The following is a 72,089-nucleotide window of genomic DNA, read 5'->3' on the forward strand; positions in this document are numbered from 1 at the left end:
TCTTATATTAGTCAACTGGGTCAAATAAGGAGAAGTCATCCGATATTCATCTATTTAACTCAACTGAATGGGCTGAGTCGGATCAGGTCAAATCCATATTGCGAAGGCCATAACCAATGTCCCGTACGCCACAGCTGTCTTGCGCCATAACCTGCAAATTCATTCCATCTCAGGAAATCACCTCCTCCTGCAACAACTAGCATTCCCTCTATCCGCACTGGTCAACAACACCAATCAATCCTAATAAAATTTCCTCATACCACCACCAGTTTCAGCTCCGCTTGACTGCAATTTCAGCCCAAATGCAGCAAAAGTCTTCTTGTCTTCAATCAACTGAATCTCCACTACCAATGCCATCTCCTGAAACTATAATAATTTGAACTAACTTCAATCACCTATATGCTACTGCATATATCTGCAAGTACACATAACTTCAGCTGCACCACAATCACACCTCCAGGTTCTCCAGCTAACTCGCTTCACCCTACATCTCCACCATTCCAGTCATTCTCTTCTTAACTATAACTCAGCCCAAAACTATAACACCACATACCCATTACAACACAACCTTATCCCTCTAGATGCTACTACAACTCTGTAGCTTCACTAATAGACAACTTGCAAAAACTTCATTCATTTCTACCACGTGAATACCATATCAGGCCAACCTGCAATTATAACTAGCTGAACCCATGAAAAATGTCAGAGCATCATCTCAATCTCCTTGACTACACATAACCTGCATGCTACCCTGTATTTTAGCTCAATTGAATAACCCATTTTCTTTAGTCAAATCAACCAGCAAACCCTTGATACACTTTATTTGATCTTTCATTTGTTGTTATTGTGAAACATGAATGAAATATCGAGATTTCACCATACTGAGTTCACAGTCTCAATCCTTGATACTCATCCACTTTTTTCTTAACATTCTTGTCTTCCACACAAATTTCTTCATTCACCTGCAACACCTATTGTTTCTTGATTATCTGCATATTCCCCATCTCATACTCAACACTCACTGGTACAAATCATCAGAGAACCCATGCCTCCTTCACTAATGCATTTTAAATTCACACAACCATTTACCACATTTTCTTTCTCGATACTAAACAGCCACAACATCACCCTCAATATTCTTCCATCAAATCGGTGTTGTGACCAACCACTAGACACTACAAAAATCAAATTCCAACTCAAACCCCCATATGCAATTCTTCATCAATCTCCTCCTTGTTTATACGTCCCACAGACTCAAAACCCATGGCTGGAACAGATTCATTCATCATTTACAGCAGCAAGCTGATAGACACATTGATATGTATGATTTGTCTCAGTTTTATATATTGTTAGTGCTCAATTTGTACTTATTATGATGTTTTATGTGTGTAGGTATTTTTGGAAAAGAAACATTTTTGGAGAAATTGGTTCGAAAAGTTATTAAAGGCACCCGGAAATACGCTACCACGAGGAGTGTGAAATACGCTACCAACTAATACCAAAAAAAACTAAGTAATCAAATATGATGCTTTTGAGAGTTTTCAGAAATTCGGACAAAATGATAGCAAAATAATAAAAATGTAACCAAAGATGTGAAAGTGTTAAGGTTTCGGGAATCCGTTGTAGGTAAGTTATTTGTATTCAATCACAAAAATCTCTAATTTACTCATGTAAAGTAGCAAACCTAGCTACTAGTACAAGGAAGATATTTCATCAAGAATCGTTGACAAGAATTATCATTTTCAAAACGGTAGTTTGTTGTCACCTTAATGTAGAATTCTTAAGCACTAGATATACATGGCATAAATAGTCAAATGAAATTCATAATTCAATTATTCCAATGGTTCAATGAGTTCTTCTACTAATCTAACTATGGACTATACATGACATAGAACATGAAAAATATAGCTAGAAGGTGAAACATTGAAAGAGAATCACAAACATTATCATTAAGTTCAATCGGTAGAAACTTTATTCAAGAAAATAAAATAAATCACCTACAACTTCATCCCTTCACCCTAACATGGATTAGCTAGAGATGGTTTTCTCAAAAAACCATAAATCAATATAACTAAATCAAACTCTAGCTAATAAAAACGAAGAATATAAAACAAAACTTCAAAACCCATCTCTAGTTGACACCCTATGGCCTCCACCCTCCCCCCCCCCCACACACACACACACACTTTCATTTTGAAACAACACATAAATATATCCCCCAGATGAAATCACGTCGTCGCTACATCACCTCCCAATAGAAGTCTGCCACATGTCATGAAATACAATCCGCCCAATAATATTGTGCCGCGTGTCATAATATGACGAAACATTGTAAAGTATCATCGGATCTCCACTTTCCATAGTATATGAAACCACCAAGGAAACGAATTAATTTAATTTAAAAAGCATGATATTTTCTTGCATGTGCTGGGCCCACCTTAACTGTATTTGCACAAATGACGTCATTTGGTCTCAAACATTCCTTCAGATTATTTATATGTATAGAGCAATAGAAATTATGTAAGGACAAGATATCTTAATCTTTACTTTTTATTCATTTGCACGTGGTCATGGAGGTGATATTCTTCCATTCTTATGCTAACAATAATAAAGTTACTCTTGACCAATCTTAGGTGGCATTAGTGTGCTGACGTCGACTCGCTTCACCATGCATTAATTGAAGACCAAATTAAAAATTGTCTGCCTATTGTGACCTCGGCTGTGAAATAATTCTATGCTGCTGATATATATGGAGATACCAGGCCAACATAATAAGTGCTGCTGATATATAGAAATACCAGGCCAGCATAATAAGTGTTGTTGATATGTAGAAATACCAGGCCAACATATTTGATCATTGTGGTTGCTGATACATGGAAATACCAGGCCAACCCCATTTCATCATTGTGTTTGCTGATACATGGAAATACCAGGCCAACCACGTTTCATCATTGTGATTGTTGATATATGGAAATACTGGGCCAACCACATTTCATCATTGTGGTTGCTGATATATGGAAATACCAGGCCAACCACATTTTGCAATTTTCGTCGCAAACACCATTAAGTCTCACATTTTGATGTTTATTTGCTGGATGATCGAATTCACTTGTACTTTCTACAAAAGCACTAAAATAGTATTAGCAACTAAAATATTGTATCCTAGCTAATATAAATATGGGTATAAAATGTAGCATTTACATGCTTATCATGTTGGCGCGGCAAGTCATGGCGCGGACGGCTTGGCATGGTGGGGCCAAGGTAACGGCGCGGACGGCTTGGCATGGTGGTGCCAAGGAAATGGCGCGGAAGGCTTGGCATGGTGGGTCCAAGGAAAGGCGCGGTTTGGTGAGTCAAAGCATGTGGACGGCTTGGCGTGGTGGGGCCAAGGCATGGTGTGGACGGCTTGGCATGTTGTTTTTTATTCGCGGGCCCAGTTGCCTCTTTTCCTTACTTGACTCAAATAGGAAGTCCTTTCCTTATTCAAACTCCCAAGTATCATGCCTATAAAAGGGGGCCGGCCTCTCCTTTTATTTCACACCTTTATTTATTTTTTATTCTGGTCGTGTGGTAACAGTAAAACGGACGAGCGAATCCCAGGTATGTCTTCCAGCACGTCCTCTTTAATTTTTTTTTTGTTTTCTTGTGTTAGTGCAAACCCTAGTTGTAGGCGTACCTTTTTATGAACTTGTAAAAATATTTTTCTTTTGTGTTGGTATGAATCCTAGCCGTAAATATGCTTTGCGTGAACTTGTAGTAACATTTAGGCGTGAATATCGTAGTAATACTGGTCGCCTCAATTACTGTGCAAAGTAGGCATGCATGAGCTAGTAACTGTCATTCCCTTCCCGTGAAAACCTAGCTCCTAGGGTTTCCTCCCTTTTCCTGGTGTGTCCGAGTGTATTGTTCCCATGGTGGGGCGCGCCTCCTCGTCCGGGCATAAATTTTCTGTTGTAGGGTACGGCCTTGGCATGAGGTGGTGATGCAGGGTCTACCAGTCCCAATTTCTTTTCTCATGCGCATTATGACTTTGCAACAAATTGGTTTGCGTCCAGGATGGATCTCCTGTGTCTGATAAATTAATTTCCATGCACTTTCCATAATAATTTCTCTTCGTATTGTTCCATTGTAGTTATTTCGAATGTGAAAGTAGCGTGAGAAAATTTCGTTAGGATGTCATTTGAGAAAAGTTCTGACGTACCAAGAAAAACATAGACGATGAGTTCTTTAGAACGTCCGCCACAATTAGGAAAAATCATCCCAAGTATGTGTCGATTCTTCTGACTGGTCCGGAAAGTGAATGAGAGGCCCGGTCAGTTCGGCCTGGAGGTGTAATAAGGTTTTGTCTTCAGAGGAAAGAGTATTCTGCTTCTCCCATTGACTTTAAAATCTGTGTGAGTCCATTACATCCCTTTGAGAAATGGATGCGATTCATGATGAGCCAGGAATGTGTAAAAGCCAATTTGACCAAGGCGCAGATTATTGATGTTGTCGCGGCTTCCGCAGTGCTTCAAATTAGGAAAGATATTCCAAGCTTGTTTGCTTTCATTTCCAGATGGTGTCTGGAAACTCACACGGCCATATGCAGGTGGGGTGAAATGACTATTTCTTTAGAGAGCGTGGTCGTCTTGCTGAACCTTCCCGTAATAGGAAACCTCGATGTCAAGTTGTCTGCAGATGAAGAAGAAATGCGTGTCGCTCTGGTTGCGAAATCAAAAGGATTCCTTCGGAAAGAAAACGAGACGAGGTGCTTCTATGGCTGGTGGGTGTCTCAATGGTTTCCTGATGAGTTGGAGCCAAATCAGAAAAATAGTACACTTAATGTCGCAGCGTTCTTGGATCTTTGGTTATCCAGAGATATTTTCGATGACGGCTCTGGTAAGAAGGAGATAAGACAGGAACTTACCAAGTTTTCCATAAAATTGGCAAAAGGTGTCGTTCTCCCTATTGGCGGCTTGTTTCTTGGTTCTTGTACACACACTTGGATCATCTGGTCGTAGACATGTGCGCTTCAAATGGCTATATGAAAGTGGATTCGTATATTCATGCCACCTTTCTCCAAGCATGGTTCTGGGAGCACTTCGGAAGGTATGCTCCAAAACCGTTGGTCGTACTTCCCGAGTCTTGGGGTGGTTCTAGGATGATGCGCTGGTCGAATAGGCGTCCAAAGATTGGTTCGAACCTGGTTGGATTCCTTCACAACTCGCATACGGTCAATTTTTGTCCATGGGCTCCGGTACATGCGTCCATAAATCAGATCAATACCTTTGCTCCTGCTCCAATCATGTCTTTGTGTTTTGATAAAGAGGATATGAGTGTTGGAGAGATGGTGTTCATGTGAAGCTGCACGCACAGTCATGTGCCGTCTTTCTTTCGAGGATCTTGCAAATACGTTTCTTACAATATCGATAGGGCGTCTCGACATATGGGTTTTAACCAAGGGATCCCACTCTTTCGTCAGCCGGTTGTTCCATAAGACTCGTTGCCAACTGTTCTCGATGCTAGTGTTCTTGTGTCGGGTAAAAGTCTCCCTTTTCCGCTCGAGGAACGAAATCCATCAACAACCTCCAAATATAACATATTTTGGCAGGATGAGTTTCTCGCTATCCATGGATTCGTGAATGATGTGGTAGAAAACCGTGGCGGTAAACCTTCACCTGCGGTTTTAGCGGAGCACCCACTGCTGAGGGATCCTTCTTCGACCAAGCGAAAATCCGTTATCCCGAATGCAGATAGTCCCCAAGTGAAGGAGCGAAGGTCTAAAAGCCGTGCAGACGGTTCCCAGTCAGATTAGACAGCCCTACCGACTTTCAGTTCGTCTAATATGCGGGTACGTATGCTTTTCCTCTTGATTTTAGTTGGATCGCGTATATCCTTGTTTCTTTTCTGAGTATCCGTCTTTGTATCTTTCCCAGGGTCTCAGCAGCGTGAACACCTTTACCAAACTTACAAGTAGTAAAAAAACATCGTTTCTCGAGACGGAGGGTGGCGGTGCTGAGCCTATCCATGGTGATGGGGAACCCGAGAAGGATGAAAGTTCAGAGTCCAGTGATGGTGAGAGTAGTTCTTCCGACAGTAGTGCTGAATCTTCCTCTAGTCGGTATGAAAGCGAATCAGTGAGTCTCCCGCATGTTTTTTCTTCTTTCCTCTTTTCCTTTTTCTTTGGAAAATATCTAATCCGTGATATCATAGGTGGAAGCCGTTTCTGAATATGGCCCTGAGACGGAGACTGGCGGAGATACAACTTTGTCTCCAACTGTGACAGCTACACTGGGCGACCTTGAAATGGATGTTGATCGAGATGATAACGTCGTTGTGACTCAGACAATGGAGAGTACTCCAGTGGACGCAGGTGCAATTATCGTTAGGAATCCCTTGCCGGTTGCTGATCCAGTCGCGGGAGCCACTTTAAACCGTCCATATATGGTTCCTCATCCGGATCATGTGTTGATCGGGGGATTTAGCGTGCCAGCCTAACACGCGGCGTTATACACCAGGATATGGGAAAGCTACGGACATATCGCCACGACCAAGAAAATTACTAGTCGATTTGCGTTGGTTAAGCGTGTGGAGGAAGCTTTGTCTTCGATTGATGACATGTGCAATGTGACTGGTAATACTATTTTTGAGGATGTAGTCTCGATATGGAGGTTCCATCGTGACACGTGTGTAAACTTCGAGTTCAATGTTCCTTGGTTCGTTGAAGGTTTCTCTGAGGTTGAAAAGTTGTTGGCTGAAACATTCGAAGGTCCTTCTGCGGATATGGTGAAGATAGCGGAAGTCGAAAAGTTATCCAGGAAGCTGAAGTTGAAGAGGGCAGCTCTCCAAAGCACGAAAGAGGCTTTTGCCAAGAAGAGCAAGCCATTGTTGAAAAACTTTCCTTGAACGCATTTCTTTATTCTGAACTTCTTATTTTAGGTTGTTTTTTTTGAAAGGCAAATGAAACGCCTAGTTTACGATTTTGATTTCCTGGATTTTTGGTTTGACAGACAAATGTTACCTTGAGGGTTTTGGATTATTATTTGGAACAAACTATTTTTAGAATAACGATGCTTTTTGGTTACGATTATGAATGGTGCAAACATCCCAGGAAAGCCACTGAATCGTGAGCATTGCTTGTCGACAGGGAGCATGATATGAAACATAACATGGCTATTGGTTTCATCATTCCCATGAAAACCTGAAGTAGTAAACCACGTATTTTGTCTAGGAAAGAATTACTCGGTTTTTGGATCTTCTGGTGAAAAATGAATCTCCCGGATGTAAGACCGAGTTTTGTGGGAAACATCGCCGTGATTGTGGAAAGTCCCCAGTCATTCCTTGTCGTGTTTCCCATCCATGGGCGGATCGTTTGCTTCTAACCCCTCGGAAATCCCCAGTCGTCTCTTGTCGTTTCACGACTGGAAATCGAGCCACCTAGTAGCTGAGTCGTCGATCCCTGAACGGATCGTTTGATTTTACTATCCTGACGTCTGGGTCGAGGTATGAGATCGAGGATTGAAAATTGACATCGTGACCGAAATATAAACCTCCCACTGTGGTCGCCAATTGTTTGAGGGTGAAAACGATTTCTGCTGATTTTGGTAATTTCAGGTATGTGGGTGAGAAATGAGTTTAAACCCTAAACAATGTATTGCAAGGGAGTACTTTAGATTCGAGAGATCAATCTGTATAAATCCTGCCTAAACCAAGAAATGGCCGTTCCATACTTTCTTCGGTCACAAAGTGAAGGAGAAGGGTTGGTTTTGGGGAGGGAAGCGAAGAGAGTGTTCAGACCAGAATAGTTGATTCTGGAAGAGTAGTTGTTTCACGACTTGTATCAGAAAGTGGGAAGCTAACAGATGGAAATCTAGCAAATATTTTCTGAGTGTTGTATTCTCCTGACCTGAAATTGTTGTTTGGTGGAAATAGGTAAGACCTATTTATACAAGTCGAAGTGAAACATACTCTGGTCTCGTAAGAAATGGAAAACGGATGAGTAAATGGGAGGAGGTGGTAACCGCTAACACCTGGAATTGATGTTCCATAAAAGAAAGCGTTTCACCATTACTCCTTGTATTTACTAACCGCCTCATCCTTATGACATTGTCTTATAACGGGCGTAGTGTACCCCGCACGCTGTAAAATGCCAAATCAATACCCAATGAGCATCCCACAGTTTGTGACATGTGTTGATGTCTCGAGTGTTTTCGTGGAAAACATGTAGCATGTTGTTGTTCGGAAAGTTGAGCTTAGGAGGCTTGCCGGCTCGGTGGTGACCTTCGACGGTCGAGATTTTGCATCTTGAGAGGAAGAATAGCCGTTGATTATTGCAACCCTTCGTTTGGTAGCCAGTGGAATGAAAGCATGCCCGGTACGGATATGGCCTTGTTTAGGCACGGCCAAAAGTTAGGGTTTTGACTTTGTTTGGGCACGACCAAACTAGAGCTTGGCGTCGGGCCAAAGGTTGCCATGCGTTAGCTGGTAACCTTGGACGACTAAGATCTGCATCTTAGATGGAAAAGTGGTCATTGATCTTCGCAAGCCTTTGTTTTAGTAACCGCATAGGGAAGTCCGGCATGGTATGGCACGGGAAGGTGGCTGGCATGCCATTGGCACATGTGGCATGGATGGCATGCCTTGGCGCGGTTTGGGCATGGCCAAAACAAAGGTTTTGGCGTTGGGCCAAATGTTACCATGCGCTGATTGGCGATCTTGGACGCTAAGATTTGCATCTTAGATGGAAGGGTGGTCGTTGATTGTCGCACGCCTTCGTTTTGGCAGCCGTGAAGGGAAGGCCTGCATGGCTTAGGTGCGGCAAGGTGGATGGTGCGGCATGCCATTGGCACATGTGGCATGTTTGGCATTCCTTGGCGTGGTTTGGGCGCGGCCAAACTAGGGTTTTGGCGTTGGGACAAAGGTTACCATGCGTTGGTTGGTGACCTTGGACGGATGAGATTTGCATCTAAGATGGAAGGGTGGTCGTTGATTGTCGCACACCTTCGTTTTGGCAGCCGTGAAGGGAAGGCCGGCATGGCATGGCTTAGGAGCGGCATGCCATTGGCACATGTGGCATGGTCGGCATTCCTTGGCGTGGTTTAGGCGCGTCCAAACTAGAGTTTTGGCGTTGGGCCAAGGTTACCATGCGTTGTTTGGCGACCTTGGACGGCTAATATTGGCATCTAAGATGGAAGGGTGGCCGTTGATCATCGCACGCCTTCGTTTTGGTAGCCACATAGGGAAGGACTGCATGGTATGGCCCGACAAGGTGGTTGGCATGCCATTGGCACATGTGGCATGGCATGCCTTAGAGCGGTTAGGCGTGGCCAAAACTAGGATTTGGGCCAAAGGTTACCATGCGTTGTTTGGCGACCTTGGACGGCTAAGATTTGCATCTACGATGGAAGGGTGGCCGTTGATCATCGCACGCCTTCGTTTTGGTAGCCGCATAGGGAATGCCGGAATGGTATGGCGCAGCAAGGTGGTTGGCATGCCATTGGCACATGTGGTGCGGCTGGCATGGTTGGCATGCCTTGGCGTGGAGGTGCGGCTGGCATGGCATACCATTGGCGCAGTGGTGCGGCTGGCATGGTTGACATGCCTTGGCACGGAGGTGCGGCTGGCATGGTTTGCATGCCTTGGCGCGGAGGTGCGGCTGGTAGGGCATGCCATTGGCGCAGTGGTGCGGCTGGCATGGTTGGCATGCCTTGGCGCAGAGGTGCGGCTGGCATGGCATGCCATTGGTGTAGTGGTGCGGTTGGCATGGTTTGGATTCCTTGGCGCGGAGGTGCGGCTGGCATGGCATGCTATTGGCGCAGTATACTTTCAAGAGAATCAACTAGACAGTTAGACTCAATCTATAGAAAAGTATATCAAAGAGCTATATCTCTATTTCTCAACACAATCACAGTTAAACAGAAACAAGTCCGTAAACCTGATTATAGTGTGTGAGTTCTTGGACGGTATCAAACCAATATTTTTTTTATCACAACCTATTTAAGACCCACCGTGTATAAACCTCTTTAAGAAAAAATCACTAAAGGAATATTTCAACACGGTGTTCACTTAATACAGGGTTAGTCGAGACTGGTCTAACAATGTGAAAAAGACAAGTTCAAGTGTCCAAGATCAATCAAGTCTTATCCAACAAACAAGGTTGGATTTAACAACTATTAATTGATTAACGTACAACATGTATTATTTCAGTTATATAAAGAAAATATAATGCGGAAAAGAAATAACACAGACACTAGAATTTTGTTAAAGAGGAAACCGTAAATGCAGAAAAACCCCGGGACCTAGTCCAGAATAAACACACACTGATTATAAGCTGTTACACAAATTTCCTACTACTTATTCGGACTAGATGTAATACCTGCTTCAGCTGTATTCAAGCGCTTGTAGAACTCCTAGCAGAACACCAATTCTCTTTAGGAATACTTCTCGTATAACTTCTAGCATAACACAAATTCTCTTTAGAAGTTATTCTCGAAAAATCTTCTGGCAGAACAAAGTTCTCTTCAGAAGATACAAAAACACAATTGATAATTTTCAATCTTTTGTTTTCACAAAATACCTAATCGATTTCCCTTTAGATGTAAATCAATGTTTTGGAAATCTTGTGTTTGTTTTGAGAGAAACAATTACTAGGTAAAAGTAATATCAAAACAAACTTGTAAATTAGGTTTTATTATACTCTTCAAGAAAAGGAAGAGAAACCTAATTATTCTACAACAAGAATAAATCTAGAGATATCTTGTTTAAAACTTCTTAAGGATTTTTACGGGATACCATAATCGAAGTTTTCTTTTTAGCTTCCGATTTCGACTAACAAGTGTTGGTATACGATCGGAAACTAAAATCTATCAAAACCTAGGGTTTATGATCAACAATTCTTGAATGGTTTTATATCAAAACCTTAGAATAGAGAAGAGGTGAAAAACCTAGATTACAATTTTTATAATCAATCACGAAGATTAAATCCAACTCAACTTTGTGATCCCCAATACAAATACTTTTATCTCACTCTTGTTCACGAAGAACAGAAGACATGGAAAACAACCTTATGAAGTTTACACCAATTTTCCAAAAGGGATGAAAACGTGTAACACTCACGAACCCTTTATTTATAGTGAAAGGTAACTTGAAAGCTAAGCAAAGCTATTTTCCTTTTTCAAGACTCTCCTAATTTTGTGAGTCTTTCCTAAGTTACAACTCTTTCCAAACTAATTAAATAAATAAATAATTAGCAAATATTGTATTTATGTGAATAAATCACATTTTAACTTAGGCAGGAATTAAAAGACATCACAAACACTTAAATATGGTAATCAAATATGTTTGGATTAATAGCCATCTTGCCTAGATAAGGAAATATCAAAAACTTGACTAAAAGATAATTCTAGCCATTTTAATTGGGCTCAAGTCCGTGAACCGTTACAAACAGTTCATGGATTGTTTCCTACTAACGAATTGTAACAATTACAGCAACACTTATAATTGTTACTTAGATTAATAACTCCTAACTTCATCGTTATAACTCAGAATTGAGTGATTATTGGCTCGTTAAATTCGTAAGCTCATTCACTATAACATTAGAACCTTTCTAGGGATAAAGGTTATTGTCACAAAAGTCGTGGATCAAATAACCTCGAGTATATATACATGAATGTACATTTACCGTCTTAGGAATTGTTCCATAGAGTTAGCATTTGTTTCGATAAATTAGAAAGGTAGAATTGAACAAGAATCCAAATGAAATCAATTACCACATACCTTTGTTGATGAAGTCCTTGTTGATGTCTTCTTGTAGTCTTCAAACTTCATCCTTCAAGGATAGCTTCGATTCTACTCCTTAGACTTAATCTAATCTGAAAAAATTTATAGTATACTAAATCAAGAATGCATTTTGGAAACTAAAATCGATAACTCACTTGACATACCAACACTAGTGGGTTCAACCGATCAATGCTCTAAAAATATGCCATGCTCGTTCCTCACATAAATATTCATTATAATCTATCATAAAACATTCTGGACATATTTTCCTTGGTTGCTTTTCAAAATGGTATCTAATCCAAACTTACTATTTAGCTGCATTGAGAATCCAATTTCCTCTCTTTAACGGTTGTCTGATATCCACTTCTACTTTTGTAGTCACCACTCTTCCTATTTTAGTAAAACCTCTCCCCCTTCTTCAACAACCTTCCTCCCAATATCTTCACACAATTTATCTAGGATGCCATCATAAACATGTTCCAAAGCAAGGACTTTAAACATGACTGAGAAAATTTGGTGATTGAATGTATATTATCATAAGCTTTCAGCACCACCAGATGTTCCTGGATTATCCATGGTACTTTTGATAAAACATCACCTATTTCTTTAGCAGTTTTTTTTTTCTTAAAAAAGGTTTCTTCCCATAGTGTGAATCTCAACCCTTCTGTGTCTTCTCTACATGATGTTCACATCCCGTTGCGCCTTGTCGTAATCAATATCATCCTTAGAAATTATCTTCCCAATCACGCTATTATGACAGTTGGTAGCAGCAGCATCTATGTCCGCTTCCGCGATTAATCCACCTCTAGCACGATTAACTTGAGCATGACCTAAATCTTGAAAATGCTTTGTGAGAGCAGCCATTTGGAGCCTTGAAATTTGAGACATTTTTGATATCAAGAAGATACAGTATGTTCGATCCTGATAAGACTTCTTCTTTGTAGGAATAAACTTATTCTCTTGACAATCTTTATATAGGAGAATACAATTAGGGTTTAGTTGACTGTTTATTGAGATAAGAAAGATCTTTCCAAGATAAACATTATTTTTTAATATTCTCATGTACATCTGTGGAAAAAAATCTGCATGGATATTAAGCTTTATTTTAGGAATGTGATATTCAAAATTTTGAATTCCCCAGAATTGCGCCTTTGAGCTTGTGATTTTTATAAAAAATACCCTTATAACCATGGAGGTTGAACAACAAGAGATCTAGATTTTGATTATTGATTAATCCAGAAGATTGGTTTCCAAAATCGATGGTAGTGAAACATATTGTTTCATGGATCATCCAATATAAGATCAGAGTTGAGGATACCACTGCAAAGAGTGATTTTTGATCCCTTAATGGAGCTGAACATGATCATATCTTAGATATGAAGAACACTAATGTTCTTAATGAGTAATCCTGAATCAAAAATTGCACCACTGCTCCCTTGAAGACCACAACATGTACACTACTGAGATCAACAAAAGTACTACAAATCAAACAGATTAGTTTTTCATCATAGATAAATGATAAAGATGGAAAATAAAAGAGAACAAAGAAAATTGAGACAAAAAAGCGTAAAAACTAATAAGAAACATATAAAAACTTTTAAATTAGTGTTATGATCATTTAAGAAATCTTAAGAAACGACTATTGAATCATTAGATGCAAGTAGATCAAGGGAAGATCAAAGTTTTTTTACCAATTTTTAAAAAACGAGTCGACTCAATTTCGCCCGATCCTCAGAGCCGACCAAAAAAAATTTTCCCTAAGAATGTCTTTTTAGAATGCAAGAGTCGAGCACCATGCTAGGCCTCAAAAAGCAAACATCAACAACCTCTGAAGTAACAGGGTCGAATCTGGCCATGCCAAATTATTAATGGAAGATGTTGTTGGGATACCAACACCAGTTATGATTTAGTTTATATTAGGTGTATGCACATATACATTCACGTGTGTAGTCTCACTTTTTCCTTTTGCAGTGGTTCGGGGTTGAGATGAATCAGCTTGAAAGGCGTAAATAATATGCACGCACTTGTGTCATGTTTGAAGAAGATCTTTTCTCCTCCATTAATCTTGAGTGATATATTTGTCTTTATGCAGGGAGTCGTTGGAAGCTATTTTCTGGGATTGAAAGACATGACCATGATTCTACTAGGAAAAATGGGTAAAGCTTATAAATATGGATTCTGATGAGATAGAGTTATTCAATGATTGTTTACAAAGAATGGAACTGAATTACTATCTTCCTTGTTCTAAGTCAGAGCATGTCATATGTGTTAGAAATAATGTTGATAGTCAAGGTCAGTCGTGTTGACCTTGACTTAGTCTGTGTCCAATCTGTTAGTGATAGTCGTTCCAGCTGTACTGGCTCTTTCTCTCTATCTGTATTAAAGTTGTTTGACCAGTTTCTTTTCTGTTAATCAAGAACTTTACCTTATTCTCTCAATATTCATCCTTTGTATCATTATTTCTCTATATTCATCTTATGTATCATTATTTCATCGTAAAGGTAAACTAAGAACTTCTGAGAATCCTTCTGTTAATCAAGAACTTCAAAGAAACATCACCATCTTTAAGTGGAAATCCTTGACCAACAGTTCCTTTTAAGTATCTGAGAATTATTTTAACTAAAAGAAGGTGACAATCTATAGGAGCATGCATGGACTGATTCACATAATTAACTACAAAGCATATATCAGGTTAGTATAAGTTAAGTATTGTAGGCCACCTACAATAGTCATATACTCAAGTGGATCTGCCAATAAATTTCCATCATGTATAAAAGCTCTAGAAGTTTTTTCCACTGGAGTGTCACATGGTTTATAATCCTACATATTTGCTTTCTCTAAAAGTTCCAGAGTATATTTATGTTGAGATAAAATCAAAGATTACTTAATCTTGAACAGTGGTTACTCGATCAAGATCAAGATACTTTTATGGTTTTGAATTCACAACATTCATTGTCCCTTTATAGTAGAAATTTTCATATCTTTGATGGTGGTAAAGGTAAACCAAGAAATGTTTCTCATAATTTCATGAATAGTCAGTTTAACTCCGGTTCTTGTTCATATGGTGGTAATTCTAGTGGTCCTACTCTTCATGTTGGTAAAAGATCCACTCCTGACTATTCTCGAGTTGAGTGTCAAATATACATATGTTTAGGTCACTTTGTACACATATGTCATTATAGAAGTGATCCTGATGATAGGTACACTCAATCTCATTATGTTCATATTGATTTTGAGGAGGAGGAATTTCATACTATGGATCAATCTGCAAATATGGATATTGTTGAGCGAAATGCTAGTCCTGCTATGAGCAATGTTTCAGTTACTGATGTGCCTTAAACATCTACACCTCATTGGCTATCTGATTCGGGTGCAACTACACACATGATAGAGAATCAATCATTATTGCAGACTTCATCTTCTTATACTGGAACAGAGAAAGTAATGGTTGGTAATGGTAAGTCCTTACCTATCTCTGTTATTGGTACTTCATGTTTGACTACACCTACTTCCTGTTTCACCTTAAAGAATGTGTTACATGTGCCAGAAATGAAGCATAACTTGTTGTCAGTGGCTAGATTCCCTAGAGATAACAATTGTTATTTTAAGTTTGATCCTTGTAGCTGTGAGATTAGAGATCGGACACAGACTAAGTCAAGGTCAACAAGACTGACCTTGAGTATCTACATTCTTTTTAACAATAGTTTTATCACTAAACTCAGATTTTGGTGCTTTGTCTAATGTCCTTCAGCTCAATGAAACCGAAGGCCTTCAGATTCGTAAAGACGGAAAATAAGTAACTGTAAAACCCATTCCTAATGCGCTTATAGTCAATCTCAAAAACATGACTAAGGTAGTACAATATTGTTTCCGTTCTTTACACATTTTCCGCCTTTTTATTGCATTATCTGACATGAAATTAGGCACTGATTTAAATATTTGAAAGAGATAATAGTAGTACTAATTTCGCAGATTCTGAGCAATGGAGTTGCCACATTCCATTTGACAAATCTAGATGCAGAAATTGGCCCTGCACATAACTTGATTGACCCTCCTCGTAAACCAGCTTTATTCCGAAGAGAGACTTTGAAGAAATATTATTAAAACTTCTTTGCTCAAAAACTTAACGAAAAGACCACTAACCTAGATTTCATGAGGATTCAAAATGGCGATTAGTCCAGCTGATTGTTATCAGGGTATCTGTACTAGTGAGACCCCACATGTGTGATGCACATGCTTGAATTTGATTATTTTAACAACACCAAATTTGAGAACAATGAAACTTTCCGTAAAGTAAAAATTCAATACTCTTATTTGTACTCGTTACATAAATAGTTCAAAGAGCTTTTCAAATATATAAATCTCACAAAAATTCGATGTGCGTTTAGGAATGTATTAAGTTTTTTAATTTTTTGATTTATTTTTATAATAATGATGGTATTTCTGTAAATATGTAAATATTAGTTATATTTATGTTTTTCTCCTTAAGTACATATGTTAGAGCAGTTCCTATGGCAATGGCCAAACCCATTCTTTTGTTCAGCCAGGTGGATGGACAAACTAGGTTTTCCACTATGGAAAAGCACTGAGTGTTATACCAACAGGCGTGCGATCGAGATAAAAACGCTGGCGCTCATAGATCGAACTCTGGCATCCGAACGAATAACTCTGGCGTCAGAAGAGCAAACTCGGCGTCACAACCTAGATCGCCGGCGTTTTCGCTTCTGACGCCAACTGGTAGTTTTTAAAATTTCGAACTTCATTTTTTCCCTCTATAAATTACCACCATCTTCGAACAATTCACTCACACCAAAATTCTCTTCTAAAAATGGATGAAAAGGCGACCACACTTTTTTGCGATGCAAAACTTGAAGCTGTTGTTTCTAAGATATGTGGGAGTTTTAAAAAGATGAAAATTGTAAAAGGGAAGCGCATGTTTTAGAAGTTTCTCCAAAAAATGTTCCGCTAAAAGGAAAAGAAGAGCTCCAGTTTTGAAAGTTAATAACAAAAAATTCAAAAACAAAGGTGAAACTGTCAAAGAGCGCGTTGAATGGAAAATACGTCAAATAAAGATAAACAGGAAGCCAAAACTTGTACTTGATTTTTATTGAAGTTTTTATTATTGTCTAAGTTTATATCTTGTAAAAGTATTAGCAATAATATCAATGAATGAAAATGTTTATATTTTAAAATAGATTTTCACTTCAGATTAACTGAAACGCTGGTATTTTACCTTCGGACTCCCGCGTTGGTAGAAATGTCGCCCGTCCTTACCACAGACGCGCGCAGATTGTTCCGACTCAATGTTCAAATCAACAGATTTGATGATTTGAACATCCATTTTTCGTGTTTGTTCATGTCATAGTGGGAGCAAAATGAACAAACTCTGAGTTTGTTCATCCCATAGAAACTGCTCTTAGTGATAGTTGACATTGAATGTCATATTAGTAATATCAGTGTTGGACTATTTTTTTTTTCTATTTATGATTAATCAAAAAGGGGTTTTTTCTTTATATTGTATTGTAAGATTGGTTGGCTATTTTAATCCGTGAATAAAATTTTCTAGATACATCATACATACATGCAGACCTATTTATTCGACTCCGGCCAGTAATGCATGATTGGTCAGACTCGCACTCCCGTTTTCTCTGCTGCACACTCACCGTTTGCAAACATGAACATCTCTGACATCTTCAAAACCTGGCAGCTGTGATGCAAGGATAGAGTCATTCAGATTGATTTAGGGATCGTGGCTAATAACCTTACATGCTGAATAAGTTTTTATTTAGTAGTCTTAGCAACGCGAATGCGTCGCATTCTTATTCATACAGAAACATCAGGACATACACAATGCAAATACAACAAAATATAAGTAAGGCCAGATTGATGACATAGCATTTAACTGGCTAGATAACATTACTCCAACTACATAGTCATGATCTGACTAGCTGGCACATACTTGCAAGGTGGCTTGCCAGGACACAGTTGGAACTGGATCTCAGTTGGACAGACTTCAGTGCAGGGGGTAGGGGGTGGGGGTGGGGTGGTGGTGGAGATGGTGGCGGTGGTGAGGGAGGTGGTGGCGATGGCGACGGTGGGGGAGGTGACGGTGGGGGTGGTGGTGGTTTCGGAAATGCTTTACAACAACATTCACACCTAGGTAAGGCAAAAAGCCTTATCAAATCACAATTTGTATCGGTAGCTGAACTTCCCGCGGGGCAGTGGCTTAAGCACAGTTCATCACAACCAAGGCAGCAAGCGACGTCAAATGTTACATATTTCTCACCAGATTTGCACTTGAAATCCGCATTAGCAGTATCTGGCAAAAAAAAAAAAAAAAAAAAAAAAAAAAACAGCAATATCAAAATTACACATTGGCTATAACAATAATAAAGACTGATTGATTTCAAGCGATAGAAGCAATACACACTTACTTATCCTGCATGAATCAGCTGGAAACATAAACAAGAAACTGTAACGGTGACCAAATACGAAATCGATAACAGTAATTAATACTTACGCGATATCAAACATATGAGTATGACTACTGACTAGCATATAAAGCAGAAAACCAAGAACAGAATTAGGCTTGGCCATCTTGATTTGTTTTTCATAACTTGTGAGCCATCTTATTAGAGTTGCTCTATTTATACTATACTACCAAGATGGAAATGGGGAATTGCAGTTGGCAAAAATCAATGTACTCGGCTAACATATGTTGATTCTAAAGCATTGTACGACATATATGAGCACGTGAAGTGTACGAGAAAAGAACAACAACAAATAATATGATGTGATGCATTCTTATTCAAGAGGCCACGCATTTACACAAATACACGGGAATAATCTTGTTGAATTTCAGGTGAGCCTATTGAGACTCACATGCATGACACTGAACCTTGGTCCCGAGTTTAAAAGTAGCTCCCCAGTTTACAGTATCTACCATATCTTCTCGCAATGACCAAGAAATCCAACACTGGAGCAGCAAACCGAAAGTCATACAAGAAACTTGGAACTTTTACCCTGTAGAATGATCATTCAAAAGTCTTCTAAAAAAATGAAAATGTACAGAGATAAAAAAAACTATGTGAGGCCTCGCCTCAAAATAGCCTCTAAAGTCACAGGGTCGAATCTGGCCACGCCAAATTAGCAATGGAAGATTTTGTTGGGATACCAACACCAATTAGGATTTAGTTTATATTTTCAGTAATTGCTTAGGATTAGGAGGTTTCCTTTTCTACAAATACATAGCAGGGAATCAATATTATTAAATGTTTGCGTAATTCGGTGGCTAATCGGATAATAAACTGGCTGATCTCCAATAGTAAAGGAGTAGTAAACATGGCCGTTTTTCTTCCTTCTCGAGCAATTGTCTTTCAAACACAAAGAAACCCCAAGTTTTCGATTCAAACCCAAAGGAACCCCAACTTTTCAACTGTGCACATTCCAAACCCTACCACCAAACTCTCTGCATCGACTGGAAAGTCAATCTCCATTAGAAACGGATCTGTTTTGGTAAGGAATGCGTCTGCAGTAATTGGGGAACATGGGGTCTCAGTAAATGAGAAGAAGAAAAGGGATGTAAATCCAATCATTGTTTACGATAGTTTCACCTACAATCTTTGCCACTACATGGGAGAGATGGGCTGTGCTATTGAAGTCTACAGAAACGATGAACTCACTGTAGAGGAATTGAAAAAGAAAAATCCTAGAGGGATACTCATATCCCCTGGACCAGGTACGCCGCAGGATTCAGGAATAGCGTTGCAAACTGTTCTGGAACTTGGACCTGTAGTGCCTCTATTTGGTGTTTGTATGGGATTGCAATGCATTGGGGAAGCTTTTGGAGGAAAGATTATCCGCGCACCGTCTGGAGTTATGCACGGTAAGAGCTCTCCTGTGTTTTATGATGAAAAGGGGGAGGATGGTTTGCTTGCAGGGTTGGCGAACCCTTTTACTTTTGGTAGATATCATAGTCTTGTGATTGAGAATGAAAGTTTCCCGGTGATGAGCTCGAGGTTACAGCATGGACTGCAGATGGGTCGATTATGGCTGTCCGTTACAAAAAGTATAGGCATCTTCAGGCGGTTCAGTTTCATCCGGAAAGCATCATAACAACTGAAGGCAAGACAATAGTCCGCAACTTTCTTAAACTGGTTGAGAAATTTGAGAATGAGTAATTTTTTTTTTTTGCAATTCACTTGATTGGATGTCTCTGCGAGGTTTCAAGTACATTACTGCATCAGTTCGATATGTGTGTCTAAAATAATGAATGATGACATCAGTCAAATTCTTTATTCAATTCTGCACGAAGTCCTTGCGGCATTTGGACTTCTTGTAGTCATTAAGACCATCAAATGCAACATTATCAGACTAGTTCTGTTGTACATTTTCTTGCAGCATACCTCAATTTGAGAATAAGGTTCAGAAATCTCCTACAAATACACAACTTCGAAAATTATTCAATTTTACCATCTAAAATCATTCAATTCCAAAGACTTCCAAAGTTTCTCTATTATACAAAGATGAATCTAATAAAACAAACCACTAGTGTGTTAGCCACATTCCCTGCTCTAAAACATAAACTTACAACTCTGTGATATATTTCGAAATATTATGACCATAACTATAACAAAAAGTTGGTAACTGCTGCCTTTGCTAAACAACATACAGACCTCCCGCTAAAGATACAAAAAAGCGAGAGCAGTATGGGCAGAGAATAACATTATGGCCTTGAGGATATCCATACGAGATTGATGTATACAATCCTCATCAAATATGCCTCTTGCACCAACTTCAAGTTTCACTACATTTACATCCAATTTCAGCACCATGTTCTTCTGTGGGTTTGGAGTATATACCTATAACAATTTGATAGGAAATCATTCATACAAACATCAGGTCCTCTTCCGCTTGAGGGTCTTCACCTGTTTCAGTAGATGAGATACTACTTCCTTCAACGACGCCTTTCTCCTCTCCCTGAAGTTCCAAAGTTCTGAAACAACAAACCTCCCACTTGCATTGTACTCATTCATCTCCATGATGGCGGTTGTGACAGCCCTGTATACTTCCTCGCCAAACTCATTTCTAAGGCCTCTCAGCTTCTCATCGTCTTCATTTATTGTCTCCTGTATATCAAGGCACCATATGCAGACATATAATATATATCTTTTATATTATAAAAAACATTAAGCCACTGATTATCTTTCGAAGGATTGACAACATTTGGGCTAATTTTTTACATTGGTATTTGGTATTGGTATTTTGGACTAATTATCTACACTCACTCCCCACTCTCTTTGGGTTCCTTAAAGTCTCAGATCTGCAGATGTCTCAACCCTATGCTTCCCCAGTCAGGGTAACTCCCAACGAATAGTGATGATAATAAGTGACTATTTCAATCTATATTATACTACGATGTACCGTTCCTCCAACCAATATTATACCCTATTAACAAAACCAGTGAAAGGGTACACAACTTGGAAATAAGAATCAAAACCGCTCAGATAATAATTGAACCAACGGATCTTTCACAAAAGTAAACTTCTGCCATCCCGAACATAACAAAGGGCACAACAAATTCTAAGAATAAAAGGAATAGAAATTTGAATATGAATTGCATAAATTAATGCACACCGAAAGTTCATTAAACAGAAGTATGGATTGGAGAAAGATACCTCATAGGTATTCCCAACTTCAATGATTTTAAAAGGATGCCAATGTGGGTCTCTGAGACATGCTTCCCAGAAGGTGCAGATCTCTACGGCTTTCACATATGCTTCGTCACTATGATATTTCCTTTTGCACATATCATAAAATGGTTTCATTTCAAGCTCTCCCATTCTCTTAACCCCGATAAAAGCACGACTAGACATTTCTTTTAGTTCCTACAAGTGAATGGGATGTTTGTTTAGCAACCACAAGAATATTAGTTCATCTACATGTCTAGCTACATCAAAGAAGCTAACATCAAAAAGACTGTTATATTACAACAGTTCAGTTACATTGGGTGGCTCCAACAGCCACCCTACGAGATTAACAAATAAAAACTGTTTCAGTATATATACAGATACATATATATATATATATATATATATATGTATATATACATATATATATATATATATTGTTGGGTGCAATAATCAAAAACAAAGAAAAATCAAATAAGCAAAAGTTATTGATATTTAGCTCATTTATAATGGAAGTGATTGCTTTGACGAAACGAACAAGCTCCCCGTATCTCCGCAACAGCAACAAGGCAAAACTTTGGAAAATAGAGTGAGTCACGTGTTCAACACGCTGTCCTTAAGACATTAGCGCCCGGATACACTCAAGAGTGATGCTATAGCCCTCACAGGACGGATATCTCCAGGATAAAACACCCTAATACACCTACTACTAGCATATGTAGTAGATGCTCAACTTGAGCTTGGCAACTCCGAAAAAACCGTTAAGGAAAATCGCGAATGCTTAAAAACCGCTATAAAATATTTTCCCTTAGGGGTCCCTCTAAAATATAGAGCAACCCCTTTCCCATAGATTTTACAAAAGTAGTGAATTTCTTTATATAATTGACAAATACAACTTAAGAAGAAAAACTCCCCGATGTGGGACTAAAAGGTTTATATAGTTTCTTAAAACTACTAAAAATTGGAAACTCCACGATGTGGGACTAAAAAGTTTCATTCACAAAATAAAACAATAAATTATAATTTTTTATTAAAACTTTAAAAAATTATTTTTTTTAATCGTTTTCCAACAATCCCCCACATGAATGAAAACTCAATAAAACATGAAAACACAGATAGATCTTGGTAAATAAACATCCCAACCTCACGATCCAAACAGACTGATCGTGCAAGTGTTGAAATCATACTAGTCATTTCTACGTCCTCTCCCTCACACAAAAGTGTGTTGACCCCAGGGTCATACTATGGATTGCATAAATCATAATAGTATTGAGAGCTTTCATCTTTAGTTCTCACATGGTGAGACTATAGGTATCTTTCACCAAAGTGAAAAAGCATGAACTAGTGAACCCTTAGTGACCTTTAGGTCCTAAGTTCCAGTAATACCAAAACCATCAAAATGAAAATCACATAAAAAACGCAGGAAATACCATTTTAGGCAGAGGTGTCCATGAGGTCTTGAACCTTTGCTTAGTGAGATATTACCAGAATTACTTGCTAGAGACAGTGAACTATGTCTTGAACTGCTAGCATTTGATGTAATTCGTGATAACAACCACGGGTGATATCTCCAAGATTGCTGCCAAGCTCGTGCCGTTTTGTCCGTTTTGGCCCTGGACGTATCCTGTTTCTCAGAATGCTCTAGAGAATCAGCTCATATTCTCACAGGAAGCGACCCACTTCCTCATTCAGATAGGTGAGTTTCCATAAAGAGTGTTACTGCTACACCCCACTTCAATCTTAAATTGAAACTATAGAACTCATTAAGACTTATTAAAAAGTCATCCTCCACATGCAGTCACACTATCACGTCTACACCATAGGGAAGGGACAGAGAATGAAAATCTCTGATAGTGTTTACCTTTACCCACCACAAATTAGTTGTCTCATTCGAAACCTTGATCATGGGATCTCCAGTCAGCAAGGTTGAGTATCCTTCATGGCAAGTTTAATATATGAGCTTAAGCCCCAACCCCCTCGATGCATTTTTAACTATCTCTTTGTACAAACCTTTCGTCAAAGATTGCGCGATATTCTCCTTGGACTTTATCCAATCAATGGAAATAACGCCGATTGAGATTAGTTATTTCTTAGCTTTAACTATTATAGCTTGGCTAACACAATGTATAGATATAGCTGGCACAGGCCTATGCCAAAGAGGAATGTCTTCTAAAAAGATCTTAGGCACTCGGCCCCCTCTCATGCTTTATCTAACGCAATACTCTCAGATTCCATAATGAATTGAGCGATATGTTTGTTTGGAAATCTTCCAACAACAAACCCACATGTTAGTGAAACCATATCCACTCGTAGACTTAGACTCCTCTGAGTCAACTATCCAGTTTGCATCATAAAGTCCCAAGGACAACAAGATACCTTTCATAAATCAAAAGAGTATTTTAGGTACCATAATACTCTACTCAGTGCATCTGAATTCTCTTGCTCTGGACTACAATTATATCCACTTAACTTACTCACAATATAGGCAATGTCTGGACTCTTACAGTTCATTAAATTCATCAGACATCCTATAACTTTTGAGTATTCAAGTTAAGATACTCCACTACCCTTATTTTTCTTGAGACTACAAGAATAATCGTACGAAGTACAAGCAGGTTTACAATCAGACTGATTGTATCTCTTAAGCACAACTCAACATAATGAGAACGACTAAGACTTATAAATGTTTGATTATCTTCTAATCCTCATCCCTAAGATTACATCAAAAGGGCCCAAGTCTTTCAAGTCAATGTTCTCATTCAGTGCATGTTTTTAGTGGAATTGATCACATCTATGTTTGTATCAAGCATATCATCAACATACAAGTACAATTACACAGACATCCTTAACAAGTTACTTGTAGACATACTTGTCAGATTCATTAATTTAAATCCACTATCCATTATCACATGATTAAATTTTCCATGTCACTGTTTACGTGCTTATTTGAAAACCATACAAAGATTTTTCAAATTACAAACTTTGTATTCACAACCTTTCACTACAAAGTCTTCAGGTTGATCTATGTAAATTTCTTTACCTAATTCACGGTTTAGAAAAAGCTGTCTTAACATCCATCTGATGTATCTCTACGTTCTTTATGGCAGCAATAACAATTAGTATCTCAACGGAAGTAATTTCCGTCACAATTGAATTAGAATCAAGGAAATCTACACCTTCTTTTAGTTTTATAGCCTTTAGCTACCAACTTAGCTTAATATTTTTCCACAGTTTCATCTACCTATCGTTTCCTCTTAAAGACTCATTTACATCCCATGGTCTTACAACCTGGAGGTAAACTAGCAAGCTCCCAAGTCTGGTTCCAACGGACTGAGTCCATTTCACTAAATGAAGCTTCTTACCAGAATGGGGTTTCAGTAGATATTAAGGCTTCTTTACAAGTCTGTGGCTCAGACTAAGCTAGGCATGTTATGAAGTCGGTTTTTTATAAGAAGTCTCAAGTCTAATTATTTTACTTCTCTTAGGCTCAACATCAACTTCATTCCTTTAAAATAAGTTCTGACTATTTGAAGATAAATCTAGGGGATCAACAACACATCTCTAATGAGGTACAGGTTTAGAATAAACATGTTCAAAGAACTCAGCATCCCTAGATTCCGTAATAATATTCACACCAATGTCAGAAAAAATCAGAACACACAACCAAAAATCTATTTGTAGAAGTATACTCAATATACCCTATACGAAAACACAATCAACATTTTTGGTTTCAATCTAGTTCTTTTAGGAAGAGGAATTACAATCTTAGTCAAACGCCCCCACACTTTGACACATTCATAAGAAGGTCATCTACCGTTCCATAAACCATATGGAGTTTCATCTGATTCTTAAAAGGGTACTTTATTCAGGATATACTAGTTAAGAGGACTGCCTCCCCCCACAAGGCCGCAGGTAATCCTGAACTAATCAACATGGAAATTATCATCTCCTTAAGGATACGGTTGTTATGTTCAAGGCTTCTAATTGGTTTCCAACTTCAAGTTTATAGATCTTAAGGCTTCTAAGGCGTCATCCTTATCCTAAGCAAGTATACAAGATAGTACCTCGTACAATCATCTACGGAAGTTATAACCATCTTTTACCACAGTGGTTTTGGGTTGAACTCATGTCAACTAGGCCTAACTGAATTAATTCTAAAGGCTTAGAATTACTCTGAACATTTGTGCTAAAAGATTTTATAGCATATTTTGATTCTTCACAGATTTCACTTTTGTGTTCAAAATCCAAACTAAATTTGGGTACGAAGCCTATGCTAGACAGTTAAGCATTGACTTATAAGTTTACGGTTCCAAGTCTACCACGTAAAAATCAATCACACAAAGATATCACAAGAATCAACTACGTTCACATCATCAGTTTTTCCGTTAAGCTTATATAGACCCAAAGTCCTATAACTCTTGCTTAAAAAATCACTGCCTAGTTACAACAAGTTTTCCAGATTCAATTAAGATCTTAAATATTTTTCCATCTACAACAGAACAAGATACAAGATTTTCGCATATGCTCGGAACATAAAAACTTCATTCAATGTGAGAATATTACAGATATGAGCTTCTGCTCGACCTTTTCCTTTTATGCAACCTCTATTGCATATGAGTTACTCAATAAGAGTTTCTCGACATCCCCTATCCTATGATAGGAGGTGTACAGGTCTCTGTTTCAACAAACATTCTTGGTGGCTCCAGAGTCCACCTACTGGTCTCTCACATTGGTTATTAAAATAACTTCCGACATCATGCCACCAAACTCGTTCTAGTTTGTTTCAACTAAATTAGCATTAACTTTCTACTTATTAAGGTTTTTATGTTGTTTACAAGTTACTGCCGCGTGGCCAGGAATTTTACAAACATAACACTCACCCTTAACTAAAGTAATTCCGGATTCAGGTTTACGAAATATACCTTTATCATGAAGACCATGCTTAGAGTTGCGTTCGATGTTCTCACCTTTGCCATCTTTGGAAGATTTGTTTCCAACCACATGCGGCTATTAGCCATGTCCCTCGGAGATGACACCTTTATTCACAAATCACAATTCCAAATCAGAAAGTAAAATATGAGTTTTGAAGATAACATCTATATATACAAACTTCGTTTGAATCAGCATTTCAAAAAACTCATGGTTACCCCACAAAAATTAATTTAGTTAACAACAATTTTCTGTTCGTCAGAATTTTTCAGAAACATTTTTCTGTTTTGTAAAATATCAAAAAAATACTTTTACAACTCGAAAAATTCTGAAATTTTACGCGGGTAACTATCAGGATGTCTGCTACGTTCTGTCAAAAGGGTTCATCGAAATTATTTCTAGATTAAAAGATAAAATTGAAACTCTACAGATGACCAGACATTCGTTTTTGTTTTTTCACTCCACAATTAACATCCATGATTCACAAACCAATCAATCGTTTTAGATTATTACAAATGATAATGTCTTAAGATTGTTGGGTGCAATAATCAAAAACAAAGAAAAATCAAATAAGCAAAAGTTATTGATATTTAGCTCATTTATAATGGAAGTGATTGCTTTGACGAAACGAACAAGCTCCCCGTATCTCCGCAACAGCAACAAGGCAAAACTTTGGAAAATAGAGTGAGTCACGTGTTCAACACGCTGTCCTTAAGACATTAGCGCCCGGATACACTCAAGAGTGATGCTATAGCCCTCACAGGACGGATATCTCCAGGATAAAACACCCTAATACACCTACTACTAGCATATGTAGTAGATGCTCAACTTGAGCTTGGCAACTCCGAAAAAAACCGTTAAGGAAAATCGCGAATGCTTAAAAACCGCTATAAAATATTTTCCCTTAAGGGTCCCTCTAAAATATAGAGCAACCCCTTTCTCATAGATTTTACAAAAGTAGTGAATTTCTTTATATAATTGACAAATACAACTTAAGAAGAAAAACTCCCCGATGTGGGACTAAAAGGTTTATATAGTTTCTTAAAACTACTAAAAATTGGAAACTCCACGATGTGGGACTAAAAAGTTTCATTCACAAAATAAAACAATAAATTATAATTTTTTATTAAAACTTTAAAAAATTATTTTTTGATTAATTGTTTTCCAACATATATATATATAGAGAGAGAGAGAGCTCACCCTGGTCAGTTCGTTACGAGCTTCCTGCAGCTCATCGTTGCTTTTCCGCTCCTTGGCAATAAGAATTTGGTTCAGATCTTCAAGATATTCATGTTGTCTTTCCGTTTTTTCCAATTTCTCACTCATCTCTTTTTCCTTGAGAAGATCCTCTTCTATTCTCTGGTATCAACAATTACAAGAAGATAATAAACTACATGATATCCAAGATTGTCATAGTTTGTATATCAAGTAGTTCCTACTTATCTAACCTATCAGTACATCACAGCAGTAAGTTCAAAGTTTAACCTTTTTCTCTGCAGGAATCCGCAATACCATTTCGGGTACCTCCCTCTGTTCCCATGCAAAAACCATTTCAAGATTACTATTTTTCATTGCAAACCGAATACTCCAAAAAAAGGTATATACAAAAAATCTGTTTAACAACTCCCATAGGTTGTATCAAAATACCATATATGAATCCTACTACGGCTCTCCTTCATTAGTCGAGATTTACTTGAGTGCTGTATAACATGTAAAAAAGTACAATCCTCCATCATGCTACTATAATAACTCGGTTTTTGTTTTTTTACTAGCTTCAATCCTTCAACAATGTCTACAACTAATATGAAATGAAATGAATCATCACAACATATTACCTCTTTCCTTTGCGATTCCATTTCCGACTTAAGATCCTCATGCTCCCTATTGATCCTTTCCAAATGATTCTTATGGTCCCGTCGCATCTTATTTATTTCTAATTGATACGATACAAACACCAAATTCAATATCACAACTATTAAAGCAATGAACTATCAAAACAATATATTTTCATTTTACACGGCTTTTAAGGTAAAAATGAGGGAAAAAAGAAAAAAGTACAGCACAATTCCAGCAGGAGCTAATAAGATCCTGCAATGGAATTGATGACGTTTTTACAGCTTTAGTATTTAAGAGTTCAGAAGACTCAAAACCAGCACATTATTGTGTGCAATTCATTCGTCGCTAACTTAAGAATGAAGTTTATCTTAAGTTTTTTTTTTTAATTCAATCCAATGTATTATTCAAGGAATTTTGAATCCCATGACAAAATAGCGTACCTTCATTATAATGTTTACGTAGCTCATCATTCTGATACATCAAATTCTTATTCTCGTACTCCATTTCTTTCATTTTCGTTTCCAGACTCTTGATTTCTTTATCATTTTCAAATCTTTTCTTAAGGTTCCTCCACTGTTCCAGCGTAAGTGAAGCAACTTCTTTCAATATCTCCATTCCACCATTCCTAAAGCTCCGCCATTCAGGAACACTATACCTTCCGCTCGGACTGTAGTCATTCATCTCCGAAAGAACAGTTATGATGGCCTCATACACCTCCTCACCCAAGTCATTCGCAAGGCCTTTAAGCCTCTCATCTTCATCTATAACCTCCAGCTACAGCAAAACACCATTTTAGCCAATTTTTTCTAATAGATATCATTATAATATACAGTAATAATAAAGAAAGGTAAGTTCTCCGAGTCCTTATAATCAAGACCAATTTTATGAACTCTGTCAAACATTAGGCATTGTTTTCGACTGAATTTGCACATATCATTTATGTTAAGCTAGCATCAGTCCACCACGGAAACCTACCTTCAGGAAGAAAGTTAATTAATTCATTTTATGGAAACAAGATCCTTAAACTGTCTAGAGTGAGGGTTTTTCACGTAAGACACTGAACTTAACATTCCAAAAACTAGATTACCATCTCTATAGAAGCCTGGTTATTGCAGTTGTGACCATCCTTAAGTTTTGACATCTCTTTGTCCATTCTGGAAACCTTTGATGTGAGTTCCTTAACCTGTGTAAATACTTCTCTCAAAGAGTCAGGGATTTCCACTTAAGACACTAAACTTAACATTCCAAAAACTAGATTACCATGTTTATAGAAGCCTGGCAATTGTGGTTGTCATTATCTTTAAGTTTTGACATATGTTCGTCCATTCTGGAAACCTTTGACGTGAGTTCCTTAACCTGTGTAAATACCTCTCTCAATAGCTGGGAATCCTGTACTAAAACACCCATGTTTTAAATTTTTTTGTTATGAATCAAATAATGAATCATTTAATGTTCGACCAACTAAAGAGAGAACCTGGTTAGAACGGGATTGGGGTGCTTGTGTTTCTGCTCCATCATCTTTATCCTTAACTGCCTCCCAGTCTTCATTTGCAGATTGCATTTTGCTCAATATCTTTATCTCCTCGGATTTATCTTCATCATCATCCTCTGATTCTGATAAGTCAACAGACATCAGGAGGACAGAGCCCATGTGTTTTGACGCCATCTCCTCCTCTGTGGGTTCTATGCAAGCAAGGACTTCAAACTACATGGAGAAATAAAATGTATAATGCAGGGTTAAAAGTAGGACTTCGCTAATATAATATATAGAAAAGTGTCAAGTGAACACACCTTCTTAGATGTCAATATACTTTCAACTGCAGAAGACTTTGGAGTCGTACAATGATAATGCAACACGCGTGGCAACTGTTTGGATTTTAATTTATTTGCAAAACGCTTTCGTAGTAGTGGAATGCTTTCGAAGGCCCAGACCTAGGGCATTTACAAAGCAAACATAAATACAATTTGCCATTCAACATCATTTCCAAACTAAGTTTATAAACAGTTATATGTGGTGTACCTGAAATGCGTATGGGAATCCATATAAGTGGTATGAAGATTTAAAGCTCTCATGCCCAGCAATAGCTGCCGTGCCTTTTAGGTTAGTCCTACTTTTTCGGATTTGCTCCATTTCATTTTTCCCACTGACAACAGTTCTAAAACATTTCAACATCCTCCGGTGGCACAGCTTTCCCCATGGGAATTTGTTGAACTCCTTGATGTTTTCCACCATGTGGAAGTATGCAAGTTTTACATCTTTTGTATATTCGGTGCCCATTAAGACACCTTGGACTAACAGAACCAGTCCGAGTTTCACTTTATTCATCGACTGCTCAACCGAATTAAACATTCTAGACAACTCTTCCAACTTGATACTTATCTGCCCAGGGAAATACATACTAATCAGCTCTGATCCAGCACAGCCACGAGGATGAATGACATCACTTCCTTTAAAACTCAAACCCGTCACCAGTGCAGACTCCCACATTCCATATTTAACAACTTTACCTCCGATGCAAAAGTACATAGAATCTGGATCGTCTCCTACAAGAGGCTCAACCACTCTTCGCAACAAAGAGTTGACAATTGCACCACTTAAGCTGGTCGGCTCCATATTAAGTAAATGCCCAATTGACGTCTTCTTGAAAATGTTCAAGTATTCGTCGTCTAAGAGCAACCACAGTCATGAGACGGACCAAATATTAAAAGCCAGACTAAAAACCAAAAAAATTTGGTTTTCCGTGCGTTCAAGCGCAGTGGGAGAATACCAAAATTTGGTGAAGCGTAACTTATACCCACGTTTGATGCGGGACGCAACTTATATCCACGTTTCTTGATGGAGCGTGTTTATAATATGCGTCTGAATGAAACGGAGGTATAATGCGCGCTTGAATGGGACGTAGGTATTATTCACGCCGTGCACGGGACGTAGATGGTAATTGCGTTTGCTGGGACGGAGTTACAAATTGCGTCTCATTCAAACGCAGATAGAAACTGCGTTTGTGTCGGGTGGAGATGGAAGTTGCGTATGGACTGGGCGGAGATGGAAGTTGCGTATGGTTTGGGCGGAGAAGGAAGGTGCGTCTGGGCCGGACGTATATTTAGAATCCGTCTGACAGTAGTTTTAGCATTAACAGTCTTTTTGAGTGTGCAATCTTCCTAGGTTAAATTCTATTATTTTTATAACTTTCAATCTTTTTTTTACTTCTATTTGCTGGTGCTGAATATTCCCGTTGTTTCAGCTTATAAAAAGGAATGTAAAAGCAATAAAATTCATTTTGCATCTTAATAAACAGGCCTGTGGTACCGTATAGCTAACATTTTCGTCAAGATTTTATCAGAAGGTACATTGGATTTGAGAACCTGTTCAATGCAGAATGCTTATTAGAATGGGTTTCTTTGTCCCTTTGTCACCTAGCTTATTAGACGGATTCTAAATGTTAATGCGCTCAAACCAGGCGTTAACAAAAGTTACGCCTGCTAACAGACGTACATTAAAGTTACGCCACGCCCAGACGTACATTAAAGTTACGCCCATACTGGACGTACATTAAAGATACGCCTAGACACAGACGCTCACAATACATGCGCCCAACCCAGACGTTTTTTATAACTGCGCCTCATTCATACGCCCTTTATACATCCGTCCCATTTCAGGCGTAAGTATTAACATCGTCTGACGCGTTTGAAGGGGGCGGAGTTTATACATGCGCCTGACTCATACGGTGATTATATGCTCGCCTGATTGTATACGGTGATTAAACTTACGCCTGGTATCATACGCTCCTAATACTTCCGTCCCACTATATCTTTTTTAGTCTGGGCCGACGACCACATTTGGTCTCAAACCCTAAATTTGGCGATCAAATTTGGGTTTACTCCTCACCACTGCGATACTTTCTGGGACCAAATTTGGGTTTAGTACCCAAATTTGGTCGTGACTGTGGTTGCTCTAAGCTTCCTTTAATTTGCTGTATTATCTTTAGGTGGGATGTAGAATTCACACTAGGGAGTATAAAATCTCCTTGCGGATGAATATACTTACTATACCATGCAAATCACAAACAAACAAAAAAAAACAGAACAATAGGTATTATTAAGAACCATTAAGCTTCAAATATACCTTTTCACCAAAATGATTAAAATATTTTAAAAATTCAAAGATTGTTATAAAAAAAATACAGATGGCTGATAATATTGTAATTTCGCAACACAGTAGTTCCAATAATGACATGGTTCGCCTCATAGGCATTTTATCAAACAGTGTTTGTGCACATACATGATTTAAGTAACAATTCACTGGGAAAACAAAAGAGAACCCAACCATATCATCTAATACAAAATATTATATACTAAAAATGTAAACGTAGACTTCATGTACTCACCGATTTCCTTCAGAAACACATTCTTCTTGCGTGGTGCTCATATTTGCAAACTTTGGAAGCTTAGAAGCACAAATTGTTTTAAAACTTGGGAAAAAACTGTCAATTGCTTGGTTTACAAGATCTGACTATGTCTCTTTATCTCTCTCTCTGTATCTTTACTTGATTCAATGATTCAAATACTATTTAACTTTCGAAACTCTAATCCATATATGAGAAGATAACTAATGAAGACACATCTCTGATCACTTCTCTGTTAGTAATGTACAATTTTCTCTTTTAAAATAAAAATGGTTGACCGGGGGTAAATTCCGAAAGATTTCGCGTGATTCAAGACCTTGTGGACCCAAAAAAAAACTCTTGTGGACCCACGAGTTGGTAAAGGCCGACGAAAATGATTAACCTACCGGGATATGTCGGGGATGCGCTGTCCATCCCATCAGAGATTGGATGGCTCCCTTCCTGACCCGGTGGTTTAGTAGAGGGCGGATTTAGCGTGGGATCCAATCATTTTCGAGGATAAGTATCGAGAGTTATCCCGTGTGAGAGAGTGATTCTAATAGAGAGAAAAAGCCCGTCACACCATCACCGGATCATTCCATGGGATATTTTATGGTAATATTCTCGGTATGTAGAGAACTGTCTTAAAAACTACCTCTATAGAACCTCGTGATTGGCCTCCGGGACTATGGGACTTGGGAAATCTTATGAGATTCCTCCCTATCAACCTAAAATCGTTGGTTTAAGTAAAAACTATATGAAAACCGTTCCTTCACATGCCTTCAGATGATGTGTCCAAAAGTGTCTTTTGATAATGCCAAGGAGGTGGAAGGTCACCTTTATGTGAGATGGCATTTCTAATGGACGATTTTTCAGATGTCTATGCAGAACTACAATTCTATTTATCTGTTTACTACTCTAAAAATATATATTGTCTACATGTCATTAATGTACTGGTTTTGGGCATTTAGTAAGGACTCACCACCTCCCCTAAAAATACATCATTTCATATTTAGGATTTAGATGCATCTCAGATAGTTGTATGAATAGCTGCTAGCACCTGGTTGTTGAAGCACTTTTTTTTTACTTTCATTTTCAAATCTATGAAACATCTTTTGCTAGCTTTTGAAAGTACTGCTTCATCCTTTGTTCAAATTTTGTCCAAGTTTTTGAAGAAGCATTATGCTTAGCATGGGTTTTCCCAATGATGGGAGAAAAAACAACCACTATGGTGCTTGACTATAAGGGGCCAAAAATTGAGCTTCCTCTCGCCTAATTAGTAGTTGGAGGAAGTTGAGTATCCGACCAATATATTTTATGTCAGATGTTTTTAAAAGAATTTGAATTAGTTTGACCAAAAAAAGTTATTTGGTGAATCTTCGTCTGGCCGATACGCAGCTTTCGCGCACATGTTTTGACTCCGCTTTGCATGCTACATTGTACTATTGTAGCATGAAAGACCAAAGTTAATTAGTAGCATTTAGAGAAATTTGACATAATGGTTGCATTTTTTTACATTTTAGAGAAATCTCCGAATTTTAAGCATCATAATGCTTGCTTCTGGGGACTCCCTGTAATCTTCGGAAGCTAGATATTTAAGGGAGTCTTCGTTTTTACAGTTCTGCAGAGTCTTCCATAGATAAATAGCTATAAGTTTTATTTTATCTTTTGAGAAAAATGAGACAAATTTATTAAAGATTAACACTCGTCAAAGTGATGAGAGTTAAAAGGGGAAAATACGAAAATAAAATAAAATAAATAAAAGTTAGTGTTATTGATGACAGCTTCCCAATTATGTGTTTAGATGATAGGGAGAAAATCTGATTCCCAGGAATCATATTCGTTGGAGAGGCAGAATCATAAAACCAGCATCCCCTTGGGCTTTAAATTCCCTTACCTTTTTGGGAATCATATTGATATTCTTCCTCCATTCCAATTTACCAAACATGGGAATCGAAATATATTTTTGGGAAAGTGATTACATTCCATCTAGTCAAACACGTTGATCAAGGTATGTACTCAAATAGTAATCACCAAAAAAAAACAATATCATGATACTCAAAGGACTACCATCAAAAAAATAATATGTAAAGACCAGTTAGAAAAGAGTACACTCCAGTTAAGAATACTACTCTCTTATGAACTTTTTTAATAAAAATACTTAAATGATAGTCATGGATGTTATCAAGCCATTACCACGTGCAGTTATCTTATTACATGTACTGATGTAGATGTTGCACTTTTTAGAAATCACTCCGTGAATGAATACTTTGTGGATAAGTTTCTGATAAGCACGTAAGTACGACACATTTTCACCCAAAATTATATTAGATAGGACTCGTTATTACGTTAATAAATTTGTTTTAAGTATTTTGAAGGAAATAAAGCTCAATGGACTAAAATACGAAAACCTGCGGGTAAAATGGAGGAAATGAAGTGATTTATAATTAAATGGGCTAAGCCCGAAAGGAATTACATGGAGAATCATTTCATTAAGTCCAATTATATGGATATGGGAATGTGGTAAGAATGCCACTGAGTTTATAAAAGTGTGTCATGGCGTTTGTAGAAGTGTGGGACCCATGTGCAAGATATTAATTATGATAAAAGATATTTGAAGATATTTTGTTTAATGAAGAAAATATTTCTTTATGATGTGGAGTAATGGAATATATGAAGATTTGGGAAAGAATATAATTCTATATGGTTGAAAATAACAGTTAAGATATTGGTTGCAGTATTTGACACATGGCTCATTTTGATTGGAAGATTTTATGTTATATCAATACGTGGCATATTTTCAGTGGATGATGATGTGGTAATGAAAATGGAAATGGAAAGTTGTTTCATTTGAAAGCTATATAAAGTGGTGGAAGCAAATGAAAAAAGGGAGAAGGCCAAGAGCTGAGAGCCAACAATAGTTTTTAAATTTTATTTCTTTTCTTTTTTTTATTCTTTGTAATAATGGAGAGCTAAACCTCTTCTTTGGGGTTGAAGATGAAACCAGTTCTATTATGTAAGAAACTCAGATACACTATTTAATAAAGTGTTCTATTTGGTTTAATTGATTATTAATTTCTCTTCTTAAAAGCTTTGTTCTTTAAACTGTTTTGAATAATCTTGGATTATTGATCTTTTATAAGCGAAGGAAGTTATATCTTTTTGTCAACAACAAAAGTTGTATATTTATTTTAAACGCAATATTTTCGAGACATGAGATTGGGTTCGATATTGTCTTGAGTTATAATATGAATATCTTTAGAGATTACTTGAATGTTTCTTATGATTAATTGGTGGAATCTGAAACCCTGATCTTTCTCTTATTTTCGTTAATTCATATTTTCTTATTTCATCATTTTAGCCCATAATCTTATTGTAAACTGAAAGTAGCAATTTTAGTCCCTGTGGAACGAACTCGAATTTGTACTGTCCAATAAATAGTCGTGCACTTGTGGTATAAATTAAAATATCATCAAGTTTTTGGCGCCGCTGCCGGGGACTAAAAAAAAGTTGTTCTTTTTAGTTTCTATTAAATTTGTAAATATTAGGATTAGATTTCTTTTTCCTTTTATTTATTATATTTTATTTTATTTTTCTAGATTTTACTTGGGTATCCTTTTATTTTTGGTGTGCAGGATAATTGGAGATTTAAAGTGAAAATAAAATTTGTGCATTAAACAGGTAAGTATCCAAATTTTTATTTATTTTTGTTTTTGTAAATAATTATTTTAGGAAGTGTTTCGATTCTTTAGATTTTATTCTCTTTGTACATAATTAGTTTAGGATTCTTTTTAATTTTGTAAATATTTTTATTCTTTCCTTTTATTTTCTTTATTTAAAAAAAAACACACACACATGCACACACCAATTGCATCGTCAGACATCAAATTTTAGGACAACTCGTGGTTTAGTACGGTGAACCTTCTGGGCATTATCATCTGAAACACCACAAGCCTTAGCCTTGTACCGTTGACCAGTCTTTGACTGTAGGTATATTTTGCTAAAGGTAACCTGAGCCTACCCAATTTAATCGAACCTGTATTTGCACGTGCACCAAAAAATAAATGTCAACCTGGTATTATGAGGACCAAAACAATGAATATCTGACCGAATTTCAAAATGGACATTATCATAGTGTGGATAATACTTGGGACCACTACCGACCTCCTGAAGGTTATGGTTCATACCATGGTGATCCCAATTATTATTCACACGTGCATAAATCATTCGAACGAGAAACTGAGCAATATTATAATACTGATAATGAATGTTCTTTGCAACCTAATTCTTCTTGTGACAAAATTATTTATCTAGAAGATGTGGTCCGGCGTTTCACTGAAACAGAACAAATTAATGAAACCGTCATCAATTCTTCGATTAAATCTTTGAATGATAGGCTCGATCAGCTAGTTGAAAGGCTCGATCAATCAATTGAAACTGAACAAAGGTATGCCTTAGAAAAGAACAAAAGAATTGCAGCTTTAAGTGTGGCAGGCAGTGAACTTATTGCACGTTTAGACGAGGATGAAAATAGTGTTGATGAAGAATTTGAAATTTGTAGTCATAATGACGAGGAAAACATTACCCCAATTGAGCCTTATGATGATAATGTTGTTTCTAGTTCAAATCCTAATAATTTTGATAATTATTCACTTATTCAAAAGGATGGGGATTTGACTAGGGATATCATTGTTTTAGATGGTTTAGTACATCATTGTGATTATGAAGCCGGGGATGGCTTAGAGAAAAGAGTTTATCCTGAGACTAATGTTTTGGAGTCTAGCGATTCGGAAACGATAGTCTCTACTGAGGATTATAGCATTGTAGAACCACATTATTACAACCTAGAAGAAATAAAAAACCATTTTCCTAAATCTGATAATTTAGAGATTAAGGAAATTGTGACTAGTTTATCCAAGGATAGTGACAACTCTAGGTTTTGGGGTGAATATCATTCTCCCCATGGTTTACCTTTGACTCTTATAAAGGTCCCTAAATTTGGACTTGATGTATATTCCTCTACCAGCTTAAGAGACTACCTCCATGCACGTTTTCCTGAACCTAATTATGTCCATAAAGAAGTTCAGTTGTTAGAAACCCATCCTCTGGTTGATGTGGTTAATCCGGTCCATGATACCATAATTGAATTTGTTGTCCCACCAAGATTTTATTTACCAAATGTGGAGTATCTCAATTTGAAATGTGTCATTATATAGTTTTTAGAACTAAACCTAATTATTTTAGGGAATTAGAATCGTCGGCACATTTACTTAAGAATGACCACCATTATGGTCAATTGTGTGAGTCAAATATGATTGACTTAGAGGATCCCAATTATTCAGGTTATTATTATGTGCTTCTAAGTTTTTATTTGAGTTTTTTCAGACTCTACAACCTGATCCTCTGGACCCCGTCTATGAGGAAACGCAGCCAATTAACATATTTTATCTAGACCCTTTCAAAGCGCCTGAACCTGAACCACAACTAGATATAGTTGTCTCAAACAATGGTATATTTGGTTGGTTCACTTTCTTGGTCTGCTGCAGTTTTCTTCTATTTGTGTTAACATTATTTGATTCAGATGACCCACAGTTGTTCCGACTATTTCTATATGATTTTATGTGGTGAGTAATTCAACTGAAGTCTGGCTGAAGACACTAAACTTAGCGCTTTATGGGAGGCAACCCAAGATCTTGTTGTACATTAGTGGATTTTTTTTTACTTGTTCCCCATGGAAGGATTGCTACGCTTCATTCAGGTACTATCTTTCTGACTTCTCTCTTTACTGATTTATTATTATTATTATTTTTGGTACCGTGCTTTCATTAGAAACATTGAGGACAATTTTATACTTAAGTGGGAGGGGAGGGGTTAACTTTTCGTTATTTCTTTGCATATTATGACCAGCTGTTAAGCGGGTCTATTGTATTTTCTTGCATTCTATGACCAACTGTTGAGCGGGTCTACTGTAGGGCATTTTCTTGCACATAAAAATATATATATAAAAATATATATATGATCATATGTTGAGCGGGTCTAGAAAATAATTAAAAAAAAAATTGAACGACATGACCAGCTGTTGAGCGGGTCTTTCTAATTATTCGTCTAGCTGTTTAGCAGACATTTCTATATCGCTGTTTAGTGGTTCGTCTCGTTGTTTAACAGACATTTCTATGCCACTGTTTAGTGGTTGGTCTTGCTGTTTAGCAGACATCTCTATATCCAGCTGTGTAGCGGATAAATTTTTGTTCTGGTTTTGCTCGGGACTAGCAAAATGTAAGTGTGGGGGAATTTGATAAGAACGTAAGTGCGACACATTTTCACCAAAAATTACATTAGATAGGACTCATTATTACGCTAATAAACTTGTTTTAAGTATTTTGAAGGAAATAAAGCTCTATGAACTAAAATACGGAAACCTGCGGGTAAAATGGAGGAAATGAAGTGATTTATGATTAAATGGGCTAAGCCCGAAAGGAACTACATGGAGAATCATTTCATTAAGTCCAATTATGTGGATATGGGAGTGTGATAAGAATGCCACTGAGTTTATAAAAGTGTGTCATGGCGTTTGTAGAAGTGTGGGACCCATGTGCAAGATATTAATTATGATAAAGGATATTTGAAGATATTTTGTTTAATGAAGAAAATATTTCTTTATGATGTGGAGTAATGGAATATATGAAGATTTGGGAAAGAATATTATTCTATATGGTTGAAAATAATAGTTAAGATATTGGTTGCAGTATTTGACACATGACGCATTTTGATTGGAAGATTTTATTTTATATCAACACGTGGCATATTTTCAGTGGATGATGATGTGGTAATGAAAATGAAAATGGAAAGTTGTTTCATTTGAAAGCTATATAAAGTGGTGGAAGCAAATGAAAAAAGGGAGAAGACCAAGAGCTGGGAGCCAACAATAGTTTTTAATTTTTTTTTCTTTTCTTCTTTTTATTCTTTGTAATAATGGAGAGCTAAACCTCTTCATTGGGGTTGAAGATGAAACCAGTTCTATTATGTAAGAAACTCAGATACCCTCTTTAATAAAGTGTTCTATTTGGTTTAATTGATTATTAATTTCTCTTCTTAAAATCTTTGTTCTTTAAACTGTTTTGAATAATTTTGGATTATTGATCTTTTATAAGTGAAGGAAGTTATATCTTTTTGTCAACAACAAAAGTTGTATATTTATTTTAAACGCAATATTTTCCGAGACATGAGATTGGGTTCGATATTGTCTTGAGTTATAATATGAATATCTTTAGAGATTACTTGAATATTTCTTATGATTAATTGGTGGAATCAGAAACCCTGGTCTTTCTCTTATTTTCGTTAATTAATATTTTCTTATTTTATCATTTTAGCCTATAATTTTATTGTAAACTGAAAGTAGCAATTTTAGTCCCTGTGGAACAAACTCGCATTTGTATACTGTCCAATAGATAGTCGTGCACTTGCGGTATAAATTAAAATATCATCAGTTTCCCTTCGTTAAATTTTGTTGTACCGACTTCCAATGGTATCCATATATTACAAGTGTATATTGAGTCTTCAGACTTGTTGTTAGAGCACTTCCCGGTTGAACCCGCCAAACGTTGGTATGTCAAGGTTGGTTGTCATTTTTTAGTATCAAAACTCATAAGTCGCTTGATTAAATTGCTATCCAACTTCGCTAGGTGATAAATGTTGAGACATACAAGTATTACTCTGACGACCTGAAGAATCCGAAGATATACCGACATCGACGAATACATCGTCCTTCCACTTGAAGTTACATGACTAGACTTGTTTTCGTTTCTATATCGTAAGCTTTCAAGTTGTTTCTGATAGAAAACATTATATACGAAGTTATATACATGAAACTCTAGTATTAGAGACTTGATCGTCTTATTATGATCAAAACGTCAAGGAAGAATATATCAAAAGTTGTGAATGTTTTATATTGGTATATTATATTACGAAGTATAACACTTATCTTTTGAACTTCGTAATTGCGACATCAACATAATCTTTGTAACCCGTTACTAGATTATGTAGTGAACATGGGTTTGATTTCATGCCTAGAAAACTATGTTTAATTACATGAGTTTAATGAAGTAGACTTACGAACTTGTTTCGGAGTTGAAAGAAATAAATAGGATTGAAGGTATGCTTTTCATTGAAGATATGAGATTGGATCGATCATAACTTATATAGGGAATCATGGTAGAACCGATCCTAACTAATGTTGGGAATCTAGGTAGAACCGGTCCCTGCCAATATTGGGAGTCAAGGTAGAACCAACCCTAACCTATGTTGGGAGTCAATGCAGAACCGGTCCCAATAGGAAAAACCGATTTCCTTAGTCACATACATTTGAGGGTTTGTGTAATTTGGAAATTGGCTTTGCAAAATAGGAAAGTTCAAGATGTCGACATAATGAGTAATTTAAACATGTGCTAAAATCTTATATTTTATTGTTCAAAGATTTTCCTTGATACTCAAGGTAAGATCCCAAACCGAAATGTTTAAAGATCTTTTGAGATTTTCGAATGTATATGTTTTTGTTTTACCAGCAAAAAAAACATATCTCTGGAAATATATATTAGTTAAGTGTTAGCTAATATTGAGTTTCCCAAGAGGGATTTCGGTTGTACAATTGGATATTAATTGAAATAAGACAAAACCGAATTTAGATGCTTTATTGAGAATATTTTCGGTTATGGAAATTCCTTGGAATTCAAACTACATTGGACAATAAATAGTGAAGTTTATTCTTCTTACAAACTCATCCTGAGGCAGGCACTTCGTTTTTTAGTCACTGTTGTAGCTGACTAATAGTATTACTTGTAATACTATCTTTGAAAGGAGAGTAACCTAATTATGCTAAATCCCTTACGTCCGCTAGTTTATAGATTTCTTTGGGATCAAGAAGGGTCTACTAATACCGTTGGTGGGAAACAAGAATCTGCATTGTTATTTTAGTTTTCAACTATTGATTTGATTGACTAACGGTTGTTAATTATTGATTGCACCTAGTTTAATTATTTTTGAGAGTCTTCTCTTCTGTCATAAGGTCATCAAACTAGATCAAAATATTAGCAGTAGTTCAAATCTGATTTTAGATTTGATGTTGATTTGTGACTATCCATTGTTAACAGACTCCGTTCTGTATGTTAGTGATCATAAGTTGAAATCAAATTTGTAATTTTGTAGGTACAGAAGACTATTGAAGATTTGAAGACAAGAATATATTCTTATTGGTTTTATATCTTTGTGATTTTCTTCGTACAAAAACTTGATCGGCTGGGATCTGACTAGATCTCGTTTATCTTTGATAGGTGATTGATAGAATAGTCGTATTTATATCGACAAGCTATCATTTGGTGGTACTCTTCAGTCTCTGAAATCGATAGTTCTGTTTGACTTGATATAAGAGTTTAATCGATTTCAAACAGAAAAGCCTTTGTCAAGATCAGCCATAATATCTCTGATTAACTTCTTGAGATAAGAAGAGTGGTTACCAAACAGATTAGTCATTTATTGTTTGGAAGACGATCTAAATGGTTGAGTGCTTAAAGTCTTCAGAGAGACTGAAGAAACTTAAGATAGTGTATGTTAGAGCACTGCTCGGTCGAACTCGCATGCGTTGCTATCTCAAGCATGTTTGTCAATGTTAGTGATCAAAACTATAAGTATTGATTTCTAGTCTACTATAGCTAAGTCTCGGACTAGGATAGAAAGTGTATTTGATCTCAATAACTCCATGGCGATCATCATACAAGACGAAGAAGGAACTGGTGAACTTCATCGACTAAAAGGTATGTGGAGACTTGAACTTATCTATCACTCAAAAGTCTATCTACTATATCTCCTATCTTGAGAAAAAAAGTCGTTTTGCTATATAGACTTTGGTGATACACATTTGCTATTTCGAGCCGAGTTTATCTTGCCTATCTATCTCTCGAAATATGTGTTGGTAAGATTTCGCTTTGACCAAGTTCATCTTTACCTAGTGACGAAAGTCATGTTAAATTTCAATCACTTGAAAATGGATTTGACGAAAAATGATTTGTGAATGACCACTATATAACGTCCTCTAAGAATGTTTCAATGATTGAAATGAGAGTTTAGAATATATAACCATTGTTGGATATCAGCATTGTGTGGTAACACATATATGTATAAGTCCTTATTCCTTGAACTAAAGTATGCGTACTTTACCGCTCAGGAAAAACGGAACAGAGTCCGCGAACCCAGTCCGCGTACTGTCGTAGGTTCTCGTCCCGAGAAAATCTACTGGAGTTTGTGAACTGTTTACAAACTTATTCCGGGTACTTAAGTCCGCGTACCTAGTCCGCGTACCTAGTCCGCGTACTTAGGTTGGTTAATTTTAAAAACGATTATTCATGAACTTATACTTATATAAACTAAGGAATGAAAGTTTGCAAACCGTGGCTATAAAGTTCATGAATAGATTCGAGTGAATCAAATCGTTTTTGCTTCAATTGTGTCTTGTATACTTGTATAAGATCTAAGCAATTGAAAAACTCTCTAACTAGTTCATTTGAGTCATTTGACCTAGTTATGGTAAAGAAGAATATGGTTGATATGAAAGTGATCATATGGCTAACCATTTGGTTAACTACTGTTGAACCAACAAATGTACATGTTTGGGTACGGTTACACAAACCTAAAATCGTGTATTTCATTTGTGTGTAACAAGCTAAGTTTTCGATCTAACGGTTGAAAGATATTAGCTTGAATCTAATCAGGTTTTCATATAACGGTGAATATTGATTGCTTTGTTACTAAGCTAACATTGATTGTTAAACCTGATTTGAAAGACTATATAAGGGAGACTATATAAGCTAGAGTCGATTCTCCTTTAACCTTAGGTTTCTACTGAGACCTTGTAGGTTAACGACTTGAAGACTTCATTGGGATTGTGAAGCCAGACCGATATACTTTCTTGTAGTTGTGTGATATGATCTTGTTGTTTCTATCGTATTGAGTACAATCTTAACGATTGGCTTGAGATCGATATCTCCGATAGGCAAGATATAAAAGTAATCACAAACATCTTCGTCTCATCGTTTGTGATTCCACAATATCTTCTTTCGCCGCGTCGATTAAGATTACTGTGAGGTGATTGATAATACTGAGCTTTTCTTCGGGAATATAAGTCTGGCTTATCAATTGGTTCCTGTTCACCTTGATTTATCAAAAGACGGAACAAAACTCGTAGGTATTTCTATGGGAGACAGATTTATCTATTGCCGTAGACTTTTTTGTGTGATATAGATTTGTTTATTAAAGTCTTCAACTTTGGGTAGTAGCAACTCCTAGTTGTGGGTGAGATCAGCTAAGGGAATCAAGTGTGTAGTATCCTGCTGGGATCAGAGACGTAAGGAGCGCAACTGTACCTTGGATAAGTGTGAGATTTGTTGGGGTTCAACTACAGTCCAGACCGAAGTTAGTTTATAGTAGGCTAGTGTCTGTAGCGGCTTAATACAGTGTGTGTTCAATCTGGACTAGGTCCCAGGGTTTTTCTGCATTTGCGGTTTCCTCGTTAACAAAATTTCTGGTGTTTGTGTCATTTCTTTTCCGCATTATATTGTTCATCTTTATAATTGAAATATCACAGGTTGTGAAGTTTGAATCAATCAATTGGGAAATCCAACCTTTGGTTGTTGATTGAAATTGATTGATCCTTAAACATTGGTCTTTCGTACCGTTCAAGTGATTTCTCTTGTATTCAATTAGATTCGCAGATTTTTATTTGCTTGAGTAAGACTTGCATCGAGAAAGAGATATAACTCTTTAATATACTTTATTAAGATTGAGTCTAGTTGATTCTATTGAAAGTATATTGGAGTTAGTCCATACATATTGCTAATCGAAATATTGGGTGTGGTTGTTGTACCCCCTCTTTTTCAATTGGTATCAGAGCAGGCAAACACGTTTAAAGAACTTACAAGTCTGTGTTTGTAACAATATGACTTTATGGACATAAATTCTATCTCCATGTATGCACCACCAGATCCAGGGATTCATAATTCTCTTCCATGACAGATTTAATAAAATTTGTAGAAGAAATTCTATCTAAACCTGCACCAGGTTTAAAACTCCTTGAAGTGTTTTCAGGAGTTGAAAAGATGCTTTGATGAGCACGAAAGTGCGACGTATTTTCACCCATAAATACATTAGCTGGGACTCATTATATCACTAATAAAATTGTTTATAGGTGTTTTTTTTGAAATAAGCTCTTATAGAGAAAGTTGATCGAAAAGTGGTTTTTGTACCCCGGAAGACACATGTTATTCGGACTCCCAGTTTTGGATAAGGGGCACCTCAATTATTAAGGGGCACCCAAGGGAGCCAACTGCTAATCGCACCCCATTACTGGTTAAGGGGGCTCCATCTTCTTCCTTGATTTGAAAAGAAAAATTGGCGGAAAATTTGGTTTCAACGGATAAGAATATCTTCTTTCCTTACAAACATGAAGTTTTGAAGAAAAAGGAAGTTATCTTGTATTAAACAAGAAAGATATCCTTAGAAGATTTTATCTTGGATTTTATTCTACGAATTAAAGAAGATATGGGTTTAGTAAAGACATATACAGAATAAAGAGAAGGAAAAATTCCTGAAGATATTTTTAATTAAAAAGAAGAAGATTTTGGAGTTATGGAAGAATATTTTTGAGTGATGTGTATTTTTGTGTATAAATAGAGAGCTAGAGAACACATTTGGGAGGAGTTTGGGAGAAAAAAGAAGTCACTGCTTTAATAATTTTCTCACATTTTCATCATTTGTAAACCACTTTTTGAGCCATGAATAAATATTTTAAGTGTGTTTTCGACGTGATGAGCTAATCCCCAACACTAGGACGATGGAGGAAGACGAGTGTCCTACATGGGTAAAATTATTTAATTCTTTTTAAGACTTTTGCATTAATTTTAATTGAAATATGATTTGAATTAATTGGTTGTCATTTAATTTGATAAGGTATGCTTAGCTTAAATGTTTTGATACATCATGCTTAGGATTTACAACTAATCTTTTGAGAATCTACCTTGGAAAAATCAGAGTCCATGTTAATTTTATTTATTGAGCTATAACTGTTGAGAATAAATAAATTGAACCTTATGTTATGAATTCGACGAAATCCAAGTCCCAGTAACTCTCTTCATCCTGTGACAATATTTTGTATATATTTTTCTTTTATTTTAGTTTGGTAATACTTAAAATTAATCTTAACAAAGTCCGAGTGAACGAAAACTCTATTTACCACTATCTAAAATTCGATTAATTTTTGGCGCCGCAGACGCGGATTTGTTTTTAGATCAATTTTTAGGTTTATTTTTTATTTTGTACAGTTTTTAATATTTATTTTAGACTTTTCTATTTTCCTTTTTATGCGTTTCTTTTTGTATTTCTTTTCAGGGACATTTTGAGGATGATGACTTCTTTTGGGGATACGTCATCTAAGATGACGCTGGCGGAATATAAGCGTAGAAAGTCAAATTATCAGGAAACCTCGTCTGAGATGACACTTGCTGAATAGAAGCGTAGGCAACGGTATGAAGCTTTTGATCCACATGTGGTAAGCGAAGAATCTCCTCTAGAGATGTATGAGAAGTATTATAAACACACACCACTTAGTTTGGACTTAATATTGAGAATTATGGAATGTAAAAAATTATATGATGATGATGATCAGTCTTGTAGTGACTCTCTGGTCGAGACAGAATTTGTAGATGACCCTGTGAATGATTGTGTAGATGATTTGTCTAATTTATTAGGAGAATCTATCTCGCAAGATCTTTCACCCGACTTAGAGGTTGTTTCTAGTCCCCTAGACTTCCAAAAGTTACCTAATTTAGGGTTAGAATTATGTGCTTCAAAATTTTTTTTGGAATACTTTGCATCCAGATACCCAGAGGACGTCCCTGTTTCTGATACCGTGCATGAGCCTATTGACAATTTCCCTGTCCCAATAGTATCCCCATATTATGTGCTATACTCACTTCCATGTGAAGTAAAAATTAGGTTTGGGGGTAATTCTCTATTTCAGACAGTTTCAATGTCACCATTTTTTCATAGCATAATTGTGAAGCTGTCGTTTGTAAATACTGTATTTTGGGTTGATCCCCAAATTTTCAGGCTGTTAATTTTTGGGGATCCATTTCTGTACATTCCATTAGGTATATTTATTTTATTTTTATTTTGATTTACTTTTTGCTTTTCCCATTTTAATATTTGCGTTAGATGACTCAATTACATTGAGGACAATGTAATGTTTAAGTGTGGAGGAGAGGTTAACTTTTTACTTTATTTTTTCAGGAAATTCCTTGCAAATCATGACAGCTGTGTAGCGGGTCTGCTCCTTTTTCTTGCATATTATGACCAGCTGTGCAGCGGGTCTAGAAAAAATTGAAAAATATAAAATGAAAACAAATTGATTGTTAGGGTTATGACCAGCTGTGTAGCGGGTCTTTTCTTGTTTTTCTTGCATTATATGACCAGCTGTGTAGCGGGCCTTAAATAAATAAATAAATAAATAAATATGACCAGCTATGTAGCGGGTCTCTTTCTTTTTATCTTATTATATGACCAGTTGTGTAGCGGGTCTAAAAAAAAAAGACCAGTTGTGTAGCGGGTCTCTCTTTCTCTCTTATTATATGACCAGCTGTGCAGCGGGTAAGTTTTCTGTTTTGCTCGAGGACTAGCAAAATGTAAGTGTGGGGGAATTTGATGAGCACGAAAGTGCGACGCATTTTCACCCATAAATACATTAGCTGGGACTCATTTTATCACTAATAAACTTGTTTGTGGGTGTTTTTGTGAAATAAGCTCTTATGAAGAAAGTTGCTCGAAAAGTGGTTTTTGTACCCCGGAGGACACATGTTATTCGGACTCTCAATTTTGCATAAGGGGCACCTCAATTATTAAGGGGCACCCAAGACAGCCAACTGCTAATCGCACCCCATTACTGGTTAAGGGGCTTTATCTTCTTCCTTGATTTGAAAAGAAAAATTGGCGGGAAATTTGGTTTCAACGGATAAGAATATCTTCTTGCCTTACAAACATGAAGTTTTGAAGAAAAAGGAAGTTATATTGTATTAAACAAGAAAGATATCCTTAGAAGATTTTATCTTGGATTTTATTCTGCGAATTAAAGAAGATATGGGTTTAGTAAAGACATATATAGAATAAAGAGGAGGAAAAATTCTTGAAGATATTTTTAATTAAAAAGAAGAAGATTTTGGAGTTATGGAAGAATATATTTGAGTGATGTGTATTTTTGTGTATAAATAGAGAGCTAGAGAGCACATTTGGGAGGAGTTTGGGAGAAAAAAGAAAATCACTGCTTTAATAATTTTCTCACATTTTCATCATTTGTAAACCAATTTTTGAGCCATGAATAAATATTTTAAGTGTGTTTTCGACGTGATGAGCTAATCTCCAACACTGGGACGATGGAGGAAGACGAGTGTCCTGCATGGGTAAAATTATTTAATTTTTTTTTAAGACTTTTGCATTAATCTTAAATGATATATAATTTTAATTAATTGGTTTTCATTTAATTTGATAAGGTATGCTTAGCTTAAATGTTTTGATACATCATGCTTAGGTTTTACAACTAATCTTTTGAGAATCTACCTTGGAAAAATCAGAGTCCATGTTAATTTTATTTATTGAGCTTTAATTGTTGAGATTAAATAAATTGAACCCTATGTTATGAATTCGACGAAATCCTAGTCCCAGAAACTCTCTTCATCCTGTGACAATATTTTATATATATTTTTCTTTTATTTTAGCTTGGTAATACTTAAAATCAATCTCAACAAAGTCCGAGTGAACGAAAACTCTATTTACCACTATCTAAAATTCGATTAATTTTTGGTGCCGCAGACACGGATTTGTTTTTAGATCAATTTTTAGGTTTATTTTTTATTTGTAAAGTTTTTAATATTTATTTTAGATTTGTTTTTTCCTTTTTATGCGTTTCTTTTTGTATTTCTTTTCAGGGACATTTTGAGGAAGATGACTTCTTTTGGGGATACGTCATCTAAGATTACGCTGGCGGAATATAAGCGTAGAAAGTCAAATTATCAGGAAACCTCGTCTGAGATGACGCTTGCTGAATATAAGCGTAGGCAACGATATGGAGCTTTTGATCCACATGTGGTAAGTGAAGAATCTCTTCTAGAGATGTATGAGAAGTATTATAAACACACACCACTTAGTTTGGACTTAATTTTGAGAATTCTGGAATGTAAAAAATTATATGATGATGATGATGATGATCAGTCTTGTAGTGACTCTCTGGTCGAGACAGAATTTGTAGATGACCTTGTGAATGATTGTGTAGATGATTTGTCTAATTTATTAGGGGAATCTATCTCGCAATATCTTTCACCCGACTTAGAGGTTGTTTCTAGTCCCCTAGACTTCCAAAAGTTACCTAATTTAGGGTTAGAATTATGTGCTTCAAAAATTTTGTTGGAATACTTTGCATCCAAATACCCAGAGGACGTCCCTGTTTCTGATACCGTGCATGAGCCTATTGACAATTTCCCTGTCCCAATAGTATCCCCATATTATGTGCTATAATCACTTCCATGTGAAGTAAAAATTAGGTTTGGAGGTAATTCTCTATTTCAGACAGTTTCAATGTCACCATATTTTCATAGCATAATTGTGAAGCTGTCGTTTGTAAATACTGTATTTTGGGTTGATCCCCAAATTTTCAGGCTGTTAATTTTTGGGGATCCATTTCTGTACATTCCAATAGGTATATTTATTTTATTTTTATTTTGATTTACTTTTTTCTTTTCCCATTTTAATATTTGCGTTGGATGACTCAATTACATTGAGGACAATGTAATGTTTAATGGCGGGGGAGAGGTTAACTTTTTACTTTATTTTTTAGGAAATTCCTTGGAAATCATGACCAGCTGTGTAGCGGGTCTGCTCCTTTTTCTTGCATATTATGACTAGCTGTGCAGCGGGTCTAAAAAAAATTGAAAAATATAAAATGAAAACAAATTGATTGTTAGGGTTATGACCAACAGTGTAGCGGGTCTTTTCTTGTTTTTCTTGCATTACATGACCAGCTCTGTAGCGTGCCTTAAAAAAATAAATAAATAAATATTACCAGCTGTGTAGCATGTCTCTTTCTCTTTATCTTATAATATGACCAGTTGTGCAGCGGGTCTAAAAAAAAAGACCAGTTGTGTATCGGGTCTCTCTTTCTCTCTTATTATATGACCAGCTGTGCAGCGGGTAAGTTTTCTGTTTTGCTCGAGGACTAGCAAAATATAAGTGTAGGGGAATTTGATGAGTACGAAAGTGCGACGCATTTTCACCCATAAATACATTAGCTGGGACTCATTTTATCACTAATAAGCTTGTTTGTAGTTGTTTTTGTGAAATAAGCTCTTATGGAGAAAGTTGCTCGAAAAGTGGTTTTTGTACCCCGGAGGACACATGTTATTCAGACTCTCAGTTTTGGATAGGGGCACCTCAATTATTAAGGGGCACCCAAGGGAGCCAACTGCTAATCGCACCCCATTACTGGTTAAGGGGCTCTATCTTCTTCCTTGATTTGAAAAGAAAAATTGGCGGGAAATTTGGTTTCAACGGATAAGAATATCTTCTTGCCTTACAAACATGAAGTTTTGAAGAAAAAGGAAGTTATCTTGTATTAAACAAGAAATATATCCTTAGAAGATTTTATCTTGGACTTTATTCTACGAATTAAAGAAGATATGGGTTTAGTAAAGACATATATAAAATAAAGAGAAGGAAAAATTCCTGAAGATATTTTTAATTAAAAAGAAGAAGATTTTGGAGTTATGGAAGAATATATTTGAGTGATGTGTATTTGTGTGTATAAATAGAGAGCTAGAGAGCACATTTTGGGGGAGTTTGGGAGAGAAAAGAAAATCACTGCTTTAATAATTTTCTCACATTTTCATCATTTGTAAACCACTTTTTGAGCCATGAATAAATATTTTAAGTGTGTTTTCGACGCGATGAGCTAATCCCCAACACTGGGACGATGGAGGAAGACGGTGTCCTACATGGGTAAAATTATTTAATTCTTTTTAAGACTTTTGCATTAATTTTAATTGAAATATGATTTGAATTAATTGGTTATCACTTAATTTGATGAGGTATGCTTAGCTTAAATGTTTTGATACATCATGCTTAGGATTTACAACTAATCTTTTGAGAATCTATCTTGGCAAAATCAGAGTCCATGTTAATTTTATTTATTGAGCTTTAATTGTTGAGAATAAATAAATTGAACCCTATGTTATGAATTCGATGAAATCCTAGTCCCAGTAACTCTCTTCATCCTGTGACAATATTTTGTATGTATTTTTCTTTTATTTTAGTTTGGTAATCCTTAAAATCAATCTCAACAAAATCCGAGTGAACGAAAACTCTATTTACCACTATCTAAATTTCGATTAATTTTTGGCGCCGCCGACGCGGATTTGTTTTTAGATTAATTTTTAGGTTTATTTTTTATTTTGTACAGTTTTTAATATTTTTTTTAGATTTTTTTTTCCTTTTTATGCGTTTCTTTTTGTATTTCTTTTCAGGGACATTTTGAGGATGATGACTTCTTTTGGGGATAAGTCATTTAAGATGACGCTGCGGAATATAAGCGTAGAAAGTCAAATTATCAGGAAACCTCGTCTGAGATGACACTTGCTGAATATAAGCGTAGGCAACGGTATGGAGCTTTTGATCCACATGTGGTAAGTTAAGAATCTCCTCTAGAGATATATGAGAAGTATTATAAACAGACACCACTTAGTTTGGAATTAAGATTGAGAATTCTAGAATGTAAAAAATTATATGATGATGATGATCAGTCTTGTAGTGACTCTCTGGTCGAGACAGAATTTGTAGATGACCCTGTGAATGATTTGTAGATGATTTGTCTAATTTATTAGGAGAATCTATCTCGCAAGATCTTTCACCCGACTTAGAGGTTGTTTCTAGTCCCCTATACTTCCAAAGTTACCTAATTTAGAGTTAGGATTATGTGTTTCAAAATTTTTGTTGGAATACTTTGCATCCAAATACCCAGAGGACGTCCCTATTTCTGATACCGTGCATGAGCCTATTGACAATTTCCCTGTCCCAATAGTATCCCCATATTATGTGCTATACTCACTTCCATGTGAAGTAAAAATTAGGTTTGGGGGTAATCCTCTATTTCAGACAGTTTCAATGTCACCATATTTTCATAGCATATTTGTGAAACTGTCGTTTGTAGATACTGTATTTTAGGTTGATCCCCAAATTTTCAGGCAATTAATTTTTGGGGATCCATTTCTGTACATTCCAGTAGGTATATTCATTTTATTTTATTTTATTTTTATTTTTATTTACTTTTTGCATTTCCCATCTTAATATTTGCGTTGGATGACTCAATTAAATTGAGGAAAATGTAATGTTTAAGTGTGGGGGAGAGGTTAACTTTTTACTTTATTTTTTCAGGAAATTCCTAGCAAATCATGACCAGCTGTGTAGCGGGTCTGCTCCTTTTTCTTGCATATTATGACCAGTTGTGTAGCGGGTCTAAAAAAAATTGAAAAATATAAAATGAAAACAAATTGATTGTTAGGGTTATGTCCAGCTGTGTAGCGGGTCTTTTCTTTTTTTTTCTTGCATTATATGACCAGCTGTGTAGCGGGTCTAAAAAAATATATAAAAAAAAAAAAAAATATGACCAGCTGTGTAACGGGTCTCTTTATCTTTATCTTATTACATGACCAGCTGCGTAGCGGGTCTAAAAAAAAACCGGTTGTGTAGCGGGTCTCTATTACTAGCATATGACCCGTGCCGTAACGGCCCGGAGTTCGAGTTAATGTTCTTTTTCTTTTCTTTTTTGAAAGAAAAGTTTCAATTATTATTAAAAAGGAAGTTTTCCGGGTATGGGGTAAAGACGCCTCATGGAATCGCTTTGTACAATTATATTTACGAATGGTAGGAAAAAATAATCTCAGATATATGCATTACCTGATTCTTTATCTTGTAATTGTTTGTCTACCGCAAAGTTCGCCAATCCGTCCGTATCCTGGTTAGCCTCTCGGAATGCATGAGTGATCTTGTATTCTTCTAGCGAGTTTTTCCTATAATTATTTTTGACTTTTTTTAAAAAAAAATTGATATTGTTTCTGGTGACCGGTTCTAAATATTTTCATACCCTATGTTGGTTTAAATACATTTCTTGTAGATTTTAATATTAATTAAATGCGGTATCAGTGTACATTAGCTAAATATTAGCTAATAATAATGTTACATTAGGATGTCATTTCTTGTACATTATTCATCTCTACTCTATTCTAAGGTAGTATCAGTGGCTTCCAAAAGTGCAGACAGAAGCTTCGTCGTTTGAATTGTATATTCTCGTGCTATTTGCCATTAAATTAATCCAAGAGATGTAAATTTTAATCAGTTCAAATACAAAGGCTTTACCAAACATTGAGTAGATTTAGAGTTTCAAAAATTCAAGAATTTATCTGAAGCAAAAATTAACAAAGATGGACTAAAACTGTAAGTTATTAAGTTTGTGAAGCCAAGCCAGAGTAGATGACTTTCTTCTCAAAATGATGGTATCCAGATCCTTGCATTATACTATTGGACGTCCATTACTTTCTAAAAACTATAACGATGATGAATCGTGTTACAACGTTGGTACACCACTGTCTGTGAGATCTAAAAAATAGAAGTACCAACGGTATCCCAAACAATAATGAAGGTTGATATCCCTCCATCAACTTAGTACATAATTTAGCAAAAATTAGTGAATATAAGCTTAGAAAATTAATAGAAACCATTACTCTTCTCAGCTTACGTTATAGATAGCTCATTCTTGCTTTCCTGCAAATAACGTAAGTTAGTATCCATGGGTCCAATAAAATTTTAACAGCAGTCTAACGTTTAGCACAGCAAACAATCCCATGTAAAATCACGCAGCTTAACAATTAAGGTTTTCTGCAGTTTCTTTTGAATATTGGGTATGATTGCAATAAAACCAACTTTATAACATTGAACCAAATTCCGGATATGATCATAGATTCATAGTAGTACGTAATAGTATGCTTTCATAGAAAGGTGAGTATATTATATAGATTCCACCCATAAAACATGATTACCCAAATATCAACATCTCTACTGCCATGTCAAAACAAAAAAGAAAACATCTCTACTGCAGTTATCGCCAAATGTTGTTTTAGATGTGCATTAGTTTAATTGCTCACTTCAGCAGAGTTAGCAAAGTATAGTGCTTCTGCTATGCGTAGGAAAGATTAGGCTTCTATCTCCTTCCAGATAAAGGAATTACATATATCACGCTCTCTAGAGTTTAAAATGATTATGCAAAAATGTTCAGTTACCAATGCCGGTAAGGGAACTAACAATATTGGTTCATCCCAAATTTATACTGCTACTTACCAATATTTACCACTCCCATTCTTATTAGTTTACCTTAAAAATTGTTATGTCACTGGCTGCCGAACATGGCGCCAATTAACAAAGTGAATCGCACTATGGAACTACCATCAGTTTAGATAATTTTGAACTTTTCTTTTCTCATATTGCATGACATTAACAATAATTTTGAAAATGGACGAATCAATATAGAAACGTTCGTATCATGTCAAATCTCCCACTAAGTAAAGTTCCCAAGAGTTCGTCACCTGGGGCCATGAAGGATGGAAAATCTATATGTAATGTAAAGTGATGTGCATCTGAAACAACCAAGTTAAGCACTATAAAGAGGGGTTTGTAACCAACATTCAAACCAAAAAAAAAAAAAATAGGGAGGTAAACATGAAAAAAAAAAGAAGTAAACATAAAACAGAAGTAACTTTCATAAGTAAATGCTCAGAATGTCCTATTCATTCTAATTATAAGGTGGTATGCCAGTGCTCATGTTCGACTGGACTCTCATCCAGTTGGCATATTTCATCATGGTAAGGCTTCTTAGTCACATGATGATGTTCATCAGTGTCCGAGCTTCCTTCCACTTTTACATGGCTAAAAAGACATTGCTTCAAAACTGGAGGTACATGAAGAATATAATCATTAATCTCGAGGGGCATCATAGCTGGTTGAAACTTTATGTTTCATCTGGAATAAATTGACAGTAATTTGAAAATCCAAAGCAAGATGGTGATGTAGCATATGAAATTATCCAGACAGCAGGACTTTTTTGCAGTATCCTTAGAAAGGGTGGAGTGTGCAAAATTTTGTCTTTTTTACTATAAACTGGTTGAAAAAGAACCTCATGTTCAATCATAACCGAAGAATATCCAAAACCCTAGCTTACCTCTTTCCTTCTATGAGCTCATTTGAGGTGTGCTATGCCAATTTCTGGACCTCGGTATCCAGGGATTCAATTGGTGCTGATGGAGCAGGGTTCTATTCGACTTCAAAGAAGAGCAGGAATCTGCAGTCCAAAAAGGATCGTATGACCGGTCAATTAAAAAATTTATGGACGGCTTTCTAAAAACTCTAAAATCAAAAAATATACTGCAGGGTGTTTACCTCCCGATGGACATATCAACTTTGGTTTCGCATTTACCCCACCAAAGGTCACCATCGTCACCAAGAAATTTCCTGTTATATACCAAGGGCAGGCAAGTTAGTACCAAGTGCCAACCATTCTAAATGATTCTCTCAGTGGGGGCGGTGGGGGCATTAAACATGATCACATTAGGCACCTGCATTTACGGGGTTCAAAAGGAAATCCGGAAAAGAAAATGTTTTCCAGTGAAAAAATGAGTAGTCAAAATGAAAAGTGTTGTAAAACTAACTTGGTCTGCTGGATCCCATATGGTGGAGAGAAGTTGGAAGATAGTTTTCAGATTATCCGCATCCAAAATCTATATAGGCTTTTTGGCTTTCTTAATAGGTACAGTAATATGTAGAGGTGGTCTTGCATTATGGTACCTGCAAACATTATAAAGATCAGTGTGTTAAAATCAATGGTATATATAGGACTGATGTACTGATGTCGAAATTCACCCGTAAATATCTGTATGTTCAGAGTTCTGACATAATTATGTGCAAGCATACACACTAAAATCTCTGTAAGTATTGGACACGATGTTTGTATCGGCGCCTGCAGTATAAGATGTATAAATGGATTCAGTATCTAAATAGTGGTGAGCCTCATTTAACATTTCACTTTTACATGAAATGGATTGACAGCAACAACAGTACAAACAGAAATTCTGATTTTCTCTAAATATTTTTTTCAAAGCAATGATATAAAGAAAAGGGAAAATTTATTCACAGAGGATCAATCAAGCATCCATAATCCAACGCGAAAGTGTCGACAAATTTGAATCTTGCCGGAATGGATAGATCATTCAGAAGAATAAATATAAAAAACTATGATAAACTAAAAATTTAACACAAAGATGGTTAAAAATCAAAACCCTATGATTAACCAAAGAAAAATCAAATTAAAAAGGATAATCACTTACAAACTCAAAGTTTCTGCACCTTCTACATGAATCAACCAAAAACGGATCGAAAAATACATTCTCTGTTTCGATTCATAGATGAGCTTAAATATTAAAATTGATCATCCATAACGCCTCTCTATTGTAAAATTGATCATCCATAACGCCTCTCTATTGATGGCAAGGAAAATTAAAATAAATATGAAAAGTAATGGGATGAGACTATGAGTAATGGAAATAGCAAGAGGTTAGGGAGAGTATGGGATTAGCGCACATTATGGGATATAACGGTGATATAAATACGATTGAATGGGTAAATTTAGGATCGTGGATAAGATCTTAAAACGGTGGTGCATTTTCAGCCAAGATTTATGTTTTACACTTTTAAGGCACCCTAAGAAGAATATAAACCGTCGATCGCTGTAAAAGATTCATACAGAGCCACCAGATTTTGAAAAATACATTTGTTTTTCTAAGATATATTACATGATCAGCTGTGTAGCGGGTAAGTTTTCTGTTTTGTTCGAGGACTGCAAAATGTAAGTGTGGGGAAATTTGATGAGCACGAAAGTGCGACGCATTTTCACCCATAAATATATTAGCTGGGACTCATTTTATCAATAATAAACTTGTTTGTAGGTGTTTTTGTGAAATAAGCTCTTATGGAGAAAGTTGCTCGAAAAGTGGTTTTTGTACCCCGGAGGACACATGTTATTCGGACTCTCAGTTTTGGATAAGGGGCACCTCAATTATTAAGGGGCACCCAAGGGAGTCAACTGCTAATCGCACCCCATTAGGGGATCCATCTTCTTCCTTGATTTGAAATGAAAAATTGGCGGGAAATTTGGTTTCAACGGATAAGAATATCTTTTTGCCTTACAAACATGAAGTTTTGAAGAAAACGGAAGTTATCTTGTATTAAACAAGAAAGATATCCTTAGAAGATTTTAACTTGGATTTTATTCTGCGAATTAAAGAAGATATGGGTCTAGTAAAGATATATATAAAATAAAGAGAAGGAAAAATTCCTGAAGATATGTTTAATTAAAAAGAAGAAGATTTTGGATTTATGGAAGAATATATTTGAGTGATGTGTATTTGTGTGTATAAATAGAGAGCTAGAGAGCACATTTGAGAGGAGTTTGGGAGAAAAAAGAAAATCACTGCTTTAATAATTTTCTCACATTTTCATCATTTGTAAACCACTTTTTGAGCCATGAATAAATATTTTAAGTGTGTTTTCGACGTGATGAGCTAATCCTCAACACTGGGACGACGGAGGAAGACGAGTGTCCTACATGGATAAAATTATTTAATTCTTTTTAAGACTTTTGCATTAATTTTAATTGAAATATGATTTGAATTAATTGGTTGTCGTTTAATTTGATGAGGTATGCTTAGCTTAAATGTTTTGATACATCATGCTTAGGATTTACAACTAATCTTTTGAGAATATACCTTGGCAAAATCAGAGTCCATGTTAATTTTATTTATTGAGCTTTAATTGTTCAGAATAAATAAATTGAACCCTATGTTATGAATTCGACGAAATCCTAGTCTCAGTAACTCTCTTCATCCTGTGACAATATTTTATATATATTTTTATTTTATTTTAGTTTGGTAATCCTTAAAATCAATCTCAACAAAGTCCGAGTGAACGAAAAATCTATTTACCACTATCTAAAATTCGATTATGCTTGAGAACTTATCTTTTGATGTTTATTTAATCCTCCAAGAGGAACAAGAGTTTCTTAACATGCTAAATCAAGTTACAATGAATAATGTCTATGTTGAGGTTGATTTTGATGTGCTAATAAGTGAGTACAATACTCCTTCTCCGTGTAATCCAATTAGTCGTAACAAACTAAACGAATTACAAGAAGAGCTTAAATCTCAGTTATCTAAGTACTTCACCTCTGAAAAAGCGGGGGTCTAACAACACCACCCAGTATTTCGCTTAGCAATCTGTATGGACTAACTCTGAAATACTTTCTAGAGAATCAACTAGACAGTCAGACTCAATCTAGGTAAAAGTATCTCAAGGAGTTAATATCTCTCTCTTGTTTTGATTTACTCAAGCTAATAGAAATCAGCGAGTCTTTAATCAAACATAAGGAATAACTTGGATGGTACCAAAGACCAATATCCAAGGATCAATCAATGACAATCAACAACCAAAGGTTGAATTACTCTAATTGATGATCTAACACACAACCTGTATTATTTAAATTATAAATATAAAACAATATAATGCGGAAATAGAAATAACACAGACACCAGAAATTTTGTTAACGAGGAAACCTCAAATGCAGAAAAACTTCGGGACCTAGTCCAGATTGAACAGACACTGTATAAAGCCACTACAGACACTAGCCTACTCCAAGCTAATTTCGGACTGGACTGTAGTTGAACCCCAATCAGTCTCCCACCGATCCAAGGTACAGTTGTACTCCCTACGCCTCTGATCCCAGCAGGATACTGCGCACTTGATTCCATTAGCTGATCTCACCCACAACTAAGAGTTGCTACGACCCAAAATCGCAGGCTTTGACAATAAAAAAATCTGTCTCACACAGACAAGTCTATCAAAGGATCAATCTGTCTCCCACAGATAAACCCTAAAGGTTTTGTTCCGTCTTTTGATAATAATCAAGGTGAACAGGAACCAATTGATAATCCAGTCTTATATTCCCGAAGAACATCCAAGATAAATCAATCACCACACAACAATCTTATCATATGGTAGCGAAACAAGATGTTGCGGAATCACAAACAATGAGACGAAGATGTTTGTGATTACTTTTTATATCTTGCCTATCGTAGATATCAATCTCAAGCCAATAAATCTGATTGTACTCATACGATAGAAGATGCAAGATCAGATCACACAACTACGATAAATGTAGTATCGGTCTGGCTTCACAATCCCAATGAAGTCTGTAAGTCGTTAACCTGGTTTTAGAAGAAGAAAACCAAAGGTTAAAGGAGAACCGACTCTAGCACGTAAACTAGTATCACACGTAAGGTGTGGGGATTAGTTTTGCAGAGTTGCTAGATGTCCCCTTATATAGTCTTTCAAATCAGGGTTTCGCCTTGGTCACAAAGCAAACAATATCCACCGTTAGATGAAAACCTGATTTAGATTCAAGCTAATATTTCTCAACCGTTAGATCGAAAACGTAGCTTGTTATACACAAATGAAATGCACGCTTCACGTGTACACTGTTGGTTCAACAATAATTAACCAAAAGGTTAGCCATATGAGCATTACATACCAACCATATTCTTCTTCACCATAACTAGTTCAAATGACTCAAATGAAATAGTTAGAGAGTTGTTCAATTGCAAGGAAATCTTATGTACTACACAAGACACAATTGAAGCAAAGATGATTTGATTCACTCGAATCGGTTCATGAGCTTTATAGCCACGGTTTGCAAATTGCATTCCTTAGTCTTTATAAGTTTAAGTTCAGAAATCATCTTCAGATATATAACCTCCTTAAGTCCGCACACTAGGTTCGCGGACTTAAGCAACCGGACAGAGTTTACAAACTCCAGCATAAAATATCGGCAAAGACTTTCCGCCGGTTCATGGACTGGTACTCACGCAACTAGTTTGTCAACTCCAACAAAATTTCTCGGGATGAGAAGTTCGGAAGTTTGCGGACTGAGTTTGCGGACTTGGAAAGAAGTCATTCTTCCGGTTTCTCTTGATCAACAAAGTTCGCAAACTTTGGTTCAAGGGATAGGACTTATGCACATATGTGTTTCCATAACAATACTTATGTCCATCATTGGTTATGTAAGCTAAACTCTCACTCCAATCATTGAAACATTCTTAGAGGACGTTATATAGTTGTTACACCATTTCTCGTCAAAGCAATTTTCAAAGTGATTGAAACATATCATGACTTTCTTCACTAGGTAAATATAAACATGGTCGAAGCGAAACGCTTACCAACACATATTTCGAGATATAGATAGGAAAGGTATACTCGGCTCGAAATACCAAATGTGTATAATCTAAGTCTATATATATAGCATACGACTTCTTGTCTCAAAAGAGTAGGAGATAGAGTAGATAGACTTTTGAGTGATAGATAAGTTCAAGTCTTCACATACGTTTTTGTCGAGAAGTTCCACCGGTTCCTTGAGTAATTCTTCTACTTGTATGATGAATCACCTTGAAGTCCTTGAGCTCAACTACACTTACTATCCTAGTCCGAGACTTATATATAGTAGAATAGAAATCAAGACTTATAGTTTTGATCACTAACATTGACAAACATGCTTGATATAGCAACACATGCGAGTTCGACCGAGCAATGCTCTAACAATCTCACTCTTTGTCAATTTTAGTGACAAAACTATCAATACATATGGAATACAAAAAAGATAATGAAACTTTAGTAGCTCCTATTCCACATGTCTAATCTTCAACATTCCTCGAAATCTTCATCACTTCCAAGTACTCCAATGATCCGAAAGGTTGTAAGTTTAGCATCACCGTTGTTGAAGATCCGTAGCTATAACAATCAGAAAGCATCGGTCTCGATCATTGTTATACAGTGTCATAGTATTATTACACAGTGTCAAAGTCCAATTGTATCACAACTTCAACAATAATACTATGGTGATATGTATCACTCCCTCTTAGTCAATACTCCATCTCACATGGAAACCACTCCCCCTTACACAATGATCTGAAAACCATATGTATTTGTAGTGTGAACTACATATTAATTCTCCCCCTTTTTGTTAATAAAATTGGAAAAGGTACAAGAACGGGATCATAATGAAATTTCCGTAAGAGACATTTCATGACTAAAAGAAAAAAAATACATACCATCTAATTTAGATGCAATCATATAGCCGAAGTTAATAGCATTCATCAAGGAGTTTAAAGATACAAGATAACTCCTCTAAAATTCCACAGCCGCACACCCCTCAAGATATGACCATTAAGTACAAGTTCAAAAGAACTCTCCCCCATTAGATGTCATTCCCGAAAGAACAACAAGAGCGACCTTAATTTCAAAAGAAAATAAGGATTTTATTGGACACCAAAAACCATAAGAATGATTTTCTATATCCAAAAACTCAATCAAATTAATCACAAGTAAACCCATGATTAATTTAAACGGAATATGCAATCAAATTAAACACAAGAGGTAATCAATTCAATTCATTATGCTCAACATAAGAGAACTTATGGAGACACGAAAATACTCAACAAGAATAATTACAAGAGAACCCATAATTAATCTAATTGGAATACACAACCAAACTAATCACAAAAGTAATCAATTTAATTGTCATTTGTTTTGCTCGACATAAGAAAACTTACGGAGCAATAACTAAATAACCAAACAAGATGATTACTTTAGTTCAGTATGCTCGACATAACATATCTCACGGAACACCAATTAAGCTAATAAATCAACTTGGTTGTATAGTGCTCAACATAAGATGCATTACGGAGCCTCACAGTAATACATAAAAGTATGGATCAGGGATGATCAATACTGCGGAATACACAAGGATTCATTCTATCTTCAATCACTATTTGCATAACGACAATTAATAGACATAATCCTTGAACACAAAAGATTTTAACCTATCTTCCATCAAAAATTGACATAATAGGCTTAGCTTTTGTATTTGTCAAAAGTCAATTCATTCTTTTATCAATACATGTATATCAACTCATGAACGAATTTACTTTTGACAAAGTATGTGACAATCAAGTTCACGGATGTAAACACACATATCCCATAACAATATTGCAATATATAAAACCATAAAGATTAATACTGCAAAAATCATCTTCCAAACAAATTAGAGTTTAAACCGATAAATCTAAAAAAATGAAGATGAAATCGTTGGACATAGCTATGTGTAAACATAATAATAGCTATTCCAAACTCTAGTTATTCTTCTAAATAAAACAAGAAATAAATTCTCATCCGAAGATTTACTAGGCATCAAGACAAACTCGTAATGCACGTATAAGATGATTTTTCCTTAGAGGGTAGAATCAACCTTTTTCGCCCGGATTCACACCAAGAACTGCTACCAAAGGCGTATAAAAGGTTTTCTTAACAAAGAAGAACATACAAAGTCATTAACGACTATGCACCATAGTTCACATAAAATGATTGTGAACATTCAAGAATCCCATAGCAATGCATACTACAACCCATTATTGAACTTCCTTCTTTGTGATTCACCAAAAACATTCTTGTTAAGGATACTAATGAGCTTAGAAGAGTAGTACTCCAAAAATCCAAGTGCCCAAGTCCAAGAGAATTGGAACAAGTGCGACGAAAAGGAGAAAAACACTCAAAACAAGAGACGGGACAAATACAAATATTAACTCAAATTCAAAGAGGAAGAGAATGCAAAAAGGATGAGTTCATTCCGAGTTCGGATGAAGAAGTTACGGCCAAAACAAGTCGACCGAATATCGATGTCTACAGGAAAATATGCATACGGGTTTGCAAACGAATTTTTAAGTCCGCGAACTTAAACCTCTGGATTTTGATTTTAAAAGATGGTAAGCATACCAGGTATGTGTACCATAGAGTCCAAACATCCCGAACTACTATTTTCAAACCTAAACGTTTAAGAACCTTAAACACATATCAAGTTAGGTAGAAATGAACAATAATCAAGGTACATGGATCATAAAAACACAAATCTTGCTCAGTTTTATAGACATACCTTTTTAGAAGAATCCAGTCGAATTCTACAGCCTTACCGAACATAATCTATGTGCCCCAATTCTCGTGTTTCCCTTACCGTATACATAACAGGGCATTCCTTGGTGAGGATGCACTTACAACATAATCAAGATGTGTTGGGGTGAACAATATCTTGCTCACCACAAGTAACCTTTGGATTATCATGAAAGAGATCGCTTTTAAAACCTTTCACATCCAATTCCATTTTTCCAAAAAACTTGTTAAGTTCCAACATCATGGATATTGCTTTCTCCATAGTCATGGAATTTTCTGGGAGATCATTCCTTTTCACACTCAAAACATCATCGACTTTCTTTGGTATCCACTTCTGAGTGCGTTTAGGAACAACTGGAACGTTCTTCCCATTACTCTCTTCTAGAATTCTCGGAAGAGAATTGGATTGAATATTTTTTTGCAAGTTAGTCTTTCTCCAATTGGGAGCATCGGATCTTGTCTTTACGAAGTTATCCTTTTGATAACCATTACGATTGTGAAAATGATTCGTACGACGTTTATAGGCAAATCTAGGTTTATCAAGGTACATGGATCAGTCCTAACGTATGATCTTGGTTTATAGCACTGATTCCCTTGCCTAAAGGTTGGACAATTACAACCTGTAACGTTAAGAGGATCAGTCCTAACGTATGATCTTGGTTTCACAACTTCTTGTGATGCCCAAACAAGAACATCATGAAGTTTCTCATTCCTTATACGGAAACGACATCTCCTTTCCAGGTGACCTTTATTTCCGCAAAAATGGCAAACATAAGGAATGTTCTTACCTCGATCCGTGTGTGCTAACTTTGGAGGTTGATATACTTTTCTCTTTCGAACCTTAATTTCCGGTGAAGGTAATTCACTTTTTCCATCAGTGGAAAACTTTTGTTGAGAAGAATCACCAGCCTTGACAAATTTTACCTCTTTGACTTGGAGCATATATTCCCTTATATCCCGATCCTCGTGTATCACGATGATTTTTACTTGCTCCTAGCATAGTGGTTAATTTGCTTGGACTAGTATTGAACTTTTTCAAGTCATCTTCCAACATCTTGATTTTATCAAGAGCAGTAGCTAAATCAGCCTCAAGGCGTTTTTCTCGAGAGAGATAAGAACTTTCTCTGTCATCAAAACTAATTTGTTGAGAGTTAAACCTTGCTTCAGATTTTGCAAGTTTCTCTTCCAACAAAAAGTACTTTTGATAAAGATTATCACATTCAAGTGACTTCATACGTAGGTTTTCCTCAGAATCTTTGAGGATCGATTCGTTAGAACGATTCGGAAAATAAACACCTGCGTAACATCTTCTCAATTTCTTGTTTTCTCGACAGAGAGGAGTCAGAAGAGGTGAGACATGCGAAGTTGTAATCTTCTTCATATTCCACGAATCCAAGAACTTAACATACTCTGAGACTTCCTCATCAATATCTCTATCAATATCTGAATCACCTTCATCAGAAAGTTCATACAACTGTTCTTCTAAGAGAGTTTCCCAATCAACAGTTTTTACATCAAGAGAATGTTTAGATATTGACTTAGATGTGACAATTTTCTCAGGTGAATCCAAGCTTTTAGAATCATCTGGTAATTTCTGAACTGGTACGTTATTAGAGATAGTCTCGTCCATAATCAGATCGCTACAAACACAGACTTATAAGGTCTTTAATGTGTTTGCCCTCTCCGATACCAATTGAAAAGCGGGGGTCTAACACCACCACCCAATATTTCTCTTAGAAATCTGTATGGACTAACTCCGAAATACTTTCTAGAGAATCAACTAGACAGTCAGACTCAATCTAGGTAAAGTATCTCAAGGAGTTAATATCTCTCTCTTGTTTTGAATTACTCAAGCTAATAAAAATTAGCGAGTATTTAATCAAACACAAGGAATAACTTGGATGGTACCAAAGACCAATATCCAAGGATCAATCAATGACAATCAACAACCAAAGTTTGGATTACTCTAATTTATGATCTAACGCACAACCTGTATTATTTCAATTATAAAGATAAAACAATAAAATGCGGAAATAGAAATAACACAGACACCAGAAATTTTGTTAACGAGGAAACCACAAATGCAGAAAAACCCCGGGACCTAGTCCAGATTGAACACACACTGTATTAAGCCGCTACAGACACTAGCCTACTCCAAGCTAACTTCGGACTGGACTGTAGAGTCTCCCACTGATCCAAGGTACAGTTATAATCCCTACGCCTCTGATCCCAGTGATGAGTGCTAAAAAGTGCATATTTCTATATATTTTTCTTGGCATTTGACTCATCTTTTGTGCATTAATTCTACATTTTATCCCATATTCTGTGTTTTCGTTGTTTTCAAGAATAAATACTTTTCTTAATTAATTTTGCATTTTTAGGTACTAAATAAAGCCTGGTTAACTCAGGGAGCAAAAAGAGCAAAGAAACGGCAAAGACTCTCGCTAGGAGGAAGCGAAGAATGATGTTTGCAAGAGCCGGATCAACTAGAAGTGGGCTTGAAGAGGAAGAATTGTTCTTAAAGAATATATGGGCTTGGCATACCCAAGGCCCAAAACCCTTACCCAAATCCATTTCCATTATCCATACCCATTTCCATGAGAGCCGTCAGATTGGATCCATCTTGTCATCCAACGGTCGCCTCATCATTGTGCATCAAAATCCAAAGCTCCGGTCAAACACCATAGTACCTAACTCCATCTGAAGCCGTCAGCTTCGTTGTATCACTTAATCCAACGGTCGCTCAGAGCCTTCTTCTATCTTGCAGTTAGATTCAATCTGAAGTTGATGATCCAACGCCTTCCACTCGTTGTTCATCAAACTCCGCTGCACCTGACCAACACCTAAACATCAAACCCATCGACCCAAAACAAACACCCACCTTCTTCTTCCCCAAAATTCCATTCTCCCAAAAACCTCTTCCTCCCCCGACAGTTGCAGTCATCACCTCACCCATCGCCACCATCACCTCCCCAACCGACCATCATCAGAACAACCATACCCTAGTTACTCTCCTTCTTTTTCTTAGCACCCACCACTCTTAGGTGCTACATCCAAGACAGATATGGAACTAGGGTTTCACAGTGGAGAGAAGAAGGAAATTGGAGCAGCGTTCGAGTAGCAGAAGCAAGTTGAAGCACGGGTCAGCGCTCAATTGCAGAGGGGACAGCAAATTCAGAGGGTATGGTGAGTTTTTCCCAAATTCCTATAAACCCTAATTTTGTTAAATTTGGGGGTTTGGTGTAAAAACCCTAATTGGGTGTTCTGATTATAAATAGAAAGTGAGGGTGTAATGTTTTGGGTATGCTGGAATAGCCAGTGTCATTTGGTCTGATTTTGGGAGAGCTGGATTAGCCAGTCTCTCCAATCTTTGTGATGTTCATATTTTGCTCTTGTTTTATCCACTGTTAACTGTTACTGTGAGGTTATTGTTGTTGTTTTCTTTTAATTTCAGTTTTACCATGTTTTAGTTTGTCACCTTGCTGAGGAAAAAGATGAAGCTTCATGTGAATGCTAGTTAACTGATATGTAGAGAAGAGTTTTATGGTCTGAAATTGTGCAGGATAATCATAATTTAAGCACTTAGTTAGGCTATCCTTGTGACTAATGGTGCTGCAGCTCATGCACAGTTGTTGCTAAGCCCTTTGACTAGTTGTACTTTAATCAGACAATTAGTACTTTGGTAAGTATTTTATGTGTAATTAGGATATCCCATAGGAAGAACAAGAGGCAGAAATTTGAGTCACATTGAAGATTGATTAGCATAAGTTTGAGGTGAAATCAAAAACCTCAGTGCCACTGCCCTATTACCATTTTGTCTCACTGTTTCTACTTCACTATTAACTTAATTTCTCATCTCCGCTGCCCTTGGCTTAGGCCTTGGTTTATCTCTTTGTCATTCTTTGTGTCACTGTCACTTTTCCAGTCACTGTCATCACCTAGTAGTTTCTTTGCTGTTTTAGTTTACTTGTTCATTGTTTCACATTTTATCACTTTCACTGTCACCTTCTCACTTTCATTTTGTTCCATTTTGTTTTGCTTTTGTTCTTTGTTTAGTTTCATTGTTCTGTCACCTTCTCATAATACTTTTGTGCTGTTTGCTTTTGCCATTGTAAATATCCATGTTTTACCTTGGCCTAGTGCTCTACTGCCTTGTTTAGCTCCAGCTGCACTAGGTCTTTTTGGCTTTTCTGCCCTTTTCCTTCACTGGCCTTGCTGCCAGTTCTCCCCCAGCTGCTACTACTTGTGTTGTTGCTGCTGCTGTGCACTGCTTCTGCTGCTGCTGAAGCCACCACTGCTGCTGCTCCAGGTCCAGTTCAATTCTGGGCTACAAGTCCAGTCATTACAAAAGCCCACTGTATCTGTTTAGAAACCTAAGGCCCAACGGCCCAGTTCACATCAAAAGACATTGAGCCCAATTCACAGTCACTGTTAGCCCAAGGCCCAGTGCAATTCAAAAGACCAAAAGCCCATAAGTTCACAGTCAATCCAAAAACCCACTAAGCCCAAAGCACAATTAGAAGCCCAATAGCAATTTAGAGCCCAAATAGCTAGAAACTCCAAACACCCCCAGTCTCTGTGGATCGACCCGTACTTGCACGAGCTACAACCGACGACCGTGCACTTGCGGTATTACTGTAGGCCCGTTTTTATCGCTTAATTTTCACACACTTCGGGCCACCAAGTTTTTGGCGCCGCTGCCGGGGACTCGGTTTGTTTCTCTAGTATTTTTCCTCTCTCTCTTTTTGCATTTCACTGCATAGCATTTGCATCTGCATCTGCTTCACTTCATTTGCTGTTGGACCTGTTCTGAACCAGTTTTTCCTCTGCTGGGACGCCACCAAGGAAAAGAACCAAAGCCCAACTGGGTTTTTGCAACAATATCAGAGCAGCTGGGCTGTGCTAAAAAGGTAAACCCATTCAGAGAACCCGAATTGTGGGCTTCCAATTTTTAATTGTGGGCTTGTAATATTAAAGCCAATTTTTGGGCTTTTTATTTTCTGTTGGGTTTGTAATTAATTTTTGTGGGCTTGTTTGTTTAATTTGTGGGCTTGTATTTAATTTTTGTGAGCTTGTTTAATTTGGACTTGTATTTTGTATTCTGGGTTTTTAAACCCAGCTGAGCTTGTAACCGATCACGCTAGGTTAACTCGTTAGTGGGCCGAGTACCCAAATTCTAGGCCGAGATTTTGGACTCAGTTTCACCAAACGTTTTCAAACCAGCTGAGCCAAAGCAAACACAAAATCAACAGTGGGCTTGCTCCCAATTTCAAAAAACCAAAACTTTTCTCCCATTCAAAAACCAAATTTTACTTGCTCCCACATTAACAACCAAATTTTTTTCTTTTATCCCACCAAAACCAAATTTTTCCCAAAAATCCAAACCCATTAAAAACCAAATTTCTTTTCAAACCCGACAAAACCAAATGTTACCTATAAAAACCAAATTTTTCCCAAAAATCCAAACCCTTTAAAAACCAAATTCTGAGCTTTGTACATTCTTTACTTAGCTTTTGAGCCAATCATGAATAGATCTTTTTCTACAGTTGGGGAGTACAACAAATCCCTTAGAGAACTTGCATATGGACAAACTTCACGTTATGAACCTTCCACGGACCATGATGTCAATAGTCATAGGAATTATTATGGACATTTTCAAAGTCCCGAGCCGCAATACATGAACCCTAATGACTATTCACATGCATCATTCGTCACAACGTGAAAATGAACATATTGCTAGTGCCTCACTCACACAATCATCTCTTGGACAATTAGAAGCTCGAATCGCAGCTTTAGAAATGCAATCACATGAGGAATCTGTCACATCTAATTTTCTAGGCAACCTGAAATCTATGCTGTCCCGCATGTGGTGGCTAGACCACATTTGCGAATTGCTATATTTTCCATGAATTTAGGCGGACTAGAGAAATTCCAAGGTTTGAAGAACCTACAGATTATTATGCTGGTAGTTATTGGGACCATAATCAACCTTTTGTAGGTTGCGATCAATCATTTATAAACCCTAACGACCATCCACCCATGTATCAATCAACACCATGGGAAGACGAACAATTTCAAACTCCCATGAGTTTTAGTGAGCAACTTCTGATGGAAGCTAAAAATCTCCTCAAACGAACCACTGCTAGTTTAGAAATGCAAACATTGAATGATCATAGAGCATTTTTCTCCCTAATGAAGTTAATTATGAAAATAGTGTTTTTAACCCTACTCATGCTAGTAACATTGAACATGAACCTAATCTAGAGGTAAATGAGTGGAATAGAAACACTATGGTTTTTAGGGAAGCACACTCTTGTTTTGTTGAGGATGATAATAATTGTGATGTTATATTAGAAGAACATGTCTATGCTGATGATGTTATGGAACCCTTGGGTTCAAATACATTAGGCTTCTCTGCCCCGACCTTAATGAATGATATTTCTTCTAGTATTCCATGTTATGTTTCCACTGATTTGCCGATGCATGAGGATAAATCTGATGATGATGTTGATGATTCTGATTGTGAACTTGCTAATTTGATTGATGATTGTGAGCATGATGTGACATGTGTAGATGATTTAGGAGATTTTGATTTGATTGATAATGATGTGCATATTCCTCTACATAAGTCACAATCTGATGGCCTTCCACCCAACCTAGATTTGGTTTGTACCAATATTGTAAAACCAATTTTTCTGAGAATGCCTAATCTAGGTTTGGAACTGTGTGCTTCCCAAGTCCTCTTGGACCATTTTGCATCTAAATATAATATCTTTGAGGAGCCACAGTTGGAATTAGCATGTTTGCCCGTCCCTAGCACAGTTCATTTCGAGCTAGACCTTGTGCATGATGAACCCCCAAAACTGCGAGATTTTGTTTCCAAAATTTTATCCGTTGAAAAATCCAGGTTTGGGGGTAGCTCATTTTGTTTCACAGTTTCACTTGCGTTTCTTTCCTGTTATATTTGTGTGAAGCTGTTGAAACCTCTACACTTTGTCTTTTGGGTTGATCCTCAACTCTTTAGATTGTTAGTGTATGGTGAATTTTTGTATATAATCCAGTAGATAAAATTTCTTAAAAACCTTTTTGTTCCTTTTGTAAATATTTTGCTAATCCAATATGATCTCGGCTGACATATGTTGGATTCTTGCCTTGAATAACGGAGTTCTAATATTGCTTTCGCCGAAATCGGGTATTCTCTTTCCTTTTCTCTACTCAACATGATCCTCTTCATATGTTGTATTATAATTTTGTTCATATTTTGAAACATTGAGGACAATGTTTAGTTTAGGTTTGGGGGTGAAAAGTAGATACTTTGATAATATGCCATAATTGAAAACAAGAACTCCTTCTTTTTGAAAAAAAAATGAAAAATGAAAATAAAAAATTGAAAAATTGAAAAAAAAAAAAATAAAAAAAAAAAATGGAGCTCATTTACCTTAAAATGTTGACTCTTGTGCAAATATGTAATTATTAGGAGTCTTAGTCTAGATATTTAGGCACCCTGATTCTAGCACAATTCACATAGTGATAAGAAATTTGCACGCGCACGATCTACCAATACATGTATAGCCTCGATCTTCAAGGTGTTTGATAGGAAGTCACGATTGCCAATCACTTTAGAATACTGAACGAAACTTGACTAGCTTGTTCTTTGGTTGGTTGGGATAGAAGGTGGAGGTTACATTAAGAAAGACAACCATCGAATTTAACTGGGTGCATCAAAAAGGGCTACCTCTTGCAAAGTGTCATGTAATCTTTTGTTTCCTTTTGTATATGTATCAAAAGTGTTTCCTTTTCAAAAAAAAAAAAAAAAAAAAGTGATGTATATATTCAGAAAAAAAAAAAAAAAAAAAAAAAAAAAAAAAAAAAGAATGAAAAAAATGAAAAAATCAATCAAGTATTTATCAATTCCATCCTCTCTTGTTCCAAAAATAAAGAGAGTAGTCAATGTAAATAAGAGTCATGTAAAGAGTCATTTTGATGTTTCATTGTAATAAGCAAGGAGGGTGTATGCCATTGATGTACAACGCGAGTAATTGTGAAATACCTCCAACTCATTCACAATTCTCGTAAAGTCCGGACAGCTAGCTAGATTTCGACCTTGGTTCTTAGCCTGAGAAACTATCTCTTGGTGATTAGTAGTCATAACATCCGATCTTTCTTTACACATGTGTAGATACACTTTACACTCTTATCACATGTCTTTATTTGTTATCAGTGCTAGGATTGTGCCTTTGATAGCTAGATTGACATCTCCATTTTGCTGTGAGCTTAAACTGACTTGCACATGTCACATTTGATGGAATCTGAGCTTATATTTTGACCTAGAACTTTGTAGGTACGTTCTAAGCAAACCTTCACGAGACTTCAACTCGTCCACTAGGGACACTTAGTGGTTTAAAAGGCTTAGTGCATACGCTAAATGCATTCGAGAGACCAGCGACAGTGGTATAGGTAGGATTTACTTAGTTTTGTTTTACTTGAGGACAAGTAAAATTCAGGTTTGGGGTATTTGATGAGTGCTAAAAAGTGCATATTTCTATATATTTTTCTTGGCATTTAACTCATCTTTTGTGCATTAATTCTACATTTTATCCCATATTCTGTGTTTTCGTTGTTTTCAAGAATAAATACTTTTCTTAATTAATTTTGCATTTTTAGGTACTAAATAAAGCCTGGTTAACTCAGGGAGCAAAAAGAGCAAAGAAACGACAAAGACTCTCGCTAGGAGGAAGCGAAGAATGATGTTTGCAAGAGCCGGATCAACTAGAAGTGGGCTTGAAGAGGAAGAATTGTTCTTAAAGAATATATGGGCTTGGCATACCCAAGGCCCAAAACCCTTACCCAAATCCATTTCCATTATCCATACCCATTTCCATGAGAGCCGTCAGATTGGATCCATCTTGTCATCCAACGGTCGCCTCATCATTGTGCATCAAAATCCAAATCTCCGGTCAAACACCATAGTACCTAACTCCATCTGAAGCCGTCAGCTTCGTTGTATCACTTAATCCAACGGTCGCTCAGAGCCTTCTTCTATCTTGCAGTTAGATTCAATCTGAAGTTGATGATCCAACGCCTTCCACTCGTTGTTCATCAAACTCCGCTGCACCTGACCAACACCTAAACATCAAACCCATCGACCCAAAACAAACACCCACCTTCTTCTTCCCCAAAATTCCATTCTCCCAAAAACCTCTTCCTCCCCCGACAGTTGCAGTCATCACCTCACCCATCGCCACCATCACCTCCCCAACCGACCATC

At 36.5% G+C, this 72,089-nt stretch overlaps 2 protein-coding genes and 1 pseudogene across 3 annotated transcripts; 1 reads left to right on the forward strand and 2 right to left on the reverse strand.

Moving 5' to 3' along the window:
• Positions 1-17,465: 17,465 nt before the first annotated feature.
• LOC113338236 (chitin-binding lectin 1-like) lies at positions 17,466-18,420 on the reverse strand. Of its 2 annotated transcripts, none has more exons than XR_003354687.1 (2): positions 18,278-18,420; positions 17,466-18,076 (listed from the first exon to the last, which is right to left on the reverse strand). XR_003354687.1 is itself a non-coding variant. In XM_026583690.1 (2 exons), exons 1-2 carry the CDS (start codon positions 18,217-18,219, stop codon positions 17,691-17,693), a joined length of 414 nt encoding a protein of 137 aa, XP_026439475.1. In that variant the 5' UTR covers positions 18,220-18,399; the 3' UTR covers positions 17,466-17,690. The 2 variants fall into 2 exon arrangements, 1 of the variants encoding a protein (XP_026439475.1); XM_026583690.1 differs by having other exon boundaries at positions 18,192-18,399.
• A 678-nt stretch (positions 18,421-19,098) lies between these two features.
• Positions 19,099-19,937, forward strand: LOC113338490 (annotated as a pseudogene).
• A 341-nt stretch (positions 19,938-20,278) lies between these two features.
• Positions 20,279-30,877, reverse strand: LOC113339053 (factor of DNA methylation 1-like). The gene is made up of 11 exons (XM_026584456.1): positions 30,232-30,877; positions 30,003-30,143; positions 29,686-29,916; positions 29,472-29,600; positions 29,299-29,394; positions 28,652-28,985; positions 28,211-28,308; positions 27,861-27,905; positions 27,576-27,734; positions 21,435-21,644; positions 20,279-20,885 (listed from the first exon to the last, which is right to left on the reverse strand). Exons 1-11 carry the CDS (start codon positions 30,823-30,825, stop codon positions 20,655-20,657), a joined length of 2,268 nt encoding a protein of 755 aa, XP_026440241.1. The 5' UTR covers positions 30,826-30,877; the 3' UTR covers positions 20,279-20,654.
• Positions 30,878-72,089: the final 41,212 nt, after the last annotated feature.

Source organism: Papaver somniferum, unplaced genomic scaffold, assembly GCF_003573695.1.
Source record: "Papaver somniferum cultivar HN1 unplaced genomic scaffold, ASM357369v1 unplaced-scaffold_19, whole genome shotgun sequence".
Classification (NCBI taxonomy): domain Eukaryota; kingdom Viridiplantae; phylum Streptophyta; class Magnoliopsida; order Ranunculales; family Papaveraceae; genus Papaver; species Papaver somniferum.

Bases quoted from the DNA above. Each gene is read 5' to 3' on its own strand.
- LOC113339053 (XM_026584456.1), bottom strand. From the start codon at position 30,825: ATGGAGCCGACCAGCTTAAGTGGTGCAATTGTCAACTCTTTGTTGCGA. The intron at 30,144-30,231 runs GTACACCACATA...TAAATGCCCTAG, and splicing joins GATTCCCATACGCATTTCAG to GTCTGGGCCTTCGAAAGCAT. The intron at 27,735-27,860 runs GTTAAACTTTGA...TGTTGATACCAG, and splicing joins GGATTCCTGCAGAGAAAAAG to AGAATAGAAGAGGATCTTCT.
- LOC113338236 (XM_026583690.1), bottom strand. From the start codon at position 18,219: ATGTTTCCAGCTGATTCATGCAGGATAA. The intron at 18,077-18,191 runs GTAAGTGTGTAT...TTTTTTTGCCAG, and splicing joins AGCTGATTCATGCAGGATAA to ATACTGCTAATGCGGATTTC.